Source organism: Carassius auratus, chromosome 8, assembly GCF_003368295.1.
Source record: "Carassius auratus strain Wakin chromosome 8, ASM336829v1, whole genome shotgun sequence".
NCBI classification, from domain to species: Eukaryota; Metazoa; Chordata; class Actinopteri; order Cypriniformes; family Cyprinidae; genus Carassius; species Carassius auratus.
Window position 1 is genome coordinate 24,162,191 of NC_039250.1, and position 72,089 is coordinate 24,234,279.

The window sequence follows — 72,089 nt, forward strand, 5'->3', positions numbered from 1 at the left end:
CCTCCATTGATTCTCTAATAAGAGTAACTTGACATGTAGTTGAAAAGTTAATATAATTAGTAAAATGTCTAAAGTGGACTACTGGAATGGAAACATTATGTGAAAAATGAAATTTCCACCATAGATTGTGCTGATATTTTCCAAAAGTCCACCCGGTCAGATGTGGCCAGACTTGAAGAAGCCAAGAAACCCAAACAACTCTTACTCACACAGCAAATCACAGTTTGTCACTTGTGCACATTCTAATAATGGGTCACAGTGACATAGCGTTAAGGGGACAGTGCTGAAAACAGGACAGAACCCCACCTCTAGGCATTGTGGGAACAATAGCAGGATGGGAGAACTAATTGAAGTAACAGCACGAGAGAGTTACAGCGTGTGTATGTGACAGAGAGAAAGAGAGAGAGAGAGGTCAGAATCAGTTTGTTTTGTCTAGAGGTGATTGGTGTATACAGTGATAAATTTTTTTACGTGATTGTTATGCATTTCTGTGTGTTTTGATGTTCATTTGTGTGTAGGCATTACAAGCGCTGCAAAAATGGTAAAAGTTGATCTTGAAATGTTGACTTTTTTGTTTATTTAATCTGTAAAATCATCATAAAATGAGTAAATGTTCAATTGCTGCCTTCTGTCTATTAAAGTTGTTAATTAAATAAATAAATTGCTTTGGGTGTACTTACTTTTTCACAACCTTGTCTGTGTTGGCCCGCTGTGCTGATTTTGCAGGTTATAAATGAAAGCAGATATGCACGAGAGTGTGGGAAAGTGTGTCACAGTTCATCCTAATTTAATAAATCATGATAAAATACTTTCACTTATTGCAATTGATCACTGTTGTACTGGCATTTCCTCTCTGTCCTCCCATGGAGCTGCAAACAAGCAGCTCAAGTTGGACGCTTGGTCTAAAGTTATTTTTCGAGAGGTCAACTGAATAGAGAATTATCTTCCCCAGTTGCAGATCTAGAGATTTTTTCCTGGGCTGGCAAAGGGGTGGCATGAGGTTTCAGGAGGGGGGCCATGGACATTGTTCATAATTTAAAATGCTATGGTTTTCATTGAATGTGTTTTGTTCCGAGACACTATGCACTGCAGACAGATGCACTGTGCAGCCTGCCCTGCTGCCACTGACTGGTGAAATTTTGCGGGATCACTACCGTGCTGGTGACGGGTGAAACCATTATGACTTTGAGGGGGAGGGGTTTCTAAATTGCCGATTTCTGTTTGAAAGGAGTTTGGTGCAGGTCTCCTTGGCCTTCAACGTGTAGGCTATCAACATAAAATATACTTACAAAATATTATCTGATTTATAAATGGGGTAGCAACAGGGGTGGCAAGACTGTATCCCAGGGTTGGCCACCCCAAAGATCCGCCTCTGATCTTCCTAAACGATAATACGACACAGTTTTTTCTTCACTGACCCCAAATGAGTGAGAACTGAATCCGCTATAGGTTGTGGGACAGATGTGCTATGACCTGTATTCTCCCCGAACTTTTTGACGCAAGTTAATGAAAGTTTTCAGTGAGAAGGAAAGCTGGAGGGCAGATTGGCCTCAACTTTGTCACAGTGTTCAGTTTGGTGTACGCCACAATGCCTGCAGCTTATGGGGTCATCACAACATCCCCAACACATACACACACACGCACACACACACACACACACACACACACTGATCTGAATTCTTTTCTGTTGTATTTGACCCCTCACCTCTATGGTAATTTGTAACAGGAGTTCAGAAAATGGGGCCCCAAAGACAAGCCCCAACACACCTGCTGACTCTCTGCTGTTCTTCTTCTGACTGACTTAACCTTTGGGTGTGTGTGTGTGTGTAAATTGAAAGACACAAGTGACTTGACTAAATGGTGATGATGATGATGGTGCTGATGATGTGTTAATGTTCTCTTAAGAAATAATGCAAAGGAAACCAGAAAACACTTGTTATCTTGAGCAGTATTGCTTCTCAAGGAAACTGGTCTTGTTTAGATATGTTCCAATGTATTTACTGGAAAACAAGATAAAATACTGATTAAGAAAATGAACATTTAGTGCATAGACAGACCTCTGCAGTTGCTGTATGACCACACACAGAGCCAGAGTCAAAAATGAACAGGCCTGTCAACACACAACGCCACGTGTGTCTGTTTCTACACACATGCACACATTATATGAGCTACCACTTCTTCCATGTCTGCCCCCATCTCATGCATAAGGGACCAATTTAGGTTTGGCACAAGTCCAAAAAGAACACAAAAAAAGAGTGAGAACGTGAGACAGAAAGAAGCAGAGTTGGAATGAACGGAAGAGAATGGAGATACTTAACTGATATTAAGTTGTTGAAGTTTTGTGTAATTTCCAAATGACATGCTCTTTTGCCTCAATGTTTCCTGTGTGGATTTATGTATAAATCAAAATTCAAACACATTTAGAGTGATTTACAGAAGCGACATAATTAAGTAGATCATATGTTTAGTACAAAGAATTAAAACTAAGTATTACAATTCAAATAAGGGAAGAGAAAGAACACAATCCATTCAGAATGTATATAATAAGGAAATTAAAAAGCATAAATTAAAGCCATCAACTGGAATAAAATAATCTGCAATGATGTAAAAGATGTAAAGATTGCATAATAAATCAAGTCTACCATTCAGAGACTCACTTTACTTGAATATTAATAGCTTCCAGTCAAACTCTTATTGAGCATTTGTAAACCAGATATATTGGGAATGGGAAGAACCCTTGGTGCTCCCTCTCCAGTGTCATTGATCTCTTTCCCGTGACCATAACTCAACCCTTGACTTCATTTAGAAGGAGAACCATTACACTCAAAGTACACACCCATACACTCCAATCCTCTTCTATTACACAGTTCGTACACCCTAATTATAGGAAATGCACACTCAAAAGCACACTAACTGTATACTAGTAAAATTCCATTTCAAATGACTCCTGGAAGTCTTTAAGTGCCCAGTTGAGCCCTGCAGGCATGTATGAGATTACGAAAACACTACAAAGGCTCTTATTTAATCCGGATTAATATTAACTTCTTTAACTTAAGGAAAGATCATTTTAAAACCACTTAGTATATAGTCACTGCATATACATGCACTAAAAACAACTCAGAATACGCTAGCAATCACATAGCAATGCAGTAAAACCCACTCAGAAGACTTTATCAACTGCATTGCAATGCACTAAAAACACCAACAACACTAAACACCACTCAAAACAACCTAGCAACAGAAAGACCATCTATAGCGCTAACAAACACCCAGAACACCCTAGCAATAGATAGCAACACTACCTATTGCCGGGGGAAGTCGTGGCCTAGTGGTTAGAGAGTATGACTCTTAACCCTAGGGTTGTGGGTTCAAGTCTCGGGCTGGCAATACCACGACTTAGGTACCCTTGAGGTGCCACAGCATAAATGGCAGCCCACTGCTCCGGGTGTGTGTTCATGGTTTGTGTGTGTGTGTGTGTGTGTGTGTGTGTGTGTGTGTGTGCGCACTTTGGATGGGTTAAATGCAGAGCACAAATCCTGAGTATGGGTCACCATACTTGGCTGAATGTCACTTTATTTCACTTCACTTGAAATCACCCACAACAACAAAAACACTCAGAACACCCTAACAACTGCATAATAACACCCTAGAAACCATCTACAACCCTGAACTGCATAGCAACACATTATAAAATTCACATAACACCCAGCTGCATAGTAACACCCAAGAGACCTCTCACAAAACTAAAAACTTCCCAGAACACCCAGCTGCTTATTAACACACTAAACAACCTGCAACACACAAAAAAACCACCCTGAACACCCTAGCAACTGCATAGCAACACTCTAGAAACCATCTAAAACACTAAAAACACCCTGAATACCCTAGCAACTGCATAGCAACACACTGAAAATCACCCACAACACTGAGATTCACTGAAAACACTATAGAAACTACCCACTACAACAACAAAAAAACACACCCAAAAGGTGGCCTTTGCAACAGCATAGCAACATGTTACAAAAAAAACAAAGGATCCTAGCACCTGCATAAAAACAGTCAAAAATAAAATAATATTAAAAAAATGCAACACATTACAGTTTTTCTTGATTTCTTAAACACTATAAGCAGGCTTTTGAGCTAACATTTCAAGACCATAATGCCAGTTTTCAAAAAGCACACCCATTTTGCTGAACTATAAACACTATTCCTGTTTTAACACACGAGTCAGATTTGGTGAACTCTTCCTGCAAAACTCTACACACAAATCCCTACATTTCTCAGTGCTTACACCATGTGGTCATTTAGAAAGCACTAGCATTCAATATTGTTCACTGAAGTCAGCATAGTTTCAGCTCAGTTAGCACACAGATACCCAAGTGGAAACACTAAGAGTCAAAATTGATCACACAATTTTGTAACAGCCGAACACTGCCCGAACACTGCAAAAATGTCTCAAAATCAAAGTATTATTCCAAAACACTAACCCATTTTCTCCTTCAACAGGAACATTTAGTCAATCATAGCACAATACTGTACAGTATATTGCATTGGTCATATATTGTGTTTTACACTAAAGTTGCTTTTTCTTTTGGGGTTTAGTAAATGCATGTGTTTTGTTGATTTGGCTGCAGAAATTCAGTGCAGAAATTGAATGACCCATCTCAGAGTAGCTTTATAGAATGAACAGTTTGTGGGGGAACAAAGACAGAGACAGAATTGCTGCAGTAAATTCTAACTGACCCTCTGATGCCACATGGACTACTTTGATGATGTTTTTCTTACCTTTCTGGACATGGACAGTATACCGTGCACACACTTTCAATGGAGGGACAGAAAGCTCTCGGACTAAATCTAAAATATCTTACAGTAAACTGTGTTCCGAAGATAAACGGAGGTCTCACGGGTGGGGTTTGGAACAATAAGAGTCATTAATGATATAATTTTCATTTTTGGTTGAACTAACCCTTTAAGCAATCGAGAAAAACTGTAAAAACCAGTCAGAAGACCTTAAAAAATGCTTCTTTTTTTACATGAATAAGTACATAAACACACTAACATAGAAAATGTGCAATGACTAAACTCCACCCCATGTTTAACATTCATAATATTATATGTTTAATTTATGTCTCTTATCAGATATTTTCCCTTTTCTTTTTTTTTTTTCTTTACCTCCATTTCCTCCTAATCTGTGTGCTTTATCTCTGTGGGCCTCTCTGATGACATCACAGAACTGGCTTTCTGCCATAGCAACATCTGTGCAAACCTGAAACGCACGAAACCTGACATCTAACTTATAGCCACAAACTTGTTTTCACACACAGTTGTGTAAATTATCTTGCCCTGCTCACAGTTTAGGCTGCAAGCTGAAGTGTGTGATGGCATATTTCCTCTGTGGAAAAGAGCCGTATGAGGGAAACCTCCAACCGGCAGAGATGAAACCCTCCAGTATCACATAACACACAACTGTGTGAAGTGTGTATTTGTGTGAATACATGCAGTACAATTCATTTTGTTAACCTCCAATGGCACTCTACTGATTGACATCAAAGACAATTTCTCTGCTGATTGCAATTTGGGCATTGTGTGGTATGTGTCTCAATATGCTCATGTGTGTTTACAATCTGTGTGTGTGATGAAATCTTTTGTGCAATTGACCTCAAAGCAGTCAAATATGCACACGGTGGACCCACTGCTCAATCAAGGTTTCCAGTGGCATATGCCTATAATTAGTGGGAAAAAAAAGAGTATCAGGATTTATAGATGATCTGATTATAACGGAAGGAAAGAGTGTACAGGAGGCAGAGTGCACCTGTGGACACATCTTGAATCGCCATGGAATTATGAAGCTAAATGACTGACCGGATCAGCACATCTGCCAAGAAATATTATTATGAGCACATGGGAAGGATGCTAGCAGGAAACACCTTCACCTTTTCACCATTAAATCTTGCATTACCGCTAAAGAGCTCATATGCACACAGGCATTTGTTTTATTATAGTGGCAATTTCCCATTGACTTTGGTCAGCTATTGTTTTATAATACTATTGTTTATAATATTTTACAATAAGATCTCATTTGTTAATTTATTATTAATGTATAAAATATTTTTGCACACACGCACATACACATGTATTATATATAAAGAGAGAGAGAGAGAGAGAGAGAGAGAGAGAGAGAGAGAGAGAGAGAGAGAGAGAGCAAAAAAAGAAAAAAAGAAAAAACACCCGGGACCTCTGAACAATGTATCATCAATCTCTTGTTAATTTAGATGCTAGTATTCTCTACTGTAAACCAACCCATATCAAATGCACAACACACCTTCCCCAAAACACACAATCGCAGGATGTTTCATTGATTCGTGGGGCATTTTTTAAACAAAAACATCTTTAAGAAGAGGAGCCAGTTTGGATGAGACACTTTGGCTGCTTGTCAATTACAGCAGTCAGATTTAGTGCATCTGCATTTAGTGCACAGCGTATTTCCTATTCTCACGGGCCACTGTGTATTTATTAATACATATGCAGACACACTCAAGAGCTTCTCCGTACGTGTCACAGCCCACTCAGTATCCGCTCTGCCTTCCCAACAATGCCACTGTGGTGACCTTTGACCCTGGTGGGTCTGAGCATACTTCCTCTGTTGTGTGTGTGTTTACTTTGATGTGACCGGAGGACATCTCTCTGCCAGCTTGTTTTTACACGAGACTAGCAGGAGCTTCCTACTCTTCAAACACACACACACACACACACACACAAACCAACAACACAGGATAAAGAGGTACAATTTGTGCCACACTGGTAAAAGCTCAAAAAAGGAAAAGAGACAGTTGTTTTGTATCCTGTAGGATACAGCTTTTTTTTGTGTGTATACAGCTTCTGTACTTTCACTGCTCCCTGACAAACATCCCATCACATTTGATGGATATTCACTCTGAATAAGAAAAACTTTTTTCTATTTTTTTTTAAATATATTATATATATAATATATATACAAAAGGAAATTGGCGAATGGAAAAAGAATAAATGTAATCCTGGGGAAATCCCTTTTACATTACAGTTTTTACCGATTGCTTACACACGTTTTCAAAACTAACTCTCCTTTTTTCAAAACTCTACACACAATTCTCAAAACTGCACACACAAAATGCAAAATGCCTCACATCTCCTTCAAAATGCAACACTGCATTCAAAATACCGTAAACACATGTCAGAATGAAGCATTTGTGTCAAAAGGCAAACACTCTTTCATAATAAAACATTTTTGGATATACCATGTAAACACTGCTGTTGTAAATCTAAAGCTCTTTGGTCTTTTATAGGCTTAGATCTACATTTCTATACAATGTTCTACAGTGAAAGTAATCTTTCACTGAGAGGGGTTACAAGTACACCGGTGCTAACATCCATTGTTCAAAACAGGTAATCGACCTTTGACCTATTTATAGGCCTATCTATACTACTGTAAATCTAAATCAGTGATTGGTTAGTGATCAGTTAAGCAATTAGTGTTGCACATGTGAGCAATTAGTGTTGCACATGAGTGTGTCTGTGTGACCTGGTGAATAAGTGTAGCATTTTGATTGGTTGTCTTTGGAAAAGGAAAGCAAGTCACTTACTGATAGATCGTTGTGTTTTAGGTAGAGAATTGTGTGTAGTGTTTTGAAAAAAGTGTTTTATACAATTGAAAACTGAGTCGAAGGCTGAGAAATAGCTTATGGTTTTGAAGATCTGGTATGTACTATAGTTTTGCACTTTGAGTGAGAGGTTTCAAAAATCATGTTACATGAAAAGATTTTGTGTGTAAGCAGTTGGTAAAAACTGTAAGTAATAGCCTACTATTCTTAAAGAGAATGATGAACCATAATGAAATTGATAAGTGTAAAAATATTAAACGATATTACAGTTTTTTTTCAATTGCTTACACACTAAAATTAGAACTTTCCCACAATTAGCAAAACCTTACACTCAAGGAGCAAAACACCAGCCTAGATTTGCACAACTGTAAGCACATTGTCAGCTTCACACTTTTTGCAAAACATTACACACAGTGATTTGCAAAACACTAAACACACTTGTATGCATTTGACACAGAAATTTAATTGTAGACACACCAATCAGGTTAAAGCACTATAAAAAGGCAACAGGTAAGTTCACCTGTCTTCATTGAATCAGTTAAACACTCCTGTGCTCAACCTAAAACACTTTTAGCATTTACACAGAAAGTGTAAAAATAAATTCACCAACACCACATGACACCAATTGTGCAGACTGATGGAAATATTAATTTTCTTTCATGCACTCAAGTCAGTCAATACTGAACATTTCAACAAAACATTCATAAAACATTTTCCAGTTCTCATATATGACAGTATTACTGAACGTACCATTGTACTCTAAGCTTACAGTAATACTGTAACATAAATTACATATCCAGTTCAATACCAAAAAAAAAAAAAAAAAAAAAAAAACTAAAATCTAAACATCTCTCCACCTAACTGGATCTGGCCACAGGGCCTCGTCAACATCACAGGCTATATTTTCATTTGCAAGGCAACGTGGGAAGAATCTTTTCGAGTGACGAATCCACCCTTGTATGGATGCTGGTTCAATTTGATCACATGCTTCCTCCATAGCTTGAATGAGGGGCATCTGGACATAGGGCCAGAGATCATAAACCTTCCACCGCCATGTTGAGAAGAACTCCTCGATGGGGTTCAGGAAGGGGGAGTACGGCGGTAAGTATTGAACTGTAAATTGTGGGTATTGTTGAAACCAGTTTTGGACCAGAGCAGAACGATGGAAAGCTACATTGTCCCAGACAACAATGTATTGCATCTGGTCCCTTTGGTTTGTTGCTGTGATGATATTGTGTAATCTGTCTAAAAATTTAATAATGAGTTCAGTGTTGTAAGGACCCAAGTTGGCATGGCGGTGGAGGACCCCATTCTGTGTAATGGCAACACAAAGGGTAATGTTACCCCCATTTTGCCCTGGTACATTGACAATAGCCCTGTGGCCGATGATGTTTCTTCATCGTTTCCGTTTTCAAAAATGTGCTTAAGCAATTGAAAAAAAAAAAACTGTAAGAATTTAAAATGGGGGGAAATATCATTAAAACATAATGAAATGAAGGTTTTTTCTCAAATACTCGTTAGAAACAATTATTGGCACCCCTAGAAATTCTTATGAGTAAAATATCTCTGAAGTATATTCCCATTCATATTTACAATTTTGAGGACTCCAACGTGATTATAAACATGAAATTATCCAGCCATTGCTTCCTGTTTCACAGAAATATAAAGAGGAGGGGAAACGAAGTCCAAATTCCCTTAATCATCCATCAAAATCAGAAAAACCAAAGAATATATTTGAAGATCAGGGGCGATTCTAAGATTTTCATTTTAGGGGGGCTCAGCCCCCAATAAGGGTATGATTAAAAAATTCTATTTGACTATTAGGGTAGGGTTGTATACTACTAACCTTATTGCAATCCACTATTCCATTGTATTCCCTGTATTTCATATATGGGAGTAGGAGTACTGACTGAGCCATATACAACACTGTAAAAAAAAACTAATACAGTTTTTTAGATGTGACCAGTCACTGGAAAATTTTGAATTAGGAATGTAGATTTTTACAATAAAGACTTCCTGATTCAGTATTAGGACATTCATGTTTATCCTTTGATGATACCACAGCTTTTTCTTATGAAACGTACGTGGAAATTGGCAGAAAATTAAAACAACATAAGGGTTCAATGACTGCAATGAATCTTGGGAATACAGTGGTATTGTGTGTGTGTGTGTGAGGCTGTCTGTTCTATTCTCACCTGACTGTTGCTCATTTGCAGACCTACTCCCGCACGACAAAAAATGTTGTATATCCATCTACAATGAAAAATAAATTATTATATTTTATTATTATTATTATTATTATTAATTTTTAGCTTTTTAGCCTTTATAATCAACAATACGGTTGGTTATACATCAAGTCAGCCCCTGGAAATTTATTTCATTTCAAATCATTTAACTAACCAGCTAATATTCATTAAGAATATAGACAAAACATGTATTAATGTAATTGTCTATTGGCAATATGTTTAATCTGTTCTATATTTATTTCTATTTATTAAAAATAACACCATTATCAATTTGCCACTTCTATAAATCAATTACTTAAAAAAAAAAAAAAAAACACAGATCCCTTTACTCTTACTCTAATATATGTATCATGATACACTAATGATTCATTATTACTTAATACAAAATCATATTTAATAATACAAAACAAAATAACTCCACATGATGTTTCTCTCTCTGTGACATTTAGTGCTTTCAGACAATGATGTGTGTCTTTAATCATTTCTGTGAATGGCTGCATAATGTAATGCCGAAATACACAATAATATGTTTTGAATTTTGAAAAGTAAATTAAAATAAATCATGATCGTTTTCTAAAGTATGTTTTCATGGGTGTTAATCGCTTCATTTTTGTTGGAAGAAAAAACAACTGTCACACCGTGATAAAGGCTGAAGGTGAACGCAGCGAAGACGTATTGGTATTGGATGCGAGAACACACACACACACACACCTAACCTGATTTTACCAAGTGAGACATGTTCCTGGGACAACATCGTAGTTGACCCTGGAACAACATTGTGATTAACCAATCAGATTTGAAGAACCAGTTTATAGATTTTGTGAAGTTTATGCTTAAAATCAGTGTTTGGTGCTTGTACATCAGTGTCATTCATCTATCATTTCCTCTGATTTTAGGGATTACTCATGGTTAAGGTTAGGTTTAGGTGTAGGGATATGGTTAAGAATATATTTTTGGAGTAAAATGTTGTTCCAGGGTCAACAAAATATGTTGACCTAGGAACACATCGGACTTGGCAAAATCAGGACGTGCCACACGCACGCACACGCACACACACACACACACACACCTTGTACTACTCTCTGATGTTCGCTCTGCTCGGCGCCCCTGTGGATTGAAAAACGCGCTGAATCCGTGCAGACTCAGATCAGGGGAGGAGCCGGAACTTGATGCAGCTTACCACCGTTTCAAATTAGTTTTTAAAGTGGACTGAAGCGATCACTAATTAATTAATCAAATAATTTTTTAGGGGGGCTGGGCATAAGTTTAGGGGGGCTGAAGCCCCCCTAAAAAGGGCCTAGCGACGCCCCTGTTGAAGATAATTAAGCTTCACAAATTAGTGAAGTGGCTTTAAGAAAAGAGCTAGAGGAGTGAAAATCCCCATTTCCAACATCAGGGTAATAATTAAGAATTTCCAATCAACAGAAAATATTACGGATCTGCCTGGAGGACGTGTGTCTATATCGTCCTAATGCACGGTGAGAAGGAGAGTTTGAGAGATTTTCCAAAGGTCACAGCTGGAGAATTGCAGAGTCTCGGGTCAGAAAACCTTTAAAAAATTGTCAAACAGAACCTCCATCACCACATGTTGTTTGGGAGGGTTTCAAGAAAAATTCTCCTAGCTCATCCAAAAACAAACTAAAGCACATTCAGTTATCACACATGGCTGGAACTTTAAATGGGACTGGCTTCTATGGTCAGATGAAACTAAAAATGAGCTTTTTAGCAGTAAACACTCAAGATGGGTTTGGTGAAAACAGGGATAAAAAGTACCCCATGTGTACAATGAAATTTACTGCTGTATTTTTGATGCCTTTGGTCTATATTTCTGCTGGAGGTCCTGGACATCTTGTTTAGACACATGGCATCATGGATTCTATCAAATACCAACAGAAAAAAAATCAGTAAGTGACTGACTCTATTAGAAATCTTATAAAGGGCCATGTTTGTATCTTCCAACTGTACAATAATCCAAACACAAACCTCAAAAACAACACCGAAATGGGTCACTGAGCACAAAACCAAGCTTCTGTTATGGCCATTCCAGTCCTCTGACCTGAACCCTGTAGAAAATGAGAGGAGTGAACTGAAGAAGCACCAACATGGAGCTGGGAATCTAAAGGGTCTGGAGTGATTCTGGATGAAGGAATGGTCTCTGATCTCTTGTGAGGTGTTCTCTAACCTCATCAGGCATTATAGGAGAAAATTTAGACCTGTTAAACTGGCAACGATTTGCCAGTTTAACAGGTCTAAATTTTCAAAAAGTATTGAATAAAAGGGGGCCTTTAATTGTGGCCAATATGTATCAGAGAAAAACCTTTATTTCATAATGATATTTCCCCCCATTTTAAATTCCTATTATCCAATGAAACGATACGTTTTTTTGTGATTTTCTTTTTTTATATATAAAAGATCAAAAGGATTAACAATGCAGATGAATTTTCACAAGCTTCTTTGATATATATATATATATATATATATATATATATATATATATATATATATATATATATATATATATACACACACACAGTATGTATAACGTGTGTGTGTGTGCATGCTTGTGTGTACTCTATAAGGTGATGAGTAACACACACACATGATAGATATCACAAGACACCTGATGTGTGCTCACACTCCCTGCCTCCTCATCCTCTTACTGGATGTGAAGCTCTGCAGCTAAAAGATAATCAATTCATTTCCAGGCAATATTTTGACTCATAACTTTAAATAAGTAGCCTAAGGCATAATCTCTGGTGTGAAGATGTCAGTGCAGGTTTTTGGAAGCCGTTGGCGCTGATGAATTGCTTTATTCAGGAGTCTCCTCCTGTTTATCAGTTCTCTTATCTGGCACAGACAGACATGATGTCAGTCCAGGAGCTGCCATGCTGTGACAACTCAAGCACTCAGTGTCAAGCTGAAGATTGAGACGGTCATGCTTTTAGAAAGAGATTTGCGCTCTGCTCTTCATGATGGGGATTCATATTCAGTTGAAAGTAAGTCAGATGCGTTATACTAATGAAAGGACAGACTGTCTCTCTCAGGAGTTAACATTCTCTCTTGTAGACTGTGAATGTTCCACTAAAAACATTTTTGTGAAACCAAGAGAGTTTAAAAACACCAAATATTCTCAAAAAATCTGAAATCAAAGCAAGGTTTTCATCTTATGAATATATATTGTAAACTGCCTGTTTGATATACTGAGACAGTTTTAACAACTAAAAACTTCAAAGAATCAGAAAATAAAGGTAGGTTTTCAGTTTGTGGCTTTTATAAAAAATGCCCATCAGATCAATATAAACCAAGTCAACAATAATTCATAAAAATGTTCATGAAATAAAGATTTATCAACATTTTTATTATACTTGTATTGTTTTTTTTTTTTTTTTTTACAGTTCTGTGACAAAATGATCTGGTGTTCAGTTTATTGCTAGTGCATCAGTTATTCATGTCTGCTGCATAGAATTATTGGTAATATTTTACAATAAGGTTTAATTTTTTTATCATTGGTTTAACTACATTAGTTAACATCAATGAGCAATACTCCCACAGCATTTATTAATTCTAGTAATTGTATTTTTTTATTGTTAATGCTCAGTGAATTAATATTAATAATGATCGATAAATTATATTAACTAAGTTTATGATTGTTGCAAATATATATTATATTATAATATATATATATATATATATATATATATATATATATATATATATATTTATATTTATATATATACAAACAAATGAGACCTCATTTTTATAGCTTTTATATTGTTAATAATAATAATTATTATTATTTAACATAAACTTGCATGAATTAACATGGGCAGATTTTGTTTTTAAAAACATTTAGCATATTGTATAATTTATATCATTTAAAAATAACTTAATATCTTAATAAATGCTATTCAAAGTTCATTCTTAGTCCATGACACCAAATAAACTTCATAAACTAAACCACACTGTCAAATGTTTCCACTGTTGTTGTTGTAACTATTATTATACGATCATTTTAATTTATATTAACTTTCATAAAACTGATTGAATCATTCAGGCATTCATATGTAAACTATTACAGAGCAAGATTGAAAATACAATCAAGAGATTCCTGCCGACTCTCCAGCATCTGACTGTGCTTATCCTGCTCTCTGCAGGAGTTTGATTAGTTGGATCAGGTGTGTTTGTGTGGGGATAAAGCCAAAACCTGCAGCCCCCAATCCCCCCCTGCAGAGTACAGACCACCCCTTCTTTGAGAGATAAAGATAATAACTTTATATTCTGACCATATCTCGGCTATTACATCATTCTTGTGATCTTAGACAATAAGCCCACCCATGAGAAGAAAGAATGCAAGAACAGTTTCTTTTCTGTATCATATTAAAGATTGGTTTTTGATCACTGCATTGACAATTGCTTCAGTCAGCAACTCCAAAATGAAAGTTTTACTGGCCAAGAATCCTGTTCTGTCCAGCAGAAGTCCTGAAGACACCTGACAGAATTTATCAGGAGAGCTGAGTGTTTTATGTGAGATGAGTGAATGAGAACTGCTTCTTCAGATTTTTATAGACACAGTGTGAGAGCTAAACTTCACTTCCATGGTACTTTATAGAGATTTCCAAACGGTTATTTTACAGCTAGTCTTCCTGAAGCTTCATCTAATGCTGAAAACTGATCATGTTTAAATGTGTAATGTTGAGAGTGATGTTTCTGAGACAGATTCTCTTCAGTGTATTCGTCATGGCTAGTCATGCTGATATATGAAATCCTGTCGTGACGTGTGGAATTTACATGCAAGGATTCCCACAGAAATCTTTTTTCTGATATTTTTCCTCAGTTCTTTCAGTGCTGTACAGCTGCTCTGCTCTCTGTCTGGGGGCCAAATCGGTCCAGAATGAAGAATGGAGCTGTTAGACGCCTGTGCAAATGAGGAGCAGTTGATAAAGTCAGACCCAGAGACACATTTGGTGTCATCCTGAGGCATGTCTGTGTTTTATCCACAGGTAGGAGTAATGATGCTGAAAATATAATTCTGCATCACAGAAATAAAAGACTAATATGGGAGTACGCACTGAACACATCATCAGCATTAAAGCAGCAGTTTGTGTAAAGCTTAGTTTGTCCTCAGGCAGTTGTCACTGGTAATTTGTGACCAGAGACATGGGTTTAGACCTCAGACAGAGGAAAAGAGGAAAAGTAAGGCGCTCTCTAATTTGCTACTTAGCACAGGCCATCGCAGATGACCCAGAGCATTAAGGTTTCAGTTTACATCAGCCTCTTTGATGGCTTTCTTTACGGTAATTGAAGCTCAGCGGTGACAGAAAACAGACACGTTCTGTGACCCAGTGGGAAACGGCGCCTTCGTCCTGCGCTTGAAACACAAGAACAACATCTTATTAGAAGTGCTTTTATTTGTACAAAATCTACATATAGGCGACAGTCAGTTGTCGAGGATTGATTATATATTAGACATATAAATCAAAGCTTTTGCCAAGCTGATTTGTAGCATTAGTACAAAAAAAAAAAAAAAAAAAAAACAATGCTCTCATAATCTCAAATTTTAAGATACATCTGAAAACATATTTCAGATATTATTAAAATGTAACGCAAATAAAAATGACTTCCCAAAAACAGCACGTTTGGCTGTGTAACACACCTCTCTTCACAGATGATGACTGTGTAAGTAACTAGAAGTTCCCAATGTAACAGGTTAACATCTCTGACATGTGATCAAACTAAATGAATCATTTGTAGGGAACGTGCGCCTCCTGGCGGCTTGAGATGAAACAGGTTTACAGTCTTCAGTTTCTCTTATTAGTAACTTAATAAATACATCAGACGTGTTAAAGGGACACTCCAACATCACATCTACAATGTCTGTGATTCCAATGTTAACGCATAAGAAATATGTTTTTTTTATATATATGTAGTTTATAAAAATCTGTAGAAAGTATTCAGATATATATTTTTTAAACAAACTGTACAGCTTGTCACGGTTTACACCAAAATGAATCTCAAAGGAACTATTACGCATCCCTTAAAGGTACAGAGTTGTTATTTCAAAGGTACTGCCCCATTGTCAAGCATTTATACACCGAAAGATAACATTTGTGCACTTTTTTTTCCTGAAAAGTATTTTAAGGATACTTCCACTTACATTGCTTCTAAGAAAGATTGAAAAACCTTTTTTCCATTTCACTCACATTTGAATGTAATTACTCGTAACAGACATGATGTTAAACACAAAATGCTCATTTGTGTTATGATGACAGTTTAAATAGTTTTGTGAAAAGAGAAAAACAACAACAACGACAACAAAAAAAAAAAAACACTTATAATAGTTAAGATTGGAGAGTCGTACATTATTAACTCTTGCAATGTGACCTAATATTGGTAAGCAGCGAAAAACACAATAACTTGCCAAACAGTCTGTTCTGCTTATGATTGAGGAATAATGGAAGAAGTAATAGTCATTTTATTTTGAACATTGTAACAAAGTCTGTGAAGTCAATTATGGATCAGCACAGAGAAAAAAGGAAGTTTGTGTGCATAGACGCCAAAGTGTTAAGTCATTTGATCCTTGTCATTAAGCTTTATATATTCTTGAATTCTTCACACTAACAGGCACAAGATACTGATAGAGAGGATTCTTGTCGCTTCACCCAAAGAAAATCAAAATACATTCATAGTTTTTCCTCCCATCTTGTTCTCATGCATAATGCTGGTTCCCAATACTGTTTTCCTCCCTGAACGCGGAGCTGGACAGCTACAGGTACGTGTCCTCTGAACCCACGCTCTCACTCGAGTTACGTAAACCAGGAGCGCTGGGAGCAGCGCCCGAGCTGCCGTTCACAGGCGTGTCGTCTGGAGGAGGCGGAGTGGAGTCTGTAGTGGGTGGAGGATCTGTCGGGTGGGCCGAGTTGTTGGTGTTGCTCGAGTCTTTAGGCAGAGAGAGTGGCTGGACAGTGACTGCAGGGTTGGAGGGCAGATTTCGGGTGGGTTTTGGGAAAGGCTGGGGAGGTGGTGGGGTGCGAGAGAGATTTGGAGACGGTTGAGGATGTTGTGGATCCGAGGAGGGGGTGTTTTCGGGTGTAGTGAGGTGGGATTGCTGTAGTGATGGAGGAGGATGGTTGGACTGATTGCTTGAGGCCGTCTCTTGGGCTTGAATATTAAGGGGGACTGCTGGCATGGCATACGGGTTTGGGATGTCCACTGTCGGAATGGGGGCTTTTCGGATAGTGCTACTTTTCTTGACGCGATTGAATTCGGATTTAGTGTCTGAGGGCAGCAGGGGGTACTGGACGATGATTGTGGGTTTCTGACGGAGGTCTTGGCGGGTGTGTGGCTCGGCAGACATGATGGCATGAGCGCCGTGCATTCTGGGAGGGGACTTGTAGCTGAGCTCGCCGTGAATTTTCCGCCAGCGCTTGAGCTGCACGCGGTGCTCCCGCTCCACGTCCCGAGAAGTTATGGGCAGCTCTAATACCTGCATGTGCAGAAGATGAGCTTCATCATCATCGTCATTATCCTTGTTGTTTTGACCACTACAACTCAACAACAACGTCATGCTCTTAAACACTTAAAAACAAGGCATCAATAAGTAAAAGTTCCTACATGATAAAAAAAAAAAACTGTTTATTATGAGTTATCGATTTAATATCCAGTAATGAAAATAAATGGCGCCACCTACTGGGGTTTTTTAAAAAATAGCACCCAGCAGATTTCACAGTTAAAGTAATTTAAGGCAGTGTTCATGTAAAAAACATTATGAAATTCAGATGTAGGCTTTTAAATTATTATGATCAAAAACAAACCCCGTTGAGTAAAATTCTTCGCATTATATGAGTGCATGAATATTTGATTATTTAGCAGTGCTGGTTAGGTTAATAAACCTAAACCTTTAGTTCAACATGGTTTATTATATTTATGCAAAGTTGTTTGTAAATAAATTAATACTTTTATTCTGCAAGAATGCCTAAAACTGATCAAAAGTGACAGTAAATACATTTATGTTTCACAGGATTTCTGTTTGAAAAATGCTGTTCTCTTGAACTTTCTATTAATCAACAAATCTGGAAAAAATGGAGCACAGTTTCCAGTTTTCACAAAACAATTAAGCAGCACAACTGTTTTTAACACTGAAAATGTTTCTTGAGCAGTATTAGAAGGATAGTGTGACACTGAAGACTGGAGTGAAATAAAGTACATTTAAAATATATTTAAAGTTATTTTAAAATCGCCATTTTTTAATGATTCAATTAATATAGCCTTGGTTAGCATAAGCTTAGTTATTTATTATTATTATTATTTTATTAATTTTTTTTAAATGGCTCATGAACATTTGAACAATGATGTGTGATTATTTTAATGTATTTTATTGTAATTATTATTTAGTTACTAATGTGCAAAACAAGCATTAACAAAACAATGAATAGATACTGGTTCTGCATATCCTGCTTCAGGTATTAGTCACAAATATGAAAAAAACTATTGTTATCTACATCCTTTGCTAAAGAAGAAAAAATCTGATCAGATCAGATCTACTCAAACCTCAAATGCAACAGATTGAGAGCATGTGATACCTGATGTACGAGAAAGCCCTCCTGCATGTATTGTGGCTCCAGAGCCCTGAGAAGCTCCATCGTCTCGTACTGACCAGGACAAGCCTTCAGTTTCTCACGAGATCCCAGCATGCTTTTCAGCAACACCAGGCCGACACGGAATATTATCTTCACTCCTATTGTAACAGCAAAGAACATGCAGTCAGAAAGAAGAAGACAAAGCTGCATGTGTGGTAATGCGTGTAAGAGAATCTCACCGTCACACAGGAACATGTCCCACACTCTCAGCACAGACGACCAGGGTAGAGTTCTGGAAAATGCACACATGAACCACTCCGTCATGTAGAGGATGGGCTCGATCTTGTGTTTCTCAAGATGGCGGTATGCTGGAGGGCTCACGCGCTTTAATAACGCATTTAAGATCTCTCCATCCAACTGTATGGCCTCCTAAAACACAAACGAAACAGGCATCAGGACGGTGGAGGGTTTTTCTTTGTCTTGGAGAAAACAGTGCCTTTCTTTTCTGATTATACAAGTCACAGGTTACAGCAGCAACTCCACATTCACATTAGAAAGGCATGAAGGATCATAGATTAGATCTAAATTAATTTTGCCCACAGCTCTTTAACTTACTAACCTACCTTTGTGAAACTTAAATCCCATTCGAACAAAAACAAAAGAAGCTTTGTTTTTAATTTAACTGGCACCCAAAGCATGTTTTTTTCATCTCAGGAAACATGACTCAATGCTTGCAGATTGAAAACGGGAACCTCAGATATGAATGCTATGAATAGAAAGCAAACTATGAACCTGAGAACGTGCGTGAGGAACCCAGATAAGGTTTCAATTACCTAAAACGCTGAAGTTCATAATAGTTGGTCTCATCATTCAAGCGTTTTATTACATGGTTGTAAAATGTAGGTCCTTTATATTGTCACCAGCCAAGAGATAATGAACTTTTAGATCTCACAAGCACTTCCTGTTTCCCCTTTTTGGATTCGATTATTTCTCATATAAAGCGTAACATTCAGAGGTCTCACCAGGCCTGCGCTGTAATATCCAGGGAGGTACTTCTCACAAATCTGAACCAGCACCCAAAATGCGTCCTGAATACCAATGAAACAAACAAGAATTCATCATTTGAATCATTACTTAATCAGCTCTAGAATGAGCATTGCAAACAAGTTTCTAATGCTTTTGACCTCAGCAGGCATGTGCATCAGAAGCACTGCTGCTATAGGAGCCTGAGCCTGGCAGTAACCCTCATCCGGCCTGTACACGGTGTAAGCCTTCAACACCCGGAACAGGTCCTTCTGCCTGTTAGAACAGACAGACAAAATGAAATATCATTTAAAAGACAAACAGTAATAAAATACATCAAAAAAATTGGTCACATTTTATTTTAAGGTCCAATTCTCGCTATTAACTACTACTTTTGCCTCAATAAACTATTAATTTGCTGCATATTAATAGTTAGTGAACTAGTTGGGGATGTAGAATATGGTCATGCAGAATATGTGCTTTATAACTACTAATACACAGCCAATATGTATATAATAGGCATGCTAATAGGCAACTACCGTATTTTCCGGACTATAAGTCGCACTTTTTTTCATAGTTTGGCTGGTCCTGTGACTTCTAGTCAGGTGCGAGTTATTTATCAAAATTAATTTGACATGAACCGAGAGAAATTAACCAAGAGAAATGAACCAATAGAAAACATTACCGTATACAGCCACGAGAGGGCGCTCTATGCTGCTCAGTGCTCTTGTAGTCTACCATTAAGCATCATAGAGCGCCCTCTCGCGGCTGGAGACGGTAATGTTTTCTATTGGTGCTTGGTTCTAAATAAATGCGACATAGTCCAGTGCGACTTAAATGTTTTTGTCCTCATCATGACGTATTTTTGGACTGATGCGACTTATACTCATGTGCGACTTATAGTCCGAAAAATACGGTACTTAATAGTGAGAATTTGTCCCTGTAAGGAAGTGTTACCAAAATATACATGCTAATGTATATATATGAAATGATGTTGACTAACCCGTGACCTTCTCGGGACACAAACATCTCATGGAAAGGGAACTGTCTGTGTAGATCTCTCTCTATCACATCAACCCACTTCGGGTCTCCATCCATGTTATCCAACTCCTATTCAACAAGGACAGTTCATTCATAGTCACAAACCAATAAACATCCTATATTTGTGTGTTTTCAGAGCTGAATTTAACGCTGCACTGGCTTAACACGTTTAAACTTAAAATGTTTAAACTTATTTAAAAAAATATATATATATATTTAGTGGGGCTGTGACTAAGTTTGAGGAGCTTTAGAGTAAGAGATGCACAGCAAGCTTTAGTGTGAGCTCTTCAAATCAGATATAATCATGTGCACATCTGACTCACCTCAAACTTCCCGCTGTTTTGTTCTCTTTTCACTTTTCCACCTGACAGATAGAGCCAAGCTCTGCCTCGCAACGATGGCGGGATTCCTTTCTGACATCGCAGTCGCACCTGCGGGTGACAGAGGTCTGAGCGTCACACACCGATGTGGAAATATTCAGATAAGCAGGGACCAGAATGCGTTCACGGTGATTACACAAAGCTGAGACTGTGCAGGTAACCCAGACGTCATTTTCAAATGGTTATTTGACACAAACATGTCAGTTTCCCTTTACACAAAAGCCAGTTTATGATTTAACATTTCAACTATGCTGGCTCTGATTCTACGTGATGATTTAGGTTCCCTAAAGACTCTTATCACACAACACTGGCTGCACTGGTTTTGTTCTTACAGTACATGTGACCAATGCAGGCAAGAACCAACAGAAAGATGGATTTTCTGCTTATTTCCTTTACATTACTTATAGGCTGCACAGTATAAAAAAACATCATCGATCCATCATAAAAAGTGCTCCACACGGATTATTTTAATTATTTGAATGATGGCAGTCTTACATGCATTACACGAGATGTAGGCAGACGTGAAAATAACAGCATGCGCGCGCTCATGTCATGCTGCTGTGCACGTGGTCACGTAAACTTAATGTTTGCATGCGTTTTTAAGCATTGCAGTTTAAAACAACTGGTTTTAGGTGAAACGGGTGAAAATGAGCATGCAGTTAAATATCTAATGTGTCAATAGGGCTGTCACTTTTGAGAAAAATCTAATTCGAACGGATATCGAATATCATGCAGTGTATTAGAAGAAATTGATTTGGATTAAGTGCGGCTCTCTTTATATTTACAACATTCCCCGCGGTGGAGAAAAACACATGTTCGGAGCGCACAGACGTGCCTGGCTACTAGCTTTTATTTGCGTGATTTGGTCATGGGCCTACGCTACAATATGTCTAGAGTGCCCTCTACTGGATAAGATGGCAAAGAATAAAATAAAAAAACAAACGGTCTAATCATAGACTGTAAAAAAATGCGCTACACATGGCATTTTAAAAACCGGATATTTTATTTATAGTTCGATTACGGATATTTCACGTCATGTTCCAATGCATATTCGAATTGAATATTGAATAAAAAGTGACAGCCCTATGTGTCAATATGAATAAAATACATCTCTAATTTATCTCGCATTCTTTTTTTCTTTTTTTGTAGCGGATCTTATATTCAGTAAGAGTAATTTTAGATCATGGCAAAAAAAATAAAAAAATTGACAGACAGACAGAATTTGATAATCCATTTCTTTACAATAATTTTACCAAAAAAAGAAAAAAAAGAAAAAAGAAAATGTCATGAAATTAATCTGTTTTCAGTGAGAACCGGTTCTCAGTTCCCAACCCTTGAATTGCGTGTCGCTGCTTTCAAACCCTGTTTAACACAAGGACGAGCACACACAGTTACACAGGCATGCAAACACAAAGGCCAACAAAGACCGTTAAGAAATCCTTTGGAAAAACTCTTCTGTTGTCTTTACCTGAAGACGTCTCACTCCCAGTGAAAGCTTTATACAGCTTGAGAGAAAAACAGAGGTGAACACTCAGACTAATAGATAGACACATCACTGAAGACCATATAAGGAGAGCTGATGCGATAATAGTCTTGTCCAGACAGGGCTGCGTTGGTGTCATTCTGCTGAGGTTTTTAATTTATCCAAGCAGCAGTGGGACTGTCTGAGCAAGTCAGTGACAGGAAAAACGAGAAGGGGAAGAAAAGAGAAGGAAGATGACAGTCATAATTTAAGCCCCTAGCCCTTATATATAGAAATGATTGCCTCATGTTTTCACGGTTTGGTGAATCTGTGCCTCAACTCTCAGTTCTCGTGCTTACATGCAAGGCGTTGGCAAACATCTTACATCATTGATCTGTTCCTGGGAACATGCAGTGGAAAAAATCCAAGAATCTAGTGAACTTTGAACGAAGCTCCTACCTTCTTGAATCTTTTACTGATCCATCTGTCCCAGTGGTTCAACATATCCAACCATTTGGCTTCCCTGTGCCTTAACACTTCCAGAGGCACTTCTTGAGCCCTGCGAGAGAGAAAGAAAGAAAGAATAAGAACTCCAATATTTGCTTATCAAAGAAGATGGCATGTTTTATTAGTTCTCATAATATACTACAACACGGCAAGGTGAAATATGCAGAACTGCAAATGAAATTTGAATTAAATTGAATACAAATAGACTTGATTAATAATACTTCTGTTATTTAATATTACTGTATGGAAAACAGGTGCGTAAACATTCTGCTTAACTTCTGCTTTTGTGTTCCATGAAAGAAAGAAATGAAGCCATAAGGGTTTGGATATGAGAGGGAGTAAATCATGACAAAATCGTGACTTTTTTTTGGGGTCAACCATAAAACTATAAAAACAAAAAAAAGACATAAAAAAAAAAAGACTGAGCTATTTGCAGGAAGGACTCTAGCCACTAAACCAACAACCAAAATAGCTTCTTGTGAACTAGTGACAATGTCATAACGTCACTCATAAGTTTATTTTTGAAGTTTACTTATTTTTATCTGGTATGATTTACTGTAACATACATAAGCAATGAACGGAAATCATTTTGTCTAATATGAGCTCCGATATGAATTACCCATTCACACCTTCTGCATTTGATAAGACGACAATAAGAGAGGAAGAACAAACCATTAAATGTTTTTCAGAAACTGCCAGTCAAATGTTTGGGGTCACTGGTTTTTTATATTTATTTTGTGTTTTTAGTTTGGAAAGAAAAAAAAGATACTATAGTTTACAAATTAAGCATACAGTTGATCAAAATAAGAGTAAAGACAATTATAATGTGACAAAAAATATTGTTTTAAACAAAAACAGAACCATTAAGCAGCACATCGATAAGAAATGTAATAATCATTCTTTTCGAAGGATTGTGTGCCACTGAAGGCTGGAGTAATGATGCTAAAAATGAGGTTTGCATCACAGATAATAATAAATTACAACTTAGACTAAAAGTTATTTTCAGTGTTTCCCAGTATTGCTGTTTTTTCTGTATTTCAATCAAATAAATGCAGCCTTGTGCTTATGTGAAAGAAAAAAAAAAATAGCAGTTGGAACAATCTTAGGGCAGAATAATCTGAAACTATTTCAAGACTAATGTAAACAGCCATCCAGTAGATGACTAGACACTTTCATCCCTGGAGAATCTCCCTGGGTTCGACCTGTGCTGCAGCTACAGTGGTGATGATGAACAGGCCTGTTATCTTTCCCTCTTGCGTTTCCTCTATTCACATTTGAACCATTTAGCTCGTGGCCAAGACATTTAAATAGCAGTTTGCCAGCACACCAACCAGCAGCTAGCTTCCCCTTTACTTGGATACTGATCCTAACCACTAGAAATTTGATCTGAAAGCAGAGTTTCTTTAAATATTTTTCCTATTAAGTTGTAACTTGCAGGTTTTACTTCCCTTACATTTTCCAGAGCAATTTAGACCAAAAACTGAGGAACCTAGAACCGTTTTCTCTCTCTCCAGTAGTTGGCAGAGACGGTGTAACCTCGAGACACCAGCACTCCCATAAACCACAGGAAACGGAAAGCGGCTGTACACTCAGTACAGAGGGACAACTATCACTTACTCATCTATTCCATGCTCTTTAACAATTCACAACGAACAGCCAGGCCTTCTGCCGTCTCAGGCTACCGTTTAAAACCGTTAATTCTACACAATGGAGCAGTGACAATCCCAAATCCAGGCGTATCGGTAAACAACATGAATGTGTTCTTCTCTGTAGACTACAGCGTGTTTATTAAAGACGCCAACCTGGGGCAGATGTCTCGCTGATAAAAGACAGGAAGCTTCAACAGGTCTGCAACTGCAAAGCAAGTGAGGATGAAACGCCCTGACACTCCATTCAAACCACATCAATGAAAACTAACATTCAACTTTTTAAACCCATTTCCAATGAAAAGAAAACTGTCCGTTTCAAAACTGGTTCAACGAGTTAGCTTTATAAAACATATTGGTAAACTCTGAAAGCAGACTGGTTAATCTCGGCGAGTTTAAGATACTTGGTTGCATGCTATGTTTTGTTGTATGCTTTAGTTTGAGCAGCCATCAACCTCCCATTTATTTACTTTAAAAGGGAGGAATCGTGCTGCTTTGCAAAAAAGGGTGTAGGAATTTATTACGCACAATTACTGGTCAATTACTAATATCATGTGAATATTTCACATGGCTGGTGTAAACAATCACATGACAAGAGATGTATACAGTATATAATTACATACAAAAAAAAAAAACTAATTAGTTTTGTATTTCACAATATTTCTGTTTTACTGTATATATTAAAGTAGAATCATAATCATTTGATATGTTTTAAAATGTAATACTTTATATTTTTTTCACACACAAAATAGAACATAGATATCAACACAGAAAACAGTTACTTTACAAACTGTTCTTTTGTAATGATAATTGTAGAATTAATAATTTACAATATTGATCTTTAAAAATTGTATCAATTTATTACTGTTTTTACTATTTTGGTTCAAATAAATGCAGCTTTTGTAAGCATAATACAAAAAGACTTGAACAAATCTTTAAGGATTCCCAACCTTTGACCGCTAGTGTGTATTATTATTTTTATTATCATTATTATTACTACCACTACATTCAAATGGTTTAACTCAAAGGCTACATCTTCTACCAGGAATAAAGTATACCTCAACTAACTTTTTGTAGAGATGTTGTTATTTATTTATATTGGGCTACATATTGATTAATAAGCCTACAAATATAAATATAAATATATATATATATATATATACACACACACGCACATAGAGTATGGCATTAAATAGGCAGACCAACAGAGTAATTCATTAACACGGATTCTTTAGTTCTGAATTCATTTGTTTATGTGTGTCAAGAATCTAAACTATGCTGATTTCAAAAGCTTTCCTACGACACACACACACCCAATTAATGTCCAAACACGCAGTATTTTCCGTTCCGCGCTCCTCACGTGACCTCGATCTCCTAAAATCAAGCAACACAAACAGGATCTGATGGGAGCCACAGAACAGCCTTGCAATCCAGCGCACTTACGATTCGGTTGAAAACTTCTGGGCTCCTCCGATGAAGCCGTACTTGTCAATTTGTCTCGAGCTGGTGAAGCCGTTGATCTCAGAGTCGGATCCGAAAGAGCTCTCCTCGTCAAACTGACTGCCCAGAGTCCTCACACTCATGGTGTCCTCGGACGAGCGACGTCCGTTCTCCTGCCGAGCCATCATGATCCTCTTCTAACACACAGCCGATGAGTTCACTTACAGGTCATCACCTGCACCCGTCATTAATCATCCCAAGAGAAAGCGTGAAATTAATGAGATGCTCGATCCCAAAACAGGCCAGTTAAAGCCACAAAGCACGACTTTAGTCAATCACGCAGATTCACTTTTACTTTATTCCCCGTGTTTAGTAACGTTGCGTAGATTTGTGCGTCTTTTAAAGCAACAGCGTCTTCTAAACAGATTCCTGTGCGTCTAAATCACCCGAGTTAAATGCTAAATTAGCTTAGCGCGCAACGTGTCACGATCCGAGCCACAGTTAAACAAACAACGATCTCTGAAAATGTACTTTACGTGAGCAGAAACGTCGTCCGAAAACCGTGTAAACAACCGGACGAGCGAAACTACGCCTGATTTCCTGAATCACATTTTTCCAGTCCACGGTTTGTCAGCAACGGCTTCGGCGGACTGTTTTCATTCAGCACGCAGAGGTTTGAGGAAGAAACCCGATTATATTCCCAGTCGAGATGCACCAGCAGTGTTGTTTCCGTAATTTAAGTCGAGGTCCCATGGTTGAAAGCTAAATAATAAAGTAATTGACCCATCAGTCGAGCCGTGTTTTTAGTGTTTGGGTGGTGCTGATGATGACATTAGCGCTAAGTTTCCAGTCTGTCGCTGTTGCGTTTGACAGTTCTGCACATGCGCGTCTGTGTCACTTCCGGAATCCACAGCTTATTAGCATATATTTCTAAGGAATGGATTTGAGCCGTTTCTCGAGGTTTATGATTTGTGATTCTGGACCACAAAACCAGTCATAAGGGTCTTAAAATAAATTATTGAGATTTATACATCATCTGAAAGATGAACAAATAAGCTTTCCATTGATGTATGTTTGTTAGGACAGGACAATATTTGGACGAGATATTATTATTTTTACAACTATTTGGAAAATCTGGAATCTGAGAGTTGAAAAAAAAAATATTGCGAAAAAAGCCGTTAAAGTTGTCCAAACTAAGTGCTTAGCAATGCATATTACTAATCAAAAATTAAATCTGTGTATATAGCTATCTAATACTGGCAGTAGTACACGTTCTAGCAGACTGTTTCACAAACGCACAGAATAAAATGGCATAGGAACATTTATTTCATATAAATTGCTAATCAAAATATATAAATACTGAAACAGTATTTTCTTGTGAAACATTCTAAAATAGTCTTGTTAACCCTGTAGTTAGGGAACACATATTCACTATTTGTTCACTAAGGGTTTTTCCTCAATAAACTCAAAATTAGCTGCATATTAATTAGATAGTAAGGTTCAGTATTGGGTCAGGTTAAGGGATGCAGAATAAGACATTCATATGTGCCTAATAAGTACAAATAAACAACCATAATGCTAGTAATACATGCTAATAAGCAACTAGTGAATTGGTCCTTAAATTAAAGTTTTACCATAATCATAAGGGTTTTTGTTTTTTTCTACACTGTGTCAATGAATCTTCAGTGACATATAAAGATGTAGCCCAAGCCTGTATGTATTTCTTTATGAACACAAACGTTGATTTTTTTTTGAAGAACATTCACAAAAAAAAAAAAAAAAAAAAAAAAAAAATTAAAAAAAAAAAGTTCTCAAACAATCTCTCTTAGTTTTGAACAGAAGTAAAAAAAAAAAACATATATCTATTGACCATTTCTGAAAAGGTTGAGTTTACCATATTTAAAACACCCCCCCCCCCATACATAATGCACTATTTAATCTACATTTGAAATAATTTAAGCATAGCAACTGTGTATAAAGTTTATTAGAGGTTTGAGAAATGTGCCACATCCAAGGGCCTCACAAAGTTCCAGTTACAAAACAGCAGTTTAACAAACCGTCTGTGGAGGGCAGCAGTTACATTTCCATTCAGTCATTTTGCTTTTATGTAAAGCGACACACAATTATGAAAGACTGAATTTATAGTCTTTTAATTACAGACAGAATTTACAAGTGAGCAAATATCTCACCCTTTAATGTTCAGTTAGTTATGCTCAGTATAGTATGTGTTCTGAATATAACAATATAATGGAAATGTATTTTTATAAAACGGAAATCAATGAGCTAGCCTTCATATCATTCAATATTTTCTGTTAAAAACTTATGAAACTGCATTGTCTTGTAGTGCACTGCTCCTAAATCTACAATTGCATTTGACAGCAAGCAATAGATTTGTATTACTCCTCGCCTTTATTATATCTATCACTACCAGAACAAAAAAATCTTGTTTTGAAATGCAAAACAAAGGTTTTAATAATGAAGAAAAATGATGCCTGAGGGCGGACATGAACCGAATTGCAGACTGAGGAGCTTCCGATGAAAGATTTGCCTTTATTCAAGACTCCTCCTTTTCATCACCATGTGTGATAATGTAGCAAAGTGATTTATAGTCAATATTCCCAGCCACATCTATTGGGGCCACTGCAAAAGCTTGGTCAACCTGAAAGAGAATCAAGTAGAACATCATTAGATCAAGTTATTCTGTAAAAAGTACACATTCTTATCACGGCACTTGATTATATAGCCAATTGTTTGTGAAAGATTGGGAACATTATCTGCATCTATTAAGATTGGGAACATTATCTGCATCTATTAAGATTGGGAACATTATCTGCATCTATTGATTTTCAATGCATTTTATGTTTTTTAGATGCAATTAGTATTTATAAATGCAAATATTCACCTCTTCTGCTGTGAATTTATCCGCTTGGTTCATTAGCAGCCTTCTGAACCTGAAACAAAACAACATTGAATCCATCAGTTGTTCTTGAAAATACAGAAAGGTTTTTTGATCCGTTTTACACACATACTCGTCCTTATTGACAACTCCTGTAGCATTCGGGTCAAACAGTTTAAAAGCAGCAAGAATGGTTTCTTCTGGGTCTGTGCCTGTTTGAAGGTAGGAATATTGCACAAATTATAATAAATCTTCCATTCAAGTCTTGTTTCTTATTCATTATTTCTTAAAATCTTGAACGTATAGTTGACATACCATTGAGCTTTTCTCCGAAGAGAGTGAGGAAGACAGTAAAGTTGATGGGCCCTTTTCCCTCTGCTAACATCGACTCCAGCTCTTCATCACTCACGTTCAGCTTTCCTGCACAAACACAGGCAATGCTCATGCTTCTGATGTTTCAGATGTATAATGAAAGTATTCTGAGACTCTCACATGCATTTTATATACCTAGTTGTGCATACGTTTCCTTCAGATCAGTTTTGTTAATAACTCCATCCCGGTTCTGATCTATGCAGCCAAATGCCTATGAAAAAGCATAGATATTATGTGTATATATATATATATATATATATATATATATATATATATATATATATATATATATATATATATATATATTTTTTTTTTTTTATTATTATTATTATTTTTATCAAATCAAGTACATTTTACTTGTACATTGTTTCAGAGCAGTTTTACAGAAAATAATTATGTTAATAATGTTTATAATTCCTTAAGATCTTCATGCTTTATAGTCAGGTTTAGCAGATTACAGCGGGACAATAAAATAGTTTACATTTTGAAACATAAAAAAGCAGATAAGATTTGCTATACAGTAGACTACACAGTAAATCACTTAGTGTGTATTTATTGTATGTACTAATTTGTTATTAATTAGGGTTGTGGTGATATATATATATATATATCTTATATCTTTTTTTTTTCTTTTTTTGGTTTTCAGACAATATAAAGACTGACCTCTTTAAACTCCTGTATTTGTGATTGCTCAAACATGGAGAAGACATTGGAGGAGCCCCTCTGAGCAGGTTTACCCCTCTTAGCTGCAGCTTTCTTACTAGCCTGTAAGAAAAATAAAATACGAATAACAATTATAAGCACACAGTAGAGTGTTTATGAATATACATATTTAGGCTCTTTAAAATAACTTTTTTAAAGATGAATTATTTATTATGGAAATTATTTATGAATTCTATACTTCTATTTATGCTTATGTTATCCACCAGTCTTAATAGGAGAATTGCTTTAAAAGTGTAAAGTCCTTCTAGTATCACTAAAATAAATCCTTTATTTATGATATTAAATTTCACATTAATTGTCATTATAAAAAGTGGCTGTGTTCACTCACCATGCTGACTGTCTCTGTGTTTGTGCTCCTGGGTCAGGGGGGTTGCTAACGCAGTCTTTAAGTATGAGGGGTCTTATCACTCAAAGTCTGCAGTGCTTCTGTTAGTCCCCTACATGGGCACCCACAGCCTCCTAAATACAGGAGCCCTGATAACTGCACAAGTGCCCGGATTCCACTGGGGTGGAAGATGAGATAAAGTGGCTGGATAGAAAGGGCAGAGTAAATGGGGAACTTTTTAAGAAATGAAAACACTAGATGGATGCAATGCAAATGAGAAAAGTGAATGAAAAAGAGGGAAGCAAAGGCCAGAGGCAGTGGTTAAATGTGAGATTACGCGAAGTACAAATGTTACATGTCAAAATTAGGGCAGCTCATGACCTGGAGAATTACAGAGCTCGCGTATCAACCAAGTGTCCTTGAGGTACACGCACAGTCCTTGTGACTGTTTATTTTGGGTTTGCCTGGATTGTGTTGAATTGGGTATGTGTGTGAAGAACATAGACTGTGTGACAGCATTGTGCATGTGGAGTCATTTTTATGAACTAAATCCAACTTAAAAATGAATCATTCTTTTGATTCAGTTCATTTTATGAATGGGGCAAACGGGTTAGCAACGATTCAAAATTCGATTAGTTTGAATCATTTGGACAGCTCACTTGTGTACCGTATATAGCAGTTTCTTAGGGTCATTCACACAGAAAGTGTTCCCGCCTTTAAATACATAAGACACATGACAGTGGAAGAAAAACGTAAGAAAAAGGAAGCGTTATTAAGGACTGGCAGAAGCAATATTCAAATTTAAAATTAAAATACCTTAATGATGAATTCATTTTTTACAGACATTTACAGACAGGTTAACTGATGGATTGGGGTCATGTGAATTACTCATGGATTATTTCGATGTTTTGATCAGCTGTTTGGACTCTGACAGCACCTATCCACTGCAGAGGATCCATTGGTGAGCAAAGTGATAATGCTAAATTTCTCCAAATTTGTTCAGATGAAGAAACAATGTCATATACATCTTCGACGGCCGGAGAGTGAGTACATTTTGAGCCAGTTTTCACTAGATCACTCAAGTATTTATCCATGCAGAATGTTAGTACAGTAGCTGTTCCTCAGTCAGGTGGGCATTTTCAACTTTATCATATTCACTCTAGTCTGTACCGGGGCAGATTTAGGGGTGTCGTTCAGGGTTTTATCAAGTCAGCTAAATCAGATAAAACACCCCGATTGTTCTCAAAATTCTACATTGCGTTGTCTAATAATGCTTCCTCATCAGACGGAAAACACTGTTTGTTTAACTGCCATGACTTTATCCTGTTATTTCTCTGTTCTCTGCTTTTACTGATTTATTTTTGTGTGTGTTTTGCAATTTGTATTATTAGTGACTGTAATTAAATGCATTGATTTGAAAGGTTGTTAAAGTGTTTTAGGTATGTCTTGATTACACTCGAACATTTGTGCAAGTGTCATAATTGAGCACTTGATACGTGGCACATTGCTGACACTGATTTGTAGTTGAAAGCATATAATCTGACCTGGGATTTGATGCTAAAACATGCCTTATCTCTTGTTTGCTGATTATTGTTTTATCAGGTAATCATTCATTTTCCTGAATGAGTATTCAATATAATAAAACTGATCTTCAGTTTAGCCTGTTCCTCCTGAAACAGAATCCAAAAAATGTAATCTTGTGTTTCTGCGAGAGTGAGACATGGCCATTTTGTGACAATTAAATAGATTTAAGAAGGTCTAAGTAAGTTGAACCCAAAGTTTAAAAGAAATTGTGACTGAAAACACCTACGCTCTGTTATTCTACAGGGTAAACTGGGAACGCTTGCCACTTAAAACCTATGTGGTTTAAAAGAAGCTTAGATTCATGCAGAGTTCAGCCTGGAAGTTTCTACAGATCCTGAAGACCCACATCAGCTGCTTCAGTTGTGTTTCATTTTGCCAATTTGACTGGAAAGTGCCTTTAAGAGTGAGACTGTACACCCCTGTCAATATGCTTCCATTTACAAATATTAGAAACTGTAAAGGATACTGATGTTGATATAGATTAAATAAAAAGCCTTCAAAGATGCTAAATCCATAGTTCTAATTTTGTGTTATTGAGCAAACTGAAAAAGTCAATTATATTCATATTCCTGCATCTGACCATAAACAGCTGAACTGATTTTCTTTTAATAATCATTCTTTATTTTTCTCGTTTCAGAGAACTGAACGGAAAAGAGGCAGAGGTCTGATGTAAGGCAGATTTTTACAGCTTGATCCACTGAACCACGTTGCGTGACTTCAGAATCTTGAAACAAATGATGTTTTGACCCACTTTTACTTTTTTAAGAAAGTTTCTTTGATCACAGATTGTGTTGAACAGTTCTTAAATACCAAAATGACTCAATTAGAAAGTGGTTTTCACTTTGTGATAGTCAGGATGAAATAGCACTGATGTATTTGAATTGTTAACACTTTTAGTTTTAAGTGTTTCAACAAATCTGATTTAGAATCGGCATTGCAGTATTTGCCAATAAATAAATAAATAAACCTTGATGTTGATGGTAATAATCCAGTACAGTCAGAGTACAGGCATGTCATTGTTATTTACAGTTTAGTTGTAATTTACATAATGCAATTTTACATTAATGCTATAAAAAGATATTGCTTATCATCTAAGGTGCAAAATAGGGCAGGACGAGCACAGCTGTCACAGTGCCCAGGCCTTGTGTAAGGGAGAGATTATCTCTTTCAGTGTCTGTATTATAAGTTGATTTGATAAGAAGTTGCAGCAGTGAACTATGAATCATTTGTTCTGGCTAAAAGACAATCTTAAAGAGGCTTTATATCGTCACATCAGCGTTTTTAACTTGGTTAAGCTTTAAATATGACATCTCATCTTTTGTTTTTTTATCATTGGCCGATATAGTATTGCACCACAAGAATTTCTCTGTAATTCCATATTAAAATGAATTGTCCTACTGTCTGTGAAGGTTAGAGTAACACCAACACATAGACTGTCACTCATTTTCACCAAACATGACTCATACTCCTCCAATGTTTTCCTAAGAAATTTTGCCTCATTTAACAATTTCCCTTTGGGCACTTAACCAAGGGCAAGCAAAGTGTTTTCCATATCAGTAGTGTGTGGTCTTCACAGATATCCAAGGTGACGAGTTAGCCACAGCAACAAGAAGCGTCCTGCAGTCTGAATTGGCGTAGAAGGAGACAGGTGGGGGTATTTTTCTACAAAAATAGGAGGAAACAGTCCTTTTGTTGCCTTAGTTACAGGGAGCCAGACAGGAAGAAAATTATGAATGAAACCCTATTTTCTGAACAGAGTATTAACGTTTCAGAGGAAACCCTGTTTTTTTTTTTTAAGTTAAAAGTAAAAGGTTTGCTTATTTTTGTATAATTAGGACAGACAGCTGTAGAGGTGCAGCGTATGCTGGTCGAGCATCATTTGTTGGAACATCTCTAACACATCTCACCTCATCTCATGCCGAACAATGAATTGGAAACTTTCTGAGTGAAAGGGAATGAAAAAAAAAATAATTGTTTCTTGGTTTGGAACACGTCTTGGATGACTGAAAATGGACCACAGGACCATCCGGTGTGACTGACTATTAGAACATCCACAACTGACCATGAGGAAGATTGGATAAGTTGAATGACAGTTTATATATGAATAGTTTATTTCATATTTGATTCAGATTTTATTTCATTTGAGCCATTGTTCAGGGAGAATGCAGATTTTTCTTTAAAACGATGCACACATGAAGAAAACACACCATGGACCTTCATGCCATGGAAAAGGTAAAATATATTTTATTTTCTCTCTTTTTTTTTTTTACACAGTCAGCATGTGTTGTCTATATTGGCATATAATTGATGTTAATGAAGCTTAACCTATAATTAACTTTCTCTAAAAGTATTATATTGTACCCGTAGCAAGTGTAGACCATTTTTACTATGTAGCCCACGTTGTAAAGAGCACATTCTTAAATCGGATATCTTTTATTATCTTTACTTAATTGCACATGGTTTCTGTCTAATACACTGCCAGGAATGTGGCGTTTATCTCTTGAGCTTGCGTTGGTCCTCCCCTTCACGCCACAGTAGATGTCTCTTATGACAGTCTTATATGCCTCATGTCCTTAGACGAACTCCATGCCTGTGATTTGTGTCACTCTTGCTACAGGTTTAATTCAGAGATTGCACAATTATTTGACGGTCTGCCAACTCCATTGGCCTGCATTTTTATGATATAACAGTGCATTTAATGTGTACCAATAAACAGTTCTTATGATTATAAAAGCTGATAATAAGTGATAAACTGCAGCTAGAGTTGTCACGCCCTCTCATAAAATTCTTAAAATGATCTTTTCTTCTTCTCTGGACTAAGAATAGACAAAATACAGAAGTCACAGCTGTAAAAATATTATGATACTGATAGCCGTCTGTCTTGATTACTTTAGACTGAGGACGGGTCTTCTTCGAATAATGCAGGCTAGTGCAATGTATGTTTAATAATAATGGATCATTTGCATTCCAGTCAGTCGCATATCATGTGTTTAAGTGTAGTGTTGTTGTTGTTTTTTTTATGATACAAATTCATATGGTTGTATGATAAAGATTCTAGTGTAGGGACGTTCTACAGTGTTGGAGAGTCTGAATAAATATCGGTTCTTAAGTTGAACTATTCAAAGCAAGAATAAATGATAAATGTTTCCAAAAATAACGTTCTGTTTGCCCTGATAAGCACCTTTCGCAATGTTAGTATATTGTGACCCTAACTCGGCGTGGGAGTTCAATGGGTGTCTGAACATCAAGAGTGCACATGACTTTTTAAGGTCTTGATACACATTCACATAAAAAGGCGTTGTTTTAATATGCAGCACACATTTATATATTATAACATCTGTGTGTGTGTGTGTGTGTGTGTGTGTCGGTTAATGAGTGCAAATTACAGGAATAAAAACTGTGGTTAGGTACGTAATTTATAACATTACACATTTTTTGTAATACAATCAGACTACTTTCTGATTAATTTTAGATCACTTTTGACCAAAGTTGATGGTCACATTGATTTGCATAGGATAAAGGGGCTATTTCAATGAACATTTTAGGTTAGATAGGTTTGCCTGACAAATAAGTTTGGGTATCCCTGCATTATTGCTTCAATAAACTCCTAATTTACTGTTTATTTATAGTTAATAATGTAGTTATTAAATGTAGGTTTGGGGTTGGAATCGTCAGATTAAGGAATCTAAAATGTAATAATATGCTTTACAAATACTAATAAACAGACAAAATGCTAGTAATATAGATGCAAATAAGCAATTAGGTAATAGTCAGAATTGGTTCCAAAATTAAAGAGCAGCCAGAAATCAGAACCATGTACTGTATTATACGAAATCAACACCCAAAAGCCTTCACGTTATCAGCATTATAACACAGAATTCAACAGGCCAGCAGAGTTCAATTTTTAAACAAAATTCTATAAAACTTAACATAATATTAATGCTTCAATTATTCCTGTAATATCTTTCTCTTTCTTGAACTTCCATCAAGTTCAAGATAAACCAATTTTTTACCTTATACAATTTGTATGCTTCTGAAGCAATTGAGGACCTTTGTCTAATCAGATATCTGACTTTTTTTTTTTTTTTTTACCCTGTCTGACCACTTAGGTAACTCTTCAGAGTGCAATAAACTTTAGATGTTTGGACTTTCCCTCACATTACATTCCTGCAAACCTATTTCTGGAAAAAAACTGTTTGTCCTTTGCAAACCAAGTCATCTAAATTTAGCAAGAGTTTTAAGTTCAGTGGCTATTTTTAAATGTAACCTAAATCCCACTTTTAAAAAACGAATTCTCTAGTCAATCAAAAAATCTATATAATACAATATTATATAATATCACTTAAAATTTGAGTGGCACGATTAAATATTTGGGGAAATCCACATGGCAATTGTGCATTTATTTATTGCATTGTATTGCATTGCACTACATCAGAATGATGCTTGTGTTTAAAAATAAACTGCAATATAATGGTACTATAATATAGTATGTTCATTGTTGTTTCACACACACACACACATTATGGAGATATCATTTTGAATTTCCCATGGAGGCAAAGATCAGGTCATGTTCTCTGCGAAGCGTGTGATCATACCGAGTGGCCTTGACAGCTAGGTTTCCAAGGTGATGGGTGAGATTATGTGCATATGTGTGTGTGTGTTTGATCAAGATGTGTGTGTACCGTGTGTGTGTACACAGAGGGCAATGATCCTTCTGACCACACCTCCACACCTCCTTCACTGCAGCATAAAAACAGCTGAGCATCTCCATGCTCCTCACGCACATTCAAACTTTAGCAAATCAACGCTCATCATACATTGTTTGAAAAGACTTGCAAAGATGCCGTGCCTCTCTTCAGCTCGTAGGCAGAGGATGCCAAGTGACTTTGAGTCAGTACTGGAGAGATTTCTCATGGTAAGAGACAAAGCAATATGTTTAGACTGACACTGTCTGTTTTGTGATTCTTTGGCACTACTAGGAGTGTTACAGACACATATGAGATCATGCTAATATCAAATTAACACTTATTTGAATCTCTCTCTTTCTGGCATATTCTACAGGTGGACCAAATTCTGTCCGAGTTTCTGCTGAGTAAAGAAGATCTAGAGGAAGTGATGAGGAGAATAAGGAGAGAGATGGAGAGAGGACTGCGAGTGGAAACACATGATGAAGCCAGTGTCAAAATGCTGCCCACTTATGTCCGCTCCACACCTGAAGGCTCCGGTATGACTTCTGCTGGAAAACTACATACTGATATAAAGTGTTATTAGCACTGTATTTCATACTTTTGGGTTGGTTGAGTATAACTTATATGCTGCATTGTCTATTTATTGTTTAAAATATATATTAAAATAAAAAAGTTGTGTTGTTCTTGTATGTTGCATCAGACATCTGATGCTCTTAAGAAGCATACATTCATGTTAATGTGTTCGTTTGTCATGTTAACTCTGTCACCATTTACTCACCCTAATGTTGTTCCAAAACTTTTTTTCTTCTTTTTTTTTTATATTTGAACTATTTTGTCCTTACAATGAAAGTCAGTGGAGTCTAAAACAGTATCGGACCCCACTGACTTTCATTGTAAAAACAGAGAGAAGGCATTTTTCAAAATATCTTCTTGTGTTCTGCAGAATAAAGAAAGTTGCACAGGTTTGGAATAATGTGGACTAAGTGACAAAGTAAATAGATCAGCAGTGTGCTATGAGTTTAATCTATATTAGCTTCTCATTAGGTTAGTTTATAACAGATGAGTTTATAACAGATGAGTGCATTGACAAAAAATCTCTACTGGGCTTTCTTTCCTGGAATCAGGCGTTGACTCCCATGACTCATGATGTTGCTGATGCTTATTTATGTGACTCATCTCAGAGGTTGGTGATTTCCTGGCACTGGATCTTGGAGGGACAAACTTCAGAGTGATGCTGGTGAAAGTGGGTGAGGATGAAGAGCGCGGCTGGAAGGTGGAGACGAAGCATCATATGTACTCCATCCCTGAAGACGCCATGACCGGCACAGCTGAAATGGTGAGATATCAAAAGGTTAAACAGTCATACACATTTTCTGACATTTTAGACTCATTGTAGCCCTCTTTCTCTACATATAGTTGTTTGACTACATTGCCAGCTGCATATCTGACTTCCTGGACAAACATAATCTGAAGCATAAGAAGCTTCCACTGGGATTCACCTTCTCTTTTCCAGTCCGTCATGAGGATTTGGACAAGGTATGCATATAAACATGAGCCTCTTAAAGGGATAGTTCACCTTTAGTGCTAGTCTCCATTGACTAGCATATTGTGTTAAGTCAATGGGGACCAGCAGCTGAAGGTGAATTATCCCTTTAAGGTTCAATCACATTTATGCTGTGGCAGATGTGTGCCATGTTTTTAAACTTATTTTATTACAAAGTGAAGTTGACATGCATTTTAATTTGAACTTTTCAATGTTTTCGGTTAACAGACTTACTTTTTCTGTTTTATTTTAACAGGGCATTCTGCTTAACTGGACTAAAGGCTTCAAGGCCTCTGGTGCTGAGGGCAATAACGTTGTTGGTCTACTGAGAGATGCCATTAAAAGAAGAGGGGTTAGTATGCACGTCTTACCTTTCATACTAACAATTTACAGCAGAAATTCAGTTCTTAATGGAAAGGCTAGGAAGGAGAACAGAAAGCTGCTTTAACACCATTAGTACATTAGACACCTTAAAAGCTTATAATAAAAGGTTTAAACCGCTGTCCAATAAAAGTGAATGAATAATTCTTTGTTCAGGACTTTGAAATGGATGTGGTTGCCATGGTGAACGACACAGTAGCCACCATGATCTCCTGCTACTATGAAGACCGCAGCTGTGAAGTCGGTATGATAGTAGGTAAGAGTGACCAAAGACCCATGTAAATATAATTAGAGCTTGGTAATAAACTTTATAACAGGAAGATGGCATATTTAAACAACCAGTCAGGAAAAAAACAGCATGGCAATAAAACAATAGGCCTGAAGCTTTTAGTTTAATGTTTTTGTTGTCTCTCTCTCTCATTATGTCATGGTTTCTCAGGAACAGGCTGTAATGCGTGTTATATGGAGGAGATGCGTAAGGTGGAGCTGGTGGAGGGAGAGGAGGGGAGGATGTGTGTGAACACAGAGTGGGGAGCGTTTGGGGACAATGGTGAACTGGAGGACTTCCGGCTGGAGTATGACCGGGTTATTGATGAGACTTCACTGAACCCTGGACATCAGCTGTGAGTGAGCTTTAAAAAATTCACAAAAAAAAAGGTGGTCCAGAAGTCTGATACCACTTTGATAAATGCATATATTTTGTAGTATGATCAGTGCACTTAATTGCATCTCAAAAGTACTTTAGAAAAAATGTATATATACTTTCAAATAATGTATTTATGTAATATAGACCACTTAAGTGTACTTTAGGGGTTTCTTTCATGATTATTTTCATGCATTATTTCAACTCATCTTTAAATTAAGTATAATTATCAGTATGTTATGATGTCAGATATATCCTTTCAAACAACTCTTCAATAAACTGTGAAGATGTATGCACAGTTTCTTCAAATATCACATCTGTAACTAGATTAGATACTTTAGGAGCAGCGATGTGATCAATGTCAGAATCTGATCTGTATGTCCTAACATACTTGCTTCTAGTTTAAGAGGTTAGTTAGATGTCAACCTGGAGCTCTTATGTGGTCTCCAGGTGACCAGGGTTGTTTTTTTGTACATGTGGATATACTGACGGTAGCCACGTCAGTGCTGGAATACACACGGCTGGATTAATGGCCAGGGAAAGAGATCATTAGTGAAGCTGCTCGCTTAATGGGTATTTACAATGTATGCTTGAAGATACTCAATGGGCTGCTCCTCTGTCCTCGTCACTTCAGGCCATTTGTATTTCATGATTATCCTCAGGCTTTTACTAGCTTTAAAAACTTTCATTTTGCTTCTGCAAATAATGACTTAATGTCAATGTTTGAACTATGAAAGATCTAATATCTATATATATTTTGTTCTCATGACTCTAGGTATGAGAAGCTGATTGGTGGGAAATATATGGGGGAGCTTGTGCGTCTTGTGCTGCTAAAACTAGTGAATGAAAACTTGCTGTTCAACGGTGATGCCTCAGAACTGCTGAAAACACGAGGAGCTTTTGAAACTCGCTTCGTCTCCCAGATTGAGAGGTATGACTGATGATTTTAAAATGAGAACTGTAGATTGTATTGTTAGCTTAAGCATTTACAAAATCAATATACATTTGTGTGAGAACCAAAGTGACACAAGATATTAAGTTTTGCGGTCTGAATATTGTAATTAAAGTGTTTATACTGAAAACAAAAAAAAAAATTGTTCTTGTTTTCAGCAAAAACTCACTTAATTTTGATCACTGTTTTCAGAAAACAAGGCTTTGAGACCAGACGTTTCAAAAACCCTTGTGAAAAATAAGTGCACTTAATTACATTGAATATGCACTAAAGTGTAGTGTACTTCAAACTACATTAACTGTACTTACAGATTACAAAATTAAAGTACACCTATTTAATATCAATTTAAACTAGTGCTGTCAAATGATTAATCGCATCCAAAATAAAAGATTTTGTTTGCATAATATATGTGTGTTCTGTGCATATTATATATATATATATATATATATATATATATATATATATATATATATATATGTTTATATAAATAAAACAAATGCTTGTACTTAGGCTACACATTTTATTTGATTTATTTCAGTGACACGGGGGACAGAAAGCAGATCTACAACATCCTGAGCTCACTGGGAATCTTACCATCGGAGCTGGACTGTGACATTGTACGTCTGGTCTGCGAGAGCGTGTCCACTCGAGCTGCTCACATGTGTGCGGCCGGCCTCGCTGGCGTCATCAACCTAATGAGGGAACGCCGCTGTCAGGAGCAACTGAAGATCACTGTGGGAGTCGATGGCTCTGTCTACAAACTACACCCTCAGTGAGTACAAGACGAGTGAGAGGGATTATGGCAAGGCAAACAAAGAGAAATGAGGGGGGAAATTAAGAGGAAACAGAGATGAGTAATGGATATAACACTATGTGATATAAACACAATTAAAATGTGACATTTTCCATATTCCCCCATTCAGTTTCAAGGAGCGGTTCCATAAGCTTGTGTGGGAAATGACTCCTCACTGCGAAATTACCTTCATCCAATCAGAGGAGGGGAGCGGTCGGGGCGCGGCTCTCATTTCCGCTGTGGCGTGCAAGATGGCCGCCTGCATACTGACACCATGATGAACCACGATTCGGCTTCGTCAGGTGCATCTCATGAATCACAGCTGACCCGCAATGTTAGAGCGACCTCTCATATGGTGAAAGTGCTTTGCTCCTTTCCAGCATTGCGTTGCGTATGTGAAGTGGCCGGCTGTGGGGTTGTTTGGCAACATCTATTAACCACATGCATACAGCCCATTGAAATGTTTAACATATGTATTATTTTATGCCATAAAGTCAGATATTTGCAGTTAAATAAGCTTTTAGACACAACATGAGTCTTTAATTGTTTGCTACTGCCCTGAGCGCATTCAGGTTGTGTTACATATTGCACCTTCATGGCTGTTTTGGAGGTTAGGAGAGAAACGGAGGGAACTATTTAGATGTGTTTGTAAATATATGAACTGGTCAGGTTCAGCAACTGTGCACTGTTTATGGCTTCTTTTATTTATTGACCATTAAATTATGTTTATATTCAGTGGTAATCAGAACTGTTCAATTATTTAATGCAGGACCTGAATATACTTTGTACATGTGATTGATCGTTGTAAATAAAGTACTAATGAGTGACTTAAATGGTTGTTTTTAGAAGTCTGTTATAATTTTCTTCACATTTAAATAAAGATTAGACTCAAACATAAAGAGAAAGAGTGAAAAAGTAAGTATAAAGACATTGATCACAATGGATTCAATCATCCATCCTGGTCCAGCATCTTGTATGGTATAACAAGGCTAAAGATGAAGAAGCCATTGATTTAAAAAAACAATAAAATATTCATAGATTAAAATAAAATCTACTTCTGCATTATAATACATGACATTTAAGGGATTCTAAAGCTCTTATGAGGGATTTCTTCAAGACCTCGTGGAACAGGATGGATCATCATCATGACAAAAGTTTGAGAAAGTGTTGTGGACTAGTTCAATAGTCACAACTGGTGTCAAACAAAGTGCCATAAAACTCTATTACACACAGTGTTGGGCAGTAACTGGTTACTAGTACTGTAATAATATTACTTTTTGCAGTAACTAATAGTGTAACTATTTACTGTTGCCAGAAAGTAATAAGTAACAATAGTACTTTTGAAAGGAGTAACTAGTAATGAGTAATTTCATTCTTCGAGTAACTAGCCCAAGACTGATTACATACATATATGTTTATGATTAAAGTCTTGCATCCAGTTTTGGAGCAGAACTTTATGATATCATTCAGGTGGATGACATAAGAAGTGATGTGATACTGTCACCTGCTGCTTCTTGCATGCAAATATCTGTGTCCTGATGCAAGGGTCAAAATGGGCCAATATGTAAACAATTAATTGTTTACTTTTTTTTTATTTGTATAAACACAAACCTCACTAGATGTTACATAACAAGAAAAAAACATATTCGCTTAAACACTTATCACCTTATCTTATAAATATTTTGCTTATAATATTTTTTTTATTGTATTTTTTCCCCTTTGAAAACCAGACAAAAATACTGATAATTTTTTTTTTTTTTTTTCAGTGAAATAATGACGTGTGCAAACTTCTGGGCACACTTAAATCATCTTCATGCACTGTACTGGAAAGTGGACTTGTTTTTTGTTTTTGTGGTCAGAGATCAGGCTGTTGTTCATAACGGATGTGGCTCTAACCAAACAAAGGTTAAAGATGATCTTCATGAGATAAAGGTTTACATTTTGAAAGTTTGACTCATTCTTCCATTTTATGATGCAACCTCTGAACAACAGGGGGGAAAGCTTCAATGTTTGCTTGTTTCCCAAGACATAAGTAGAGGCTCACTATTCTACATTTAGCAATGCTAATTGCAATCTTCAGCAGGCAGAACCAGTAATTTTGGCTGTTTCTCACTCTTCCATTTCTGCTTTTCTCTGATGTCAGACCATCAAAAGCAGAACTGTGATTTTAAAGTAAATGGATGTAATGGGTTACTTGCAACAATTAAAACCCCTCTTTGCATGATAGTGTAGATAATCATCAGTGTGTCATAATCATTTGCTTGATGTCTCTCTTAATAATTTTTGTATCAAATTTCAGAATAAAAAATAAAGTTACACAGGAGTCTTTAACAGGAGGTCTATAATCATATCTCGTTAATTATTGTTATTTTTTTAAGTGTATCAATATTTTGTAAATAACAGAAGTACCTAATGTTGATATTAAATGTAATATTAAAACGTTTTGTTATTAAAGAGCAAGTTTTAAATGCAGTAATCAATTTTACACAAAATGCACAAGAGGGTTCCTGCAACAAGATGGCAGTGTTACACAATTAAATGTAACGTTTCAAAAGTGGCACATTGAATTTGATGTGCTAAAGGATACTCCACACAAAAATGATGTCATTAATTACTCAGCCTCATGTCACTACTGTTATTTTGTCCCGTGGAACACAAACAAGTACTTTTATCAACGATCTTCACGCAGGTCGTGTCCATATAGCATTAGATCATATTATAAATGTCAACATAACCAGAAAATGTTAAGAAGGTATTGTGAAGTCATAAAACAGCTTCATATATGACGATTAGACCAATATTTAAATAACGTCACATATTCCCGAAAAAAAAAAATACTCACCTCCTTCCATGGCACCTTTCAAAGTCCGTTATTGGCGTTGCAATCAATGGCCTCATTCATTATATTAATTAATTTCAATTAAATTCGATTCACGCCTATGAACAACGTCGGGTACAGTTGAGAAACAAGATTATCTAATTGAATAATTCTGTTTATAAGCCAGTGGTGCCAACTTATTTTCAGGGGAAGTTTCTAAAGGAAGGTCGATTTGTTGCTAAAAGTTGCAAAATGACGTTGTAATTTCACGATGACGTCGGTACGTAATCACGACGCAAAATTGTGTCACTAAATCAAATCTCAGCAAAAAATAAATCAATAAAATAAAAATAAAATTAATAATAATAACAATTTAGATTTGTTGGTTAAATAATGTAAATGCATAATATAATGTTAAAATATATATTTTTTTTATATACTACACTGAATTATTGAACACATTTTTGAACGATTACGTTTTTTTATTATTAGCTAGTAAACTAGTTAAACTACACATTCTGAACAATTAAGCAGTGTATGCAACACTCTAAGACACGTTGTATTTTAAATTACGCATTGTATTTTGTGTTTCTTGTTACAGGGTTACAAAGGATTATGGATTATGGATAATGGATAACGGATAATGTCCTGGAAAATCACTAGTAGGCTACCTTTTACATTTTTCTAAATATTTTTCTTACAGTGTACTACTGACAAGGGGTGTCATAAATGAACAATTATTAAATTATTAATATTATCATCAATTATCCTTGGTTTCCTCTATTTTTTTTTTTATTTAGATGGAAAATAAGTGCCTTTTTACTGTTCAAGTCGCATCAAAAGTTGCTAAGTAGCCAAATAAAAATTTTAAATAGCCAAATTTGTTGATAGGTGCTTTTGTAAGAAAAGTTGCAAGGGTCGTCTGAATAGTTGCTAAATTTAGCAAAAAAATTGCTAAATTGGCAACACAAGCATATCTGTAGAGGCGAATGACCGGGTTGTTGCCCCGCCCACGAGTTAAACTAACCCCGCCCATTTTAAAAGTGAGCTAAGGGGGATTTTAGATTGTCTGTTTTAGCCTCATTCACAAGTTTGCTTTGTTTATTCTGGGTGACTCGTGATGATCACGGGAGGAAAAACAAACACTCGCTGAAAGATGTGGACGGAGGTGGGAAACAACAACAGCTCTGTTCAAAAAGAACCACAGGACCACAATCTCACACAGGTACAAGCAAACACTCGAGAAACAATGCAATGCAACACTAAACTGTTTTAAATGCTCCACCTGTTTACAAGCTCTCAAATACTGGACCTTTTTTATGATAAGGAAAATACAGTTTTATTGCAAATTAGGTTGGTGTTTCAGAATGACACTTTGGTTTTTTATTAGTATTCAGTGAAGTAAAGGTACATTTTGAGAGACTGCATTTACAGCACAGATCATATGTTTGAGAAGGAAGACTTCTTAGGGAAATCTCTTGTTTCCTCTCTCTCTCTCTCTCTCTCTCTCTCTCTCTCTCTCTCTCTCTCTCTCTCATTTCCTGTCTTCCAGCATATTTTGGAAACTTTCAGTAATAGCATAGTTTCTTATCTTTGTTAACATTGCTGGGACACGCTCCTCTCGCTTACTGTCACATTTCAGTGCCTGGATAGGATCTACAGATGCACAAGTAACTTTTTCCACAGTTTTACCTCTGAAGAAATGAATACTACTTTTGACAGATAAATTAAAAAATGATGTATACTTGCATTTGATAAATACTTGCTGTGGGGCAGGTCTCCCTTCATTGGAGCTGCCATGTTGGAATCACATGACTTTATCTTACCAGACATTTTCTGCCACTTAATAGATTAATCATAAGTGAGAAGTATACATGTGGAACGGTAATGTCTACAGTGACATCCGTATAGGAAATCTTGCTCTGGTGTGATGGCTGCATCCACACAGTCAGGTTTCAGTGGAAAGATAAAAAAAAAAAAAATTCTTTACAGTTATCCATCACAATGTAGCCACACTTTTGAAACAACTTACTTTCTTATGTAATGTCACCTTATAATTACTTATTTAACCCTTCCCCACTAATCATAGTTCTCTTATGATATTTGAAGTGTAAAAAATTCATCCATAAATGAAATTACCCCATTATTTACTCACCCCTCAAACTTTCCCAGGTGTATATGACTTTCTTCTTTCAGACGAATGATATATTTAGAGATATATTCAGATTTTCCTGGCTCTTCCAAGCTTTATAATGGCAGTGAATAGGGATCAAGATTTTAAAGCCTGAAAAAGTGCATCCATCCATTATAAAAAAGTCCTTCACACAGCTCCTGGGGGTTAAAAAAAAACCTTCTAAAGTGAATTGATGTGTTTGTGTAAGAAAAATATCTATATTTATAACTTTATAAACTTTCTAGCTTCCGTGAAATGTCGCACTCACGTTTACGAGAAAGTGACATTCCAGCAGGTGACGTCGGTTGTGAGAATATGTGAGTCTCGTGAGAACCAAGCTTTGTTTGCAGCGAAGGAAAACCAGTCCTCCAACGTTTTCCTTTACAAATCCTTATTTTACACTTCTAATTTAGTTTAGTTTTTTAAATATGCATATTTTTTTTTAGACAAAAATGCATCTTACATTTCAGAAGGTCTTTATTATCCCTCCAGAGCCACGTGGAGCACTTTTTATGATGGATGGACACACTTTTTGGGCTTTAAAATCTTGATTGTAATTCACTGCCATTATAACGCTTGAAAGAGCCAGGACTTTTTAAAACTTAACCCTGATTGTATTCGATTGTGTATATACAACTTGGATGACATGAGGGTGTGTAAATCTTGGGGATATTAACACTCACTTTTTGCAATTCATTCAGTTCCTAAATGATAAAATCGAGCCCCAACCATAATTTTTTCATTGAATAGCCTGTTGTTTTTTTCTCTCCAGATAGTTTCCCCTGTGTCTTCATGGCTCCGCTCCAACTCCGATAGAAATGGTAGTACATCAAACAGCCTTAACTGCATAATTTTAATGATTTGTTTGTATATTCATGCTTTTACATAATCTTCATTGTCTCTAAAGGCTCTGCAGCTAGCAGTCCACCCCCTCTTGCTGAGACCCCCATGAACAGAGAGAGTGGAATCATACCAGGTACAATCTTAGTATCAGTTCTGTTCTGATAGTCACAACAGAGTGCAACAGTGACCGATTACTTTTTTTTAATTTTTTTTTTTAATCAACATTACCATTCAAAAGATTGGGTACAGTAAGATTTTTTTTTAATTATTATAATTTTTTTTAAATACTTTGTTGAGCAAGGCTACATTACATTGATGAAAAGTAATAGTAAAGACATTTATAGTGTTGCAAAAGATTTATTTCAAATAAATGCGGTTGTTTCTAGTGGTTGACCGATATGTGTTTTTGACTGCCGATATCTTGGAAAGAAGGGGGCCGGTAGCTGATTTGATTTATTTATATAAAATATATAAAGCCAAAATTAGTATTATTAATATCTAAGAAATTTGAAATAATTTGACAATGGATTTTCTTAAAAAAAGACGTACTTTAGATGGAAAGGTATTTCTCACAAATCTACTAAGAAGAAAAATTTATTGGTTAATGCTGATATTTGAAAAATGCCAAATATCGGCATATATATCGGTTGACCACTAGTTGTTTTGAATGTTTTAATCAAAGAATCATAAAAAAATCTCAGGTTTTACAAATATATATATATATATATATATATATATATATATATATATATATATATATATATATATATATATATATATATATAGTGCTTTCAAGCTATTGATTTTTACCTATCATGTTGCCCTTGATAGTGCAGTGCTCTACCAATTGAGCTACAGGAACACTGTATATATATATTTTTTTAAAAATTTAAATAAATCATACTGACCCCAAACCTTTGAACAATGCACATCTCTCAATTCATTTTCTCCTTGGGCATTTACAAAAACACTTAATGAGTTTTATGCCATGAACCAAATCAGCCAGCTCTGAGATAAACCTCACATTATAACAGAAGAGACAGCTTGAACCTGTCAGCCATTCCTCTTTTATTATTGCCTTCCTCACTCTCATTCTGCAAGTCTTTGCCCACATCTCATCAGTCCTACCTTGTTTGTTATATATTTAATTCCAAATGTAAGTACATTTATACATATATATTTTAATAACTTTCTTATTAGTCCATCCAAACTCTCCTTTGCTGACAGAGTGGTTTTTTATGACTTAAAACTTTTTGTGTGTGACTCCCACATGACTTCACTATCCACAAAAACCTCTCCACTCTTTACACTCTTTTTTTCAGTGGATGACGTTTGTCTTTTGCTCTTCATGTTCTGAGAAGAGTGGAAATCAAGTTTGAAATGAATCATTTGATTTTACAACTTGTTTGTCATTTTTCCAGGAAGTAATGGCAAGGGATTATTTGTGTAAAAATATCAAACTCAATGAATTCTCAAAAAAAAAAAAAAAAAAAAAATGGCATATACATTTCAGAAACCATATACAGAGAAATCTGGTTGTACTGAGAAGTGTTCGAGGTTGTGTGGGTCTGTGAGAAAGGAAGCTGCTGAATTGTTATTAAACACTTGGGATTTCTGGACAGAGTGTCAGAGGATAAACAGATCATTTCTTGACAGTATAAACTCATTTGTTTACTAAATGTTTATGCTAATGTCATTTATTGACCACACAATGTGAGACTTTATCTAAATTTCACTGCATAAAATATTGCATATATATTGCACTGCATATATTTGCTACTATAAAATTCATCAGAAATATCTGATCATCTCTTAAACTGTTCACAAATACTTGATCTGTCATTAGAGATTGGATTTGTTTTAAAGAACTAATCTAAAGAGCAGCATGTTGAAGAGAAGGTGAATATTGAGTGTTAAATCATAGTTCAGTGTTGATTTCCCTGCTTCTGCTTCTCCGCTCACAGGCTCAAACAGGTTTCCAAGTTATCACTGGAATTTTCCACCTCCCCTGTTTCCTCATTACACCAAATATCTCTTTAAACACACACCGTTTATGTCTATATATGTTTTGATTGTCAGGGTTAGTCTCCTTGATGAAAAACACGCTGACTGTTCTTTTCCATTGAGTGGGACCTTTGACCTTTCACATGCCTGAGATCAGGATATAACGCAGCTGTGATATTTCATAAATAGGAGATGTTTACAAACAGTACCAAAGTGTCCAGGCTGCATTTTCACTGGAAATACCAGTGGTTTTACAGTGAAGACAATGAATCAGCAGCCTGACACGCTCTATATCACTGTTAATGATCTCATCTCTGGGTAGAGGATACAGATTATGTGGCTCTGTGAACAAATTTTTTTTAGACTGCAGACAGCAGTGTAACAGTTGTGTGTGTGTGTGTGTGTGTTTGCAGGTGCGATTGCCGCAGCAGTGTTCATAGGCTTTCTGTTAGCACTCTATGCTGCTCTTTGGAAATGCATGGTTACGCAGCCAAAAAGGTTTGAACTAAACAAAACTTTCACAAGGTGCAAGTGCAGTGTTGTGTTTTGTTAAATTTTGTTTTGCTTTGTGTGTTTGTTTTGTTTTGCTGTGCTTTTATTTATTTTTTTGCATTTTCTTTCTTTCTTTCATTTCTTTGTTATTGATTCCAAAAGTACATTTACACAAACAAGTAAATGTTTTTTTTATTTTATTTTTATTTTATTTTTTACACTGATAATAAAACTTATTTTTCTTGGGTACACAACCAAACATTTATGAATCAAACATATCTTTCACAAGGTGCAAGTGCAATCCGTGTTTTTTTTTCTTTTTTTTTTTTTGTCCAAAACTATTAGACCTCATTTAAAAAGTAAATAAATATTATAGCATCAAACAAATGTGACAATTTTTCAACAACTTTGTTGTTCCCATTAAAAAGGGGGAACAAATCAAATTCTATGATGGTCAGAAATTAAGGTTACACTTTATTTTAAGGTGTCCTTGTTCCAGTATAATTATACATTTAAGTACTGACTAATATTAATTAACTACATGTTCTTGCTATACAGTTAGGAATGGATTAGGGTTTGACTTTTGGTTACTTGCATGTAATTATGCATAATTAATTGTTATTATAATAGCAAGTACATTTAATATGTGTAACAAGAACACCTTCAAATAAAGTGTTACTGAAATTAATGATAATTTGTCAAATCAACTTCCCATTCAATCATCAATAATAAAGTTAACAAAAATTCAAATTATATTGGACCAACTGTAAAAACATAAACCAGTGTTTATATCCCATGTTTCTTTGTTCTGCACTGTCTCTGTTAGGAGGAAAAAGAGAGTGAGTTTGAAGGCTCGTGAACAGAGGCCTCTTACATGCTGACCTCTGGATGGGACGTCCACCCAGATTCTGAGTTACTGATGTTAGGACAGACTAAAGCTTCTCTTGCTATGAATAAGCACCCTTAAACACACAGTTCGAGACAGTATTTCATGGATGAGGGAACTAAGTGCTTCAGTTCTACATGGTCATTAATGGATCAATATCGGCTGCATTTCATAAATCACCCATCAGGTTGTGGATTGGTCGTTTGACAGTCAGACAAGAGAGTTACATTTTGGAAAATGGTTCTAAAAATGTGAAATCTAGTCATTAAACAGAATTATTTTTTATAACAAGCCCAAATCTGCACTGGAGGTATGTATGGAAAGTTTACTTTGTGACAGCACAACAAATGTCCACTAGATGGCAATTGGGTCAATGTTTTTTTTTGATACAAGGAAATCAGCCAAGATACACAGTAGAGTCTTTCAGTCTTTATAGGTTTATGATTATCTTTATAGACTTGTGTGTTTGGGACATTCATTTTATTGCTGATAGCTATGCTAATTAATACATAAAAGATATACATTTTTAGAAACGATGCCCTTGTTTTTCCTCCAAGTATCACCTTTGACCTCGGTGAACTCTGCACCGGTGAATGAGTGCATGTGCGTGAGCGAGAGCGAGAGAGATTTCCCTTAAGCAGCACTATTAACCAGAGAGTAGCAGATTTCTAGGTTAAAGTCTTTGTGTACGTGCGGGTTTGTGTGTGGGAACATAAGAATTGCACATTTTTATCACAGGTGCTTTGTTTGCACAATTTTCTGTACTTTAATATATTAAATTTGTCCTGCGTGTCATTATTTTCTGTGGTTTTCATTCAGATTTGATTTTGGATTAGAATATATTAAATTCCTTTTTGTCTATGCAGTGTAAGTTAGACTCAGTTGTGTGCCTGTATTAAACTTGTTTTTCATTGCACAAATGTTTAATAAAGAAGATACGTGACGATAAATGTGAGTTTTGATTTACTGTAAAATTTATTTTGAATACTTGCTAGATAATTTAATATTCATATGCGAGAGCAATATTCCAGTTAAGTATAGTTTTGTGTTTATATATTTGTAAATATTTACCCTAAAATATACAAAAAAGGTTCCCAGTCTGCCTACATACAGCCAATAAACTGCTGTAAAAGTGCGTTATGTTTACTTTAACAGTAAACGGTAAACTTTGAATGCCAAGTTGAGATATTGAACTATTCAGATAATTTTGAACATTCAATGAGTTTATACAGAATGTAGAAATACACACAGTGCATTTAATAATATTACAGACAGTGTGCTTATAATACAAGAGCATAAATGCTCTTTATACTGGAGTGTTATTTGTGTTGCATTACTCGCTTTTCAAAGTTAAGTGTTTCTGTCCTCAACAATACAATTAGTCGCATGCAAAAATGACAATATAAAACCTAAACAACAACAAAATTAAATATAACATTTAACAAATATTGCACAATACAAAAGTAAAACAATTTGAATCTATTATACTAATTTCCTTATTTCTAACAGAGGAATTCAGCTCCTCATTTGTATGCATTATCACTTTGTGTTAGGTGTGACCTGGGCAAAATAAACACCGCTAGAGATGATGGAGAAGGACTGACAAGCTGAGTATCTCCCATGAACATCTTCAGAAGGCGATAGACCATTTTATAGCAGTAACACAATGCTATAGTGTCCTCAGACATGAGGCATAGAGCTGACATAGCAGGATGAGATTCTGCTCATATTTCTTTTCTCCTCAGGTCTCACATGCAGTTGTGTAATAGCAGGTGATTCCTTCATTTGGAGGAAACTCATACTACCAATTCAATGTAGAAGTAGAGGCTAACAAACTGTAAGGAAGAGGGAGAGCAGTTTGTAAGAGGTCTTGAGCTACATAATGTCAATTTCAATTTCGCTGGGCTCTTGGGCGGCCTTGGGGACATTGTCAGCCTTTACTGGATTTGAGGGCTCCACAGGGATTTCGCTGTTTGACTTTTCATGGTTTTCGAAGCTAATGTTGTCATATGTAGCTTTGCTGTTGAGTTCCATTTCCTTGGCTTTCTTCTCTTGAATCTGTAGCAGAATGGCGTTGTTCACACCAGGACCTGAGCGACACAGACAGAGGAGCTTTGTTTAATCAAACCCTTGTTCTAATACACCAGATTTTCTTTGGTTGCTCCAAGTGTTTGGAATGGAATACTAGTGCTTGCTACATAGTCTTTTATTGTAATCTGTACTAAATTTAACTTACTCTTTTATTGTAATTGAATATTATTGAAAATAATCATCGCAATGAATCCTTTTGCAGCCCTAAAATTACTACAAGTAATTAAAATAAAGCTAAAATAAAATATCGGATGAAAAAACTTGGACATAAAATAAGCTGAGGTTAAGGTACTAAAATGACGGAAAACTAAAAATAACTTACTAAATATAATATATATAAAAATACAAAAGCATATACTGTTACTAAATTATTTTAAACTACATTTAAAACGGAAATATAAGAACAAAAAAATGTCAATATACAACATTTTTATAAATAACATGTTATATAAATAATACATACATAACACTGTATAACAGATTATTTGATAATGTGCCAATATTAAATGACTACTGTATTATACTGTCATACTTAATTTCTAAACACCACTTCAAACTGTGTAACTATTCAAATCGCCTCATTTTGCATTTACTTTATCAAGTGGTCTGTGGTAATGTCAAAAAATAAAATAAAAAGTGTCATCCTTCATGGATCCAGCTCTTGTTCTGACATGTTTGATACCTCTCTGTCCCTTATCTGTTCTTACTGGATGTTTCCTGCATAGTTTCATCAATTTTGTATTTGCATGTTGGGATGCTTAAAACCAGTACAATTACAATACCTAGTCTCTTTGAACTTAAACCCTTTGGGATTGAGCACCATGTGTATAAAGACTGCACATTTAAGCAACTATACATACCTAAGAAACTGAGCAGCACGGGCAGAAATATGAGGCCGTGGACCAGGCCGAGCAGAGTGATGACCAGATTGAGTCTGAAGAAGAAGATCTGGATGAGCTGTGCTTTAGCTAATGCCAACACCACTATTCCTGGCAGATTGGTCATCGCAACTCCAGCAAACACCTGGAAAAAAGACAACACACGCACTCATGAAACAACACAACAACTGAACAACATATGAACTAATGCATAACTGAGGAAGTTATGGTACTCACTGCACTGCCCATGTTAGCTGTGGCTTCCTTTGCCCTCTCCACCTTCGTGGGGCGAATACTGAGTGCAAATGAGCGTGTTAAATGAGACACAAACTCCACTGATATACCGACGGCCTGAAAAACATAATGAGATGAGAATGTTATAGATCGTTCCTGACTACTGTGAGCGGTGATAAGAACTGCAAACATGCAGACCATGCAGTGTCTCTCTGAACTACTCACCGTCACAAGGTTGATAAGCGCCACAGCGTTGAAGTCGATGCCCCACAGCGTCATGACACCGACCGTATCCACAGTGATCATCACTATGGTGAGCAGGTTCAGAAAGCCTGATCTCAAGTCCATGCCGAGCAGGATACAACACACCACGAATGTGGGGATCAGACACACGGCAATGTTGAACAAACCCTCATTCACGATGGTCAGATACTGCTCGTAATACACATACGTCACACTGGGAAATAAAAGATCAGAGAGTCGGTGTCAAGAAGAGTTTAAGATTTTAAGTCCACTACAAAGTGCACATTCAGTTCAATTAAGCACACTTTTTTTTTTTTTTCACTGGTGCCATTTTTTTTTTTAAAATAGGTGCGTGACATCTCTGCTACACACAGTATAGTTTAGTAGGCAGAAAAATATGTAAGTAGCTCTAGGATCCGTGATGCTGTTTTGCAATTTATGAAGTAGCTCAAGGACACGTTATCATTCAATAGAATTACATGAACGGATTATTGCTTCTTATCTTATCCCGGAGAAGAAGCAGCAAGGGTGAGGATGGCAAATGTAGAAAGATAAGGGAGGATCAGAAGTGGACACTTACGTGTATGGGAAGACCTCAAAGTCTTGAGAGGTGCCGGTGACGTTCCTCATGGTCAGTGTGATATCATGCGCCAGTTCTCTGGCCTTCTCCAGCGCTGCCGTGAACTCCTGAGAGTTGACCAGAGGAGTGTGGTAGGCCATGAACCGAGACGCTGAAAAGTAGCGAGATGCCAGAATGAATCAGACCCCTAAATGTGTTTTATATGAGCTGCTTTATTGTAGGCCTCAAAAACTAATTTATGAGTAAACTAGAGTCTGTGGCTTTGTCACGTTTCATTCTTTAACAGAAATTACAGTCATACCTCAAACATGGTGAACAAGTCACTTAAGAAGGACTACAACAACCACAAGGATGTGGGTTTATTTGCTTGATAGCAGCTGTTCTAGCTGTTGCGGCTTCGCAAATCTTTAGCAACATTACTTGAGATACGACATTAACATTAACATTAACGTTTTATCCAGTAATATTAACAACAGACTTTACTCATAAACCAGAAACAGCTAAGCTCTATTCTATTTTATTGATAAAATGGTGATTCTCAACCGGTTTCAGTACAAGTTTCCCTATTGTTCACAATAATATTTTAGGCCTCATGACTTTTCCAGCCATTCAATTTTTTATTTTTATTTTTTTTTACTGGAGAATTAAGGATAAGGAATACATTTCATGCTTGGCATAGCTATACAAATGTATATTCATTATAAAAATGCCAAATTAATAATTTCCAGGTCTAGAAGTCCATGGTCCAGAGAACCACTGCTTTAGAAGCCGAATCCAAATTGTTCAAACACATACAATTCATTCATGTTTCTCACCTATTATTTCCCCTGTTTCCTTGTCTCTAACCACAGCTTTATCATAAGCTCCCAAACCACTGGAAACGAAAGCATATGAACATGTTTTATTCTAAACACTCATTCTGTTCAATCTTTCATGTGTCTGGTTTAGTTGCTTTTCTTACCCTTTTGGACATTGTAGATCAGGTCTGTTGCTAAGAAAGTCTGGCAGGAATCTGTTAAAATCCTCAACACTAGGTCGCAGAACCCCATTTTGGGGGGCACTCATACACTTCTTGGCACACGTGAAGATACCCGCTGTCAAAATACGTTCATTTTTAGTTCTCTAAGAATGTTGCATGGAAACACACACACATAATAAACAACAAGGCTTTAAATGTAAACTGCTAAATTACATAGAAAGACGTACTCTCATTGGCAGGACAAAATTCGCCTATGTTTGCGCCAGTCGTATAGATACGACAACATTTGGATCCAGGGTTCAGCCAGTCGATATAGTCATCCACCCAGGAGGATGCTGGGATTGCCAAGTAAGATCTAGAGCAATCAGCATGATTTTAGTTTTAATCAGCAGCTCTATATATAGCGATTTGGTCCTCATAATTCTTTGCAATAATACTTGGTATCTTGACAGGACCGTGTCACTGTGAACTTTTAAGATCGATAACAAATCAGTAAGTTCAAGGTCTGATGTGATTGGCATAATGAGGTAAAGAGTAGTGATGTACTATACCAGAACACCAAATATAGTATATTGGTGCTCACACATGCTTCTTGTATTTACAGGCCAATGTTTTTCAAATAAAAAAGTCATATTTAAATAATGTGCATTTTACACTTATTTATTGTGGGGTACATTTTATATAGTGCTTTTATGTAGATATATAGTGCTCACCGCTCAGGGTACTCAGTGGCGTATCGGATCTTCTGGGTGAAAGAGAACTGGTCACACCCCACACTGGAACACACTGCGTTTAGGCCCTCCTCACTGGTGAAATTGAACCCTTTGGTCGTGATAAAATACGTTGGCACACCAACTTCGAAATACTTATAGAGGTATGCGAAGTAGTCCAACATGTAGGAGTCCTTTTGATATATGTACACACAGATGATGAGAGAAAGTCAACACTGTAACTAATTATTATTATTTTTTTTTTAAATGGCATTTGTTTTATTTTTTATTGTATACTAGTAGAGTGTTAGGTACTTCTGTACTTACAGATGGCATGGCCAATTCCTGATTTAAGCCCACTTTTACATGGAACAAGAGGAACACACAGCCAAAGAACATTGCAAGGAACACCACCATCTATGAGAACAAGACATAATAATGAAATGTATATTTAATGAAAAAAAAGTCTTCCTTTGTTCTGTTAAAATTATATGTAAATGTGCATGTATTTAGCTTTCAATGCTTTGTTTTTTTTAAATTCTTTTTAAAATATTATAGCTTTTAAAATGCATTACTTTATTCTTGATTTAGTGTTGAACTGGCACAAAGGTAAATTCCAGCCAATCTATACATGTAAATAAAAGACATCGGAAAAGCAGGGATCAACTGCAAATCAATTTTCCAACTTTTCCAAATTTCTTGTAAAACGAAATCTTATCGTGGAATCTTTTTAGTTAATAAAAGTCCTCCCTGGGACCTGTAGTGGCTGCAGTTGATGAAACACTTTAACACCATTGTTAGTGAAGGAGGAACGTACCACTAATACTCTGCTGACAGGGTGGAGCAGTGCAGGGGCGTAGTATTTTTTCATTAATGGGAGAAGGATGCCCTGGTTGGGTTCAGACGGGTGTGGAGTATGTACAGTGACGCAGCAAGCTATCTCACAACGATTTGCATCTTGTCGCCGAGCGTCAAGTGAGAGCAGAGCCACAAAGGCAGTCATCTGCAGAATGAAGTCCATGAGCACAGCCAGTGCTGCATATAAGGCAAAAGACTTCACTGCTGGCATAGTGCTCAAAGCACCTGCAAAGAGACAACAAGAGTGTGTTTAATCAGCCGTTTATGTTTCCTCATTAATCTGAACCCAGCGACTGCATTATACTGTATGTGACTCATTCGGGAGCCGATAGTAATATTGCCTGTACTTTACATGAATCATATCTCTCTTTAATTGAGATAGTCCAGATCTGCTGCATCATGTTTCGTTGACATGCACTAGTGAGTAAAGGTCAGGCAATATAATAAATGTTCCCAGTTAAGTATTGAAATATTTTCTTTTGTGTTTTATTGGTTGAAGAAGAGTTTGAGATCAATATGAGATGCTCACCCAGGAAGAAACAAACAGATTCAGACAAACTGCAAAGCAGCATGCTGGGAGCCACATTTCCAAGAACTCTCCCAATGTGTTCCTCCCTCTTCTCTCCTGGTCTGCGCATATCTCTCTGAAAGAGAATAAACATGTAAAAGAGAGAAAACGAAGCAGGTTTTATGAATTTATAGTCATATAGTCAAGTAATCTTTAAGTTCTAAAATAGAATGTAATTGTAACACTTATATTCATCTAAAAGTTTGGGGTTGGTAAGATTTTAAAATATTGTTTAGTATACTGTATTACAGTAAAATATAGTGAATAAAACACAAAAAAATTCAAATGTAGCTAAGAAATGTCAATTAAGAGTGTGATTAAGAGTAACCAATGGGATTAAAGTGGACCCTAGAAAGTGTGTAACAAAAATGAAGAAAAGTGAAGAAATAAACAACATACCTGATACTCCAGAACAAAAATGAAGATGTTATCAGCTCCCACAGCAAGCACAAGGAAAGGTACGACCTGCAGAATGACCAGAGAGGACGGAACCCCAATCCAGGCATAGAAACCCATTGAGGCTATGACAGAGCAGCCCACGACCAGAATACCACCCAGACCAACCAAGAACTTTGAATCTACCTGCGAGAGCAATAATATGACCTTGTCATCATACTAGACCAGTTTATCTGAAATTCTTTTGGAACATGGACATGTTCTCAAGTCTGACATGCTAGTGTATATATACTCCATCTAAAACTCTTTTATAATAATAATAATGATAATAAAAATAATAATTTTACATTTTACTTATCAGCACCTTTAACAGCACCTTTTTTAACAGACATTTTTATAAAGCTTTTATAGTTATTATTAATTATGCTTTTATGACCTCAAATCATAACTATTCCACATCTGTACAAATTTCATTTACAGTTTTGGAAATATTTAAAAGGACCATTTTAAAAACAAAACAATGGTCAATATTTATTTGACATCATAAGTATATTTTAAAAGAAGTCTGTTTTATATATATATTGTTTATAAAATAAATTTCTATAGCTAATGAATCTATATCTATTTGTTTAACTGTTATTAATTCCCAGTAAGCCATTAACTACTCTGTGATGCACTCACCAGGATACGCTTGCATGATGAATATTCCCCAAGAGCCACGGCTATGTACAGGAAGATGACAGCGTAGCTTATCATGAATATGGGGATGTCCTCTGCAGTTGTTCTGTTTATCTCATCCTCTAGGGACCTCTGCAGAGCACCCAGACAGTTCGATTATGAAACTGTTAAACACTGACATCTCTAATCATTACAGTATGGTCAGCAGCTTCTCACCTCGGCCATGTAGGCAAATGTGAAGTTTGTGTTCGGGTTTTTTTGATACTCCTGCACAATTTTAAGGAACCTGCTTTCCCACTCTTCAGCTACCTTAAATTTAACATCAGTCCGTGCGTAATTGTTCAGGGAGAAGGTAAGGATCAGGGCCTCAGCAGAGATGTATTCCTCATCTGAAAACATAATAGAAAATGAAAGCCAGCCCAGTGAATCTTTAAGATAATGGTGAGATGCTAGCCACCAGATTTGTGTCTTACTCTCATATCCTCCTACAGCCAGGAAGGGGAAAACAGGGCCACCGTAGTCTGCCATACAACTCATGCCAAGAGCAGTGATGTCTTTAAATGATAACGGAGAGCTGTGGGCAAACAGAATATAATTGTGGTAAGTATGATATTGTTTTTTTATAAAGCAGTTTATTAAACAAGAATAATATGAATAACACGAGCAACGCTTCCACAAATAAAAACACTTCAAAATGAAGCCAGACCCAGTAGGTGGCATTTTGTTCCTTAGAGTTATCTAAATGGTTGAGTGAATGTTTCAATGACTGTCTCATTAATACAGTAACTGATTTATCATAGCATAATTTGTTGTTACCTTGGTTTAGCTATATTAACCATGGCTTTTTGGTTTTATTTGTAGTAAAACCATGGTTAATTTTCATAAGTTATATATCTTAACATTTATTTTATATTATAGTAATAGTATGATATTATGCTAAATAGGAACTAGTCACTGGCTATATCTGAATGGGCATAGCATGTACAGATTATACTCATACTACACACATTACCTGCAATCTAGGTAACGAGATGACTACAGATATCTGACTTACTTTACGCAGTAGATGAAGTGGTCCCTCCAGTCCACCTCTTTCGTCACGCCGAGCTCTGTCATGTTTGCTTTGGCATTCAGGTTGTCGATGCTATTTTGGAAGTACTGCGGCAGACTGTTGACAGCACAGTCTGTTAACGAGGGGTTGTCTGGATTGAGTGGTGCATAGCAAACATCTTTAAGACTTGCAGTGCGGTTTAGTCCATCCGACCAGAATTCAATTGCCTGGATTTTCTGCTGAAGCTCCAACAGCTCTATGATCAAATCTGTGAGAAAGAAATGCACCCTATATTTTAATATGGCTGAAGAACAGAACTTTTTTTTTAGAATGGAAGCATTGCGATCAATTACATACTAGTATACTAAAGCTATACCATATACTAGTAATGACTGCTTTGAAACTGCTTAAAGAAGCTTCAAAACGTACTAATCTTTTATTTTGAATCAGTGTTTCAGAGCTTGAATGTGATTTTGGTGGTTCGCTGCTAGGGTGAGTGATATTGTGAACACATTAAACAGTCTAAATATTATTTTAACCGATCTTGAAATTAAATTTTTTAAGACCTCTCAAAAAACACAAACAAAAAAAGAGAATTTAGGAACAGACACTTCCAATAAAAAGACAGAGCCAAGGTTCTCAGGTGAACATACTGAAGAAAAGATCTGTTACTACTTCTGTTCCATTGTGAGAATACATTTGAATAGTATGCTTTCGACACTTTTCATGATAAATTAATTTGAGGTAATGTCACCTTTAGAAATGATGCCACTGAAGTTCTGCTCGCCGAAGAGTAAGGAGTCATAGTAGTGGTTGGGCTTGTCTGGAGCGGTCAGGATCAGCTGATTGGTGCGGTAAAATGGATCAAAATGTGCATCATGGAAGGACTTCTCTCGCATGGCACGACTTTCGGGCGCTGACCAGAGCTGGACAGGATCTGTTGTGAGTTCTATGTCTTTTATTCCCACTGCAAATACCAACACAACCACAAGGCAGACTGGGAGTACTATCAGAGGATATCGAGCCATTATGGTTCCCCAGGTCTGGAAAAGAGACCCCAGGAACTCCTGAGTGGCAAGACTGGCTTTATCAGAGCATGTGACATCTTTAGGACTGATTTTATGTTCAATCTCATTTTCGTTTTGGTCCTTAGTGCTCATGCTCATTTGAGTACCCTTTGACTTTCGTATGTGGACAGTGCACTCTAAAACTACATAACACATTATAAGGAAAAAGATGCAGGAGAAGACTGTGAGGCTGATGACAAGGACACCATCTAGTCGACCAATCATGAATGGTTTTGGTAAAGGTGGTGGCTGTGGTACAGCTGGACAGGATTGTTCGCAGTCCTGACAGGAACAGGCCTCGCCACCTGTCGGGGTCGTCTCATTACAATTCAATGCTGTTCCTGCAAACAGAACCGCTCCGGGTGGGAGTCCAGCGGTCTGGCTGTCTGACAAGAGCTTGAAGTTAATATCCAGAGGAGCCAGTCCATTGCTCGAGTCACCCTGGAAATCTAACCAGCGCTGCGGCGTACACAGTGTCGAACCATAGCGGCCACACATTGTGGCGATGGCATAGCCTCCAGTGGCGGGGATTCGTACGTTTTTGCAGGACCTAAACGATGCATCGGAGAAGTTGGTGGATACGTAAGCCTCGTAACCCACCACAGCTTCCTTGACAATGCCAGTGGGTTGCGTGATGTTTGCGGTTTTCGTAATCTTTAAAATCTGACTTTGGTTGGGGCTGCAGGTGGTGGCGCAGTGCATGTGCGCAAAGTTGTCGGCGCAGGACGGGCAGCGGATCAGCACAGCTTTGGACAGCGTCAGGCTGCTCTGTAGAGCGGTGAGCTGTCTGATGGAGCAGCAGGCCAGTGTGTTACCCTCCCCGTGGGCCAACATCGGGCATACAGATTTAAAAAGTTCATAGTGGTCTCCTGTGACATTCACAGCTTTTCTGTAGTCCTTACAGGGAACCCTAGGTGGGATAAGAGACCCCTCAACGGCAGGGTTTAGGCCACAGTCCTCATAGAAAGAGCAGTAGCCTGGTTCATGCTGAGCACTTGCGAGAACCTTCAATAAACAGAAATATGACAAACATAAAGATATTTATGTAAACCTAACGTTATCCTATAAATCTGTATAAGTAAATCTTTAGCACATCAGTAATAATCTTTCTTCTAAATTCAGCTTTTAAAGTTTCTCTGCATTTGTAAATTATTATTTTTTCTTATAAAATGGAAGTGAAATGTTTTCTTAATAATTTGGAACAATAATTTATCAGAATGACAATATATGATGCAATAACTAATATTAATCAAATGACTACTGTTCATAGTAATTAATTTATCCTTAATAAAAAAAATTATGAAATGTAATTAAATTATTAAACAATGTCATTTCTTTTTATAGAGGGCCCACACTTTTTAAGCAAAGAATTTACATTATGATTAAAGATGTTATTAATTTTGTACTACTTTTCCAAGCTTGGGATATTGTAATATACTCTTACAATGGAGGCATTAGAAAAGCTTAATATGATCATAGTTTTTGCCTAAACATGATATTTTCTTAGATGCATGATACTTTTTTATTAAATGGCATTTGTCTGCCTTACATTCCACAGTAAGGAAAGAGTGTGAGTATGAGGTGATATTTGTTTCACATTCACAAAATTTGATCAATCTGAAATAATACACAAATAAATCAAATGAGAAATCTATTTTGTGCCACAATTAAGTGTTTAATAAAGCTAGAGATTGTAAAGTCTAGATGTATATCAATGGAAATCTGATTTAACCACTGGCAAAGACCATAAACATAAATGTTTTATCCTGTAATCTCTATGTGGAAATCCATACGCATTTCAATATATCATTATTGTAAAGACATTAATTTACAGACAGTCATACATTCATTTGTGGATCAATTTTCTGTTTGTGAAAAAGAACCAAATATCACTCCAACTCATGTTACCGATCCATATCCAACTTATAAAGTGTAGAATATAACTACACATTCACAGCCAAAAACCTTCAATTTCCACACATACGAGATTCACATATGTTGTAATGTGATGATTCTGTCCCTCAGTAAAATTAAATATAGAAAATATATGAAGACCTACCATGCAAACAGCAAGTGTAAACAATAAAACGGACCAAGTCCAGCTCTTTCGGTGGAAGTGCATTTCTCTTGTTGTCCTGCACTTCTTTGCGTGTGGAGTGTTATGTCCAGTGGAGAGAAGGAGGCAGGAGGATGTAAGGAGTTTCAGGTAGCAGAGAGATCTCTGCTTGACTTCTGCCTGTTCTGGTACAGTAGAGAAAGACAGGAGGAAATGAAAGGCTTTCTCACTCTCATTGGATAAACATAAAGTGATACTGATGATGATCAGGGTCTTATCTGGCCTGATGTTTCCACCGCCAACCAGAATGGATAAAAGCCAATCCAGCTCATAGATCATTAACTAGATGGGCAGACTATGCCAAAGGTGTGTTACTGACGCTATGGAACACACCTACCAAAACCTGATAAACCCCTGATGACTCTCATTAATAAAATAACCATTAAACTATGGTCTGCACAAATGCAAAACAAATTCATTTATCTTTTTTTCAGTGGTGCGGTTCATATTCATACGCAATATATAACATTATACAGTCAGTATTGTTTATAATTAATAGTTTATATGGTCTGTTTTGTATTTTTTGCTTGTTCTTTGCTTTGCTGTTTTTCTTTCCGTGCAGTGCATTCGACATAGAGAGCCTGTTGAAATGCATTCAGTCAAGTCCACTGGAGAAGCTTACATTTACTGCTGAAAAACAGTTCAGACAGGTAAGATTCATCACACAAGAATGAAGAAGCATGTAGGTCTTGTTTGGCCATACACTTTTTTATGTTTTTGAAAGAAGTCTGAAATGTTCAGCAAGGCTGCATTTTTTTGGTCAAAGAAAAAACAAAACAGCAATGCTGTGAAAAAAGTATTACAATTTAACAATTGTGTTTTATTTGAATATATATTTTTTTAATATAATTCATTCCTTTGATTCAAAGCTGAATTTTCAGCATCATTACTCCAGTCTTCAGTGTCACATGATCCTTCAGAAATCATAATATGCTGATTTGCTATTGAATAAACATCTCTTCTTATTATGAACAATTGTGCTACTTAATGTTTTTGTGTAAACCATTAAGGTGACTGAACTTTTGAATGGTAGTGTATGTGACATCATATGCCTTTGTTGCTGTAACAAGACTATTGATCACAAAAAATGTTATTGAATATTTCATCTCTATGGATATGAACATCTGTGGCATTTCTTCAGGCTTCTTAGCAGAAGCTATTTCATAGGAATATAAGTCAATTATTAAGGGACAATATACAGTAAAGCATGAACAAACCCATAATATTTCACAAACCAACAAATGACAACAACAGAGAGAAAACAAAAATAGGAACAGAGAGTCTTAGCAATAGTACGTGTAGCAGTTCACCACAATGTGCAACATATGAAATGTCTGCAAGTGTTTGTTTAAGAAATCTGCTAAATTTGTGTTGTTTATTCTAATCTATCTTTTTTTTTCTTTTTTTTTTTTGATTTCCTATATAGTGAAAATATTTTTTTTTTTTCTTTGCAAACACATATTTGACTGTTATATCCTCTTTCCTTGAACCAACACCAGATATGACAAAGTTTTACATAATTGTCCTTCAGAATTGTCAGTTAAAGCAATCAGATAAGGTTCAGACCGTTGTTAAGATTAAACATGCAACTTGATAAACTGATACCTAATGTGCCAAAATTAAGCTTATGATTAATAACAGGATTGCTGTTATGCAAGCTATTTAGCACAATGGAACAAAACTTAAGAAACAGTGTGATATATCTTATGAGGTCTTTTACATTTTTACCTAGTTTTACCTTTGCAACAGTAATGCAAATAAAAACTTTGAGATATTTTTGTGCAATTTTGGCTGCTGACACCTTTTAAATAACTTAAATAGTTCAGTAGATATGCTATCATGCTTGTCTCTTGGCACTTAATAACTTACTTAAGGCCTAGACATTCTGCACTGTTTAAACATCCACAGTTTTCTATTCGCACAGTGTATAATGAGGACAAATGAGTCATGTAACCTATAAATAAGTGATTCTGACAACATTTGATTTGTGCATATAATTCTTAAAGCATTTTCATGTGACATGTGACATGAGAGATTATACAGTAGTGACTGCGAATGGAGACTGTATTTAATACAATAGTGCTCAACAAAAATAAGTCAAAAATCACAAAAATGTCAGCACACTTTTGCTCCCCAAAAGACTTTCTAATATTTGAACTTGAAAATAGCCAGACTTGTGGCTTTCACTCCATTGTGTTTAGAGGCTGATTAGTCATATTCACGTAGATTTTTATTTTATGTAAAAATATTTTAAGTATTTAAAAAGCATGCCAATGTTTCCTGTCGCTCTGCGATTTGTAGTAGTTTGTGTAAGTCTGCATGAGTCTCAATGTGCTGAATTATCCTCTAATTTACTTAGCGTAAACTTTTATTTTTGGGATTCAAATCTGCATAATATAAAACTATATGAATGAGAACAAGAAGGAACAAGACACTTATATATTTGTCTTCTATTCATTTACATTTATTTGAGTTAGGTTGCTATATATATATATATATATATAAATCCCTCATATTTGGAAAATGAAAATGAAAAAAAAAAAAAAAAACCTGGAACTCACTAAAAACATACTGTTGCATTCTATCTTCACACGTACAGTATAATATATCTTCAAGACTGTAAGACAAGTAATCCTGTATAGTTGTGAATGATTACCTGTCCTGTCCTTGAGAATCGAATTAATTAAGATTAGTGTTATCAGTGTGTACAAGATGACCGATACTCAGGACAGAGTGCCCGTTGCTATAGGAACAGGGAACATAAGTTGATCCCTGATCCTTCTGAAAGTCTCTTAGGGGTTAAGGTTTTTTTTTTTTTTTTTTTTTTTTACATTAGGTACAAAATAATGTTTTTAATTTTCATCTGACTCACCGTCCACCTCCTAAAATTCAAAACACCAGGACTGACATGTAAATATTGCCTGCTTTAAAATGCTTAATAGCTTTATATATGTATATATATATATATATATATATATATATATATATATATATATATATATATATATATATATTGTTGTATGTTAGTTTGTTTTGATTAAGCTTTAGAAAATGAATGAATGAATCTTTCAAATGCTGAGTAATAAAAGGGATTTTCCTAGCAAAAAGGTGTCTGACAAAGTAAAAGTAAATTAGAATCACATTTTAGGGTTTTTTTTTTATTTGTTTTATTTTATTTTATTTTTTTATTTTTTTTACATTAGGTACAAAATAATGTTTTTAATTTTCATCTGACTCACCGTCCACCTCCTAAAATTCAAAACACCAGGACTGACATGTAAATATTGCCTGCTTTAAAATGCTTAATAGCTTTATATATATGTATATATATATATATATATATATATATATGTATATATATATATATATATATATATATATATATGTATATATATATGTATATATATATATATATATATATATATATATATATATATATATATATATATATATATATATATATATATATATATATATATATATATATATTGTTGTATGTTAGTTTGTTTTGATTAAGCTTTAGAAAATGTGAAGAAAATATTACTTGAAATGAATAAATCTTTCAAATGCTGAGTAATAAAAGGGATTTTCCCAGCAAAAAGGTGTCTGACAAAGTAAAAGTAAATTAGAATCACATTTTAGGGGTTTTCCAGCTTTTTTTTTTTTTTTACATTTGAAGGGTGTGTGTCTCTTTAACAGTTATTTTGGATCTTCAAAAGTGTGATGCATCATGCCATCAGATAGCAAAGTTCTTCAGTAAACAGCTGTCTGGAGATTGAAGATTGGGCACAATAACTTTATTATTTTAGGTGTGGTGTCACAGTGATAATGGTTTCTGGAAGGGTGTGTGAGAATGTTTTTTTCTTTAGTGTCTGACTGTTTGTTGTTGTGTCTCATACATAGTCTTATATTGTGTAGTCACTGTAAACGTGTTAAAACTGTTGTAAAGACTGTAAAAACCAACCAACAGTCTCATGTAAAACAAGGTGGTGATTTCACATGAATTCATACAATGTTAATCATACAAAAATATATGTTTTTTTATAAAACCAGTAGCCTAAGCATGAAGGTCCACCTCCAAAACAGATATTTCAGATTGCACGAATATGATCACACAAATTAATCTAAATTATCCACCTTTTCACCAAAATGTAACATAGTTACCCCACTGAAAAATCACTATACTAAAATGTATTTGAAATACATTTGCATTAGAAATACCTTGCAATCATACTTTTAGTATACTAAATTGTTATGCTTAAAGACTGCTAAATTGGAACAACAAATTTTGTACTTAATGCACTTTAATTGTGTGGAATTAGTACTGAAGTCCAGCTAAATATATAACACAAACATAAAATAAATAATATTAAGAAATTTGCATTCTTCACAAGTAGTGCTCCAAATACAGTTAGTTTATTTTTATATCAGTCTCAGTCTCAGACGATATGTCAGTAAATATGTAATTGATTTTAACTATATTTTAACTATATTTAGTATGAAATACATGTATTTTAAATATATTACTTTTTTACTAGGGTATGAATTAAGATTGTAAGAAACAATGTCCGGTTCTTCTAATAATGCGCAACAAATGCTCTTTTTAGAATATAATCAGATTTTATTTTTTGTAATTTATCTTTAGGTAAATTGGTTTAATACATTATATTTAGCTTATTTACATTCAAATAAGCATAATAAAAAGCAAAAAAAAAAGAAAAAAAAAAAAAAAAAAAGAAAAAAGAAAATAAAAAGAAAATGACTTCCAGAATGTTTGAAGGTTTCTTTACATTGTTGGTTTTCTTGTTAACGAAGCTTCTCGTGATGATTTGCTTCCCAACTTCAGGAAATTACTCAAAGCAGTTACTGTAAGCAATGATAATGACTTGAAATGTTAAAAAGCAAAAATCCCCATGCTTATTCTTTCCAATTTAGAGTTTCTGTATGGATGTACAATATATTTTGACCTTTATTTAAGATGTTCTGGCAAGTGATAAACTATCAGGTAACTACAGGTACATCTTTTTCCTGCTCATAATCTTTTATCCTTTTGTAAATGTTATCTTTTTGGTGTCTAAATACCTATATTTGGCTAAAATGAATAGTTACTTGATTGCGGTCTTGAAAAGTTTAGCATTTCTGCTTTTTGTACCAGTGGGTGGCAATATTACGTAGATTTTGAAAAAATAGTTTTGGATTATGCTGTTTGTGTGTGAGCATACACAGTAAGTTCAAAAGTCTAAGTCCACTGCTAACAATGTTTTTATTTTTTTGAATCCTGATGATCTTGTTTTTTAAGGACGTGGAAACATCAAACTTTCCGATATCCTCATGTGCATACGTTCATTGTCTTCACACTTACGTAATCAGTGCACGTCATGAACGAAGCAAAGGATTTTGCAGTTGTCACCTACATCAGGCCTGTGCAGAGGTGGGACAGACCGCCGCTGTCATGGTTAACCACTGGCTGAGCAAAGTTGAATGTGATGATGTACTTTGACAGCTAGACTCTCATCTATAGGAAGTAACCTGCCTCAACCCACACCCTTTAGGCCATGCAAGATGTAGATTAATTTGTTTCTTCATCAGAACAGCAATGGATCCCCCGCAATGAATGGGTGCCATCAGAATAAGAATCCAAACAGCTCATAAAAAAAATCACAATAATCCACAAGTAATCCACATCCAACTCATAAATCCATAATTAAATGTCCTGGGGCAAGTTGCATAAAAGGTTTAGACTAGTCTTAAAAGTTAGTCATAATTTTTATTTTATATACATTTTTTGTTTTTATGTTTTGGTGAACATTTTCCAAATTTGGTTACATTAAAACGTAGATTAGTCTAAGATGAATCCAAAATATGATTACCCCTGGGTTTTCTGCTAGTTGGTCAAACTAGTTTTTAAGACACTGCCTTAAAACAGAGGCCACGTTTATGCAACTGGCCCCAGAAATGAAAAACTGCAAGTTTGCAAGAAACAAATCCATCATCAAGACGTGTAAATGGTCACTTCTGGCGAGTCCTTTATCTTTAATAACACTTTCTCCAGTGAAATGTCTTGATAATTTTGTTTATTACATGCTTTCCACTTCACTAGACTTTAAATTATGGACTTAAGTTGTGTGAATTTTATGTTTATTTTTTCCCCCAAACAAAGTGAGAAGTTGGGGATGTCAATTAATTTTTTATATAATAATTATAATTATAATAAATTAAAAAATATTTTATATGAATATTGAAACAAAAATAAAGTACAATTTAAATAGAAATTATAAAATTAGATGCAGTCTATCCTGTTAACTTAAATGTTATTTTGAAGAATAAAGGTTATTAATTTCAGTCTTATAAATGTTTATGTTAATTCACTGGCAAAAGCGCTAGTATTTGTAAAATTTGTGATATAAAAAATATATATTTGAAGTCCATAAAGTCCTTCTGTCCCGCTTTAATCACTTTGTTGGCATTCGGGGGACCACACTTTAGTGGTTTTCATCATAGTTGACCAATAGCACCTTTTCTGTAGTTATTCCACCACTTCTCTATATTGCGGGGTGCCACAAGGCTCTATTCTCAGGGCCATTTTATTTTCACTTTACATGCTGCCTTTCGGGTCCATTATAGCCAGGTAAGCAAGTAAAGGAATTAATAGAAGAACACCTAATATGTTTGGGGTTTGTACAGTAGAAATGCTGGCAATATTAATCTCTATATGATGGGTGGAAAAGACAGGCAGTGTTGGGGGTAACGCATTACAAGTAACTCGAGTTACGTAATCAGATTAATTTTTTCAAGTAACTAGTAAAGTAACGCATTACTTTTCAATTTACAAGAAAATATCTGAGTTACTTTTTCAAAAAAGTAATGCCAGTTTCTTTGTTTTTCCATTTATTGACTGACAAGTCTCCAGTACCCATACTGAGAGAAATCAGAAGTACAGAGGCGTTGTGTGCACTGTGTGAACATGATGTAGTTCTAGACTAAATGTGAATGTGTATTAATTCATCCTACTCACAAAAGAATTTAGAGTTAGTATTCATCAAAATGAATTAAAACAGTGAAATACAAACTTAAAATATGACACAAACCTGCAATAATTAAATGTTAAATAACACAAGTGTATCTAATCCCATTTTATTAACTTTGATGCTGTCCTTTGATGATCCAGTTCAACCATACTTATAAGCAAAAGTGACTTTAGATAAACTAACAATTGTGCTTCATTGTTTTTTTTTATTGCTAAAGAGTGTTCAATCTTCTTCACTTGTGTGCTACTGTACAGATGTGAATTTACTTTTCCTTCAGCCTGAGGTTTATTCTTTACACTTTTTGGTGTGAAAGGGCTTTTACATTTGCTATAAATAGAACTTCTTATATTAAAAACAATCAAGCCCTGCTCATATTTAAAAAGTAACGCAAAAGTAACGTAATGCATTACTTTCCATAAAAAGTAACTAAGTAACGTAATTAGTTACTTTTTTGGGGAGTAACGCAATATTTTTTACTTTTAAAAGTAACTTTCCCCAACACTGAAGACAGGGCAGGATAAAGTTTGGGTTTGTTCAGATTCATCATCAGTTTAAACAAGTAAATGGTCGCTCTTATTCAAAAAGATACTGTTTAAAGTCCTAGAGTCAGTGACAAAAATATCTAATCAAGGAAGGCAGATAAAATTTTTATGGTTAACACCAGGACGTGTAGGGATGAGGGGAAATGAAATGGCAGATAAATTAGCTATAAGTATGTTTACAAAAGGAAACATAGAAATCCAAGTAAGTATCAGTATAGCAGAGGTTAAAAGTGTGATATGGAAGACAAAAAATAAATGAAAGGCAAGAGAGGTGGGATAGAGAGGGGAAAGGAAGGCATTTATATAAAATCCAGATGGATGGTAAATATTCAGTGATTGGAAGTGGAAATCGCAGAGAGTAAACATTCATATCTATGTTAAGATTGGGGAAATGTTTATTAAATAAAACACTCAAGATGATAGGAAAGCATGATACTGGATTGTGCGAGGTTTGCCAGGAAGTCAGTGGAGCATCTGTTCTTGATATGCAGCAGGTATGATTTTCAGAGAGAGTTGATGGTGAATAGGTTGAGAGAGATAGAGGTTCAGGACATGACATTAAAAGGGCTACTGAGCACACAACATAGAACACAGACTAGAATTCTGATGAATTTCTTAAGGGACACGGGTTTTACATAGAGTATGACAAGTTATAGGAGAACTAAGGAAGGTTGAAAATATTATTATTATTATTATTATATAGTAGAATTTGTATTTGTATTTGTATCTGTATGCTTGGGTGAGAAAGGGGAAGGAGGGGAATTGGTTGAATTAGTCTGTAAACCTAGTACCGTATCTAATCCACACTCCGGAGCAGATGGTGGCAGTAATGCACCAATTAGGCTGGATTCCAACTGCAGACGAAGAAAAAGACTTTGATGCAATGATTTCAAAGCTTAGACCAACTGTCAGAAATCTCAGTGTGACTTTTGATAGTAACCTGAAATTTAATAAACAAATTGACAACATGGTTAAAGCTTTTTTTTTCCCAGCTTTGTCTTTTGGCCAAAGTCAAACCATTTTTGAATCGCTCTGACCTTGAAAAAGTTATTCATGCTTTTATCAGTTCAAGATTAGATTATTGTAAGGCACTTTATGTTGGTGAGAGATGCTGGCTTTTCGTTGGCCAAACAGGGCTGTTAGGTCAACAAATCAACTTTTGCTGGATGTTTTGAGGTAATGGTACAATTACTGGGGTGGCCGAGCTTTTTCTGTAGCTGGACCCAGACTCTGGAATAAGCTTCCCCCTGAAATGAGTGCCATTACTGACCTATAGGCCTATTTACAGCTTGGTTTAAACTTATTTATTTAGAATGTCTTTTAATATCTCGCAATGTTGTTACATTTTTGTGTATTTTATGTCATTTTTGTTGTTGGGTTATATTTTGTTTTTTATTGCTGTTTTTATTGGAAAGCACCTTGGTTCACCTTGAGTGTTGTAAAGGGCTATATAAATAAATGTTGATTGATTGATTGATTGATTGATTTGGATGAGGAAATGTTTTTTTTTTTTTCATCCATTGTGACTGTCATCTTCATATGTGACCCTGGAGCACAAAACAAGTCTTAAAGGGGTCATATTTCAAGGGTGCAATTTCAAGTTTTTCTTACTCTTTGGAGTGTTACAAGCTGTTTGTGAATAGATGAGATCCATAAAGTTGCAAAGAGTAAAGTCTGAAACCCAAAGATATATATTTTTAAAAAGTTAAGACTTGTTCAAACGCCTTGTTTAAACACCCCCCCCCCCCACGTCTACGTCATGATGTGGTAGATTTGCATAACGCCACCTAAATGTTCACACAAAGTAAGAAGGCATAACTTGATTCCCGCTGTTGCCACCGGCACCATTTTGTGGAGATGTGAAAGCGAAAATACTTTGTTTGGCCTTCCAAAATAGGACACAACTAGAAATCAGTGGTTAAGCTGTAATTACAACACTGTTACAAAACAGTTCAACACAAATATTCAGATGTGTGCAGCACATTTTACGGAGGAC

At 35.9% G+C, this 72,089-nt stretch overlaps 4 protein-coding genes and 1 long non-coding RNA gene across 6 annotated transcripts; 2 read left to right on the forward strand and 3 right to left on the reverse strand.

The window, feature by feature from the left end:
* Positions 1-15,271: 15,271 nt before the first annotated feature.
* LOC113107744 (TBC1 domain family member 10A-like) lies at positions 15,272-26,843 on the reverse strand. Its single transcript, XM_026270441.1, has 9 exons — positions 25,962-26,843; positions 22,825-22,924; positions 20,847-20,954; positions 20,486-20,592; positions 19,644-19,758; positions 19,482-19,547; positions 18,699-18,888; positions 18,463-18,617; positions 15,272-17,366 (listed from the first exon to the last, which is right to left on the reverse strand). The coding sequence occupies exons 1-9, from the start codon at positions 26,144-26,146 to the stop codon at positions 16,647-16,649; spliced, it is 1,746 nt and encodes a 581-aa protein (XP_026126226.1). The 5' UTR covers positions 26,147-26,843; the 3' UTR covers positions 15,272-16,646.
* Positions 26,844-27,924: 1,081 nt separating this feature from the next.
* On the reverse strand, positions 27,925-30,382 carry LOC113107745 (myosin regulatory light chain 2, atrial isoform-like). Its single transcript, XM_026270442.1, has 7 exons — positions 30,278-30,382; positions 29,890-29,991; positions 29,362-29,437; positions 29,170-29,274; positions 28,988-29,066; positions 28,861-28,909; positions 27,925-28,617 (listed from the first exon to the last, which is right to left on the reverse strand). Exons 1-7 carry the CDS (start codon positions 30,278-30,280, stop codon positions 28,513-28,515), a joined length of 519 nt encoding a protein of 172 aa, XP_026126227.1. The 5' UTR covers positions 30,281-30,382; the 3' UTR covers positions 27,925-28,512.
* Positions 30,383-30,474: 92 nt separating this feature from the next.
* Positions 30,475-32,783, forward strand: LOC113107746 (uncharacterized). 2 transcript variants are annotated; one of them, XR_003292709.1, is made up of 4 exons: positions 30,475-31,026; positions 31,117-31,235; positions 32,102-32,261; positions 32,496-32,783. It is a non-coding gene; the product is annotated as an uncharacterized LOC113107746 (long non-coding RNA). The 2 variants fall into 2 exon arrangements; XR_003292708.1 differs by having other exon boundaries at positions 30,475-31,235.
* A 3,834-nt stretch (positions 32,784-36,617) lies between these two features.
* Positions 36,618-41,691, forward strand: LOC113107749 (glucokinase). The gene is made up of 10 exons (XM_026270444.1): positions 36,618-36,773; positions 36,920-37,082; positions 37,728-37,882; positions 37,963-38,082; positions 38,346-38,441; positions 38,627-38,726; positions 38,910-39,093; positions 39,889-40,044; positions 40,604-40,837; positions 40,989-41,691. Exons 1-10 carry the CDS (start codon positions 36,699-36,701, stop codon positions 41,134-41,136), a joined length of 1,431 nt encoding a protein of 476 aa, XP_026126229.1. The 5' UTR covers positions 36,618-36,698; the 3' UTR covers positions 41,137-41,691.
* A 9,585-nt stretch (positions 41,692-51,276) lies between these two features.
* Positions 51,277-62,880, reverse strand: LOC113107748 (NPC1-like intracellular cholesterol transporter 1). Its single transcript, XM_026270443.1, has 19 exons — positions 62,467-62,880; positions 60,095-61,412; positions 59,344-59,608; positions 58,763-58,863; positions 58,506-58,678; positions 58,293-58,421; positions 57,615-57,797; positions 57,177-57,291; positions 56,607-56,872; positions 56,117-56,206; positions 55,793-55,983; positions 55,307-55,434; positions 55,062-55,194; positions 54,916-54,974; positions 54,101-54,251; positions 53,503-53,734; positions 53,281-53,394; positions 53,026-53,188; positions 51,277-52,164 (listed from the first exon to the last, which is right to left on the reverse strand). The coding sequence occupies exons 1-19, from the start codon at positions 62,800-62,802 to the stop codon at positions 51,950-51,952; spliced, it is 4,362 nt and encodes a 1,453-aa protein (XP_026126228.1). The 5' UTR covers positions 62,803-62,880; the 3' UTR covers positions 51,277-51,949.
* Between the last annotated feature and the right edge of the window lie 9,209 nt (positions 62,881-72,089).

What these genes read in the sequence shown, in the direction of transcription:
- LOC113107744 (XM_026270441.1), bottom strand. Translation starts at nt 26,146, where the DNA reads ATGATGGCTCGGCAGGAGAACGGACGTCGCTCGTCCGAGGACACCATG. An exon ending in TCAGTAAAAGATTCAAGAAG is followed by an intron (nt 20,955 to 22,824) that starts GTAGGAGCTTCG and finishes TGTCACCCGCAG; the next exon opens with GTGCGACTGCGATGTCAGAA. An exon ending in GTGTCCCGAGAAGGTCACGG is followed by an intron (nt 19,759 to 20,485) that starts GTTAGTCAACAT and finishes CTGTTCTAACAG; the next exon opens with GCAGAAGGACCTGTTCCGGG.
- LOC113107745 (XM_026270442.1), bottom strand. An exon ending in AAATACAGGAGTTTAAAGAG is followed by an intron (nt 29,438 to 29,889) that starts GTCAGTCTTTAT and finishes GCTTTTTCATAG; the next exon opens with GCATTTGGCTGCATAGATCA. An exon ending in GGAGTTGTCAATAAGGACGA is followed by an intron (nt 28,910 to 28,987) that starts GTATGTGTGTAA and finishes GTTTTGTTTCAG; the next exon opens with GTTCAGAAGGCTGCTAATGA.
- LOC113107748 (XM_026270443.1), bottom strand. Translation starts at nt 62,802, where the DNA reads ATGATCTATGAGCTGGATTGGCTTTTATCCATTCTGGTTGGCGGTGGA. An exon ending in GCCACTGAGTACCCTGAGCG is followed by an intron (nt 55,435 to 55,792) that starts GTGAGCACTATA and finishes TGATTGCTCTAG; the next exon opens with ATCTTACTTGGCAATCCCAG. An exon ending in ATTTTGTCCTGCCAATGAGA is followed by an intron (nt 55,195 to 55,306) that starts GTACGTCTTTCT and finishes GTATTTTGACAG; the next exon opens with CGGGTATCTTCACGTGTGCC.
- LOC113107749 (XM_026270444.1), top strand. Translation starts at nt 36,699, where the DNA reads ATGCCGTGCCTCTCTTCAGCTCGTAGGCAGAGGATGCCAAGTGACTTT. An exon ending in ATGCCATTAAAAGAAGAGGG is followed by an intron (nt 38,442 to 38,626) that starts GTTAGTATGCAC and finishes TTCTTTGTTCAG; the next exon opens with GACTTTGAAATGGATGTGGT. An exon ending in TTCGTCTCCCAGATTGAGAG is followed by an intron (nt 40,045 to 40,603) that starts GTATGACTGATG and finishes GATTTATTTCAG; the next exon opens with TGACACGGGGGACAGAAAGC.